This window comes from Vicia villosa, linkage group LG4 (assembly GCF_029867415.1).
Source record: "Vicia villosa cultivar HV-30 ecotype Madison, WI linkage group LG4, Vvil1.0, whole genome shotgun sequence".
Lineage (NCBI taxonomy): Eukaryota > Viridiplantae > Streptophyta > Magnoliopsida > Fabales > Fabaceae > Vicia > Vicia villosa.
The window spans coordinates 133,704,783-133,776,688 of NC_081183.1; the positions used below are offsets into that span (position 1 = coordinate 133,704,783).

At 33.7% G+C, this 71,906-nt stretch overlaps 8 protein-coding genes, 1 long non-coding RNA gene and 1 other non-coding gene across 10 annotated transcripts in view; 5 read left to right on the top strand and 5 right to left on the bottom strand.

Moving 5' to 3' along the window:
• Window positions 1-1,541: 1,541 nt before the first annotated feature.
• LOC131597905 (F-box protein GID2-like) lies at window positions 1,542-2,061 on the top strand (the record flags this gene model as incomplete). Its single annotated transcript, XM_058870565.1, is given in 2 exon segments — window positions 1,542-1,876; window positions 1,878-2,061. Coding segments are annotated over 2 exon segments (519 nt in total), but the record flags the coding sequence as incomplete, so codon positions are not given.
• A 5,481-nt stretch (window positions 2,062-7,542) lies between these two features.
• Window positions 7,543-8,424, bottom strand: LOC131599712 (disease resistance response protein Pi49-like). The gene is made up of 2 exons (XM_058871982.1): window positions 8,144-8,424; window positions 7,543-8,018 (listed from the first exon to the last, which is right to left on the bottom strand). Exons 1-2 carry the CDS (start codon window positions 8,322-8,324, stop codon window positions 7,723-7,725), a joined length of 477 nt encoding a protein of 158 aa, XP_058727965.1. The 5' UTR covers window positions 8,325-8,424; the 3' UTR covers window positions 7,543-7,722.
• A 4,078-nt stretch (window positions 8,425-12,502) lies between these two features.
• Window positions 12,503-13,348, top strand: LOC131599713 (disease resistance response protein Pi49). The gene is made up of 2 exons (XM_058871983.1): window positions 12,503-12,756; window positions 12,877-13,348. The coding sequence occupies exons 1-2, from the start codon at window positions 12,576-12,578 to the stop codon at window positions 13,170-13,172; spliced, it is 477 nt and encodes a 158-aa protein (XP_058727966.1). The 5' UTR covers window positions 12,503-12,575; the 3' UTR covers window positions 13,173-13,348.
• Window positions 13,349-26,808: 13,460 nt separating this feature from the next.
• On the top strand, window positions 26,809-30,853 carry LOC131595246 (uncharacterized). The gene is made up of 6 exons (XM_058867549.1): window positions 26,809-27,212; window positions 27,821-28,032; window positions 29,232-29,517; window positions 29,603-29,688; window positions 29,974-30,065; window positions 30,156-30,853. The coding sequence occupies exons 1-6, from the start codon at window positions 26,940-26,942 to the stop codon at window positions 30,383-30,385; spliced, it is 1,179 nt and encodes a 392-aa protein (XP_058723532.1). The 5' UTR covers window positions 26,809-26,939; the 3' UTR covers window positions 30,386-30,853.
• A 2,572-nt stretch (window positions 30,854-33,425) lies between these two features.
• LOC131595248 (protein DEHYDRATION-INDUCED 19 homolog 4-like) lies at window positions 33,426-36,010 on the bottom strand. Its single transcript, XM_058867550.1, has 5 exons — window positions 35,800-36,010; window positions 35,570-35,718; window positions 34,858-34,935; window positions 34,240-34,484; window positions 33,426-33,828 (listed from the first exon to the last, which is right to left on the bottom strand). Exons 1-5 carry the CDS (start codon window positions 35,864-35,866, stop codon window positions 33,720-33,722), a joined length of 648 nt encoding a protein of 215 aa, XP_058723533.1. The 5' UTR covers window positions 35,867-36,010; the 3' UTR covers window positions 33,426-33,719.
• A 147-nt stretch (window positions 36,011-36,157) lies between these two features.
• Window positions 36,158-36,231, top strand: TRNAT-AGU (transfer RNA threonine (anticodon AGU)). The gene has a single exon. It is a non-coding gene; the product is annotated as a tRNA-Thr (tRNA).
• Window positions 36,232-45,688: 9,457 nt separating this feature from the next.
• On the bottom strand, window positions 45,689-47,365 carry LOC131595249 (uncharacterized). The gene is made up of 6 exons (XR_009281794.1): window positions 47,224-47,365; window positions 46,987-47,080; window positions 46,790-46,893; window positions 46,256-46,299; window positions 46,048-46,161; window positions 45,689-45,916 (listed from the first exon to the last, which is right to left on the bottom strand). It is a non-coding gene; the product is annotated as an uncharacterized LOC131595249 (long non-coding RNA).
• Window positions 47,366-60,558: 13,193 nt separating this feature from the next.
• LOC131597906 (uncharacterized) lies at window positions 60,559-61,996 on the bottom strand. The gene is made up of 3 exons (XM_058870566.1): window positions 61,429-61,996; window positions 60,775-61,322; window positions 60,559-60,633 (listed from the first exon to the last, which is right to left on the bottom strand). Exons 1-3 carry the CDS (start codon window positions 61,994-61,996, stop codon window positions 60,559-60,561), a joined length of 1,191 nt encoding a protein of 396 aa, XP_058726549.1.
• A 2-nt stretch (window positions 61,997-61,998) lies between these two features.
• Window positions 61,999-65,374, bottom strand: LOC131597907 (uncharacterized). Its single transcript, XM_058870567.1, has 4 exons — window positions 64,550-65,374; window positions 63,244-64,363; window positions 62,376-62,594; window positions 61,999-62,165 (listed from the first exon to the last, which is right to left on the bottom strand). Exons 1-4 carry the CDS (start codon window positions 65,372-65,374, stop codon window positions 61,999-62,001), a joined length of 2,331 nt encoding a protein of 776 aa, XP_058726550.1.
• Window positions 65,375-71,415: 6,041 nt separating this feature from the next.
• LOC131595250 (two-component response regulator ARR2-like) overlaps window positions 71,416-71,906 on the top strand; it is a 2,777-nt gene continuing 2,286 nt past the window's right edge. The window contains exon 1 of the mRNA XM_058867551.1: window positions 71,416-71,780. Coding sequence (XP_058723534.1) covers window positions 71,606-71,780 — 175 coding nt within the window. The 5' untranslated portion in view covers window positions 71,416-71,605. The remainder of the gene's footprint in view (window positions 71,781-71,906) is intronic.

The window sequence follows — 71,906 nt, forward strand, 5'->3', positions numbered from 1 at the left end:
TTTTATTCTAAATTGTACTTTTGCAACTAAATTGTATCATATTGGGTGCATTTTGTGTCCATAATTTACGTTTTACATGTGTAAAATAAGATGATTTCTCACTACACGCCATAGACCTCTCACGCACCGCTAAATTGGCAAAAATGCCCTGCAGCTTTCGTAGATGCACTTCCGAAAGCACTCACTCTTTTAAAAATTTAGTTTTTTTGTTTCTGTAGATGCATCTACGGAAGCGTTAAAACATAGTGAAATTTGGAATTTTACCAATTAATGGGAAAAATCATAATGTTTTGTAGATACTTCTACGGAATACTCTCTTTTCAAACCAGTTACAGAAGATTTCATGAACTTAATTAATTTGGGATTTTCCCAATTAATTGAGAAATTAATTTGAAATTTTCTCAATTAATTTGTTACTTAATTTGGGATTTTCTCAATTAATTGAGAAAATCCCAAATTAAGTTACAAATTAATTGAGAAATTTTCAAATTAATTTTTCAATTAATTGGGAAAATTTCAAATTAATTAAGTTCATGAAATCTTCCGTAGCTACATCTACGGAAGAGTTTGAAAAAAGAGTGTTTCATAAATGTATCTAAGGAACATTCTGATTTTCTCAATTAATTGAAAAAATCCCAAATTTCACTATGTTTTAATGCTTCCGTAGATGCATCTACGAAAAAAAAAAAACTAAATTTTTTTAAAAAGTGGGTGCTTCCGAAAGTGCATCTACGGAAGCAGAGGGCATAATTAGAATTTCGTGCAGTGTGTGAGAGATCTATGAGGTGCATTGAGAAATCATCTAAAATAATTATACACTTCAGGTGTATGAGTATTATTCTATTTTTTTAATTCACAAATTAGTTTCTAAAATACATGTTATTAGTCTAATTTTGTGTCAAATGTTTGTTATAGGTCAAAATCAAATTTTATTATTAATCTAAATATAATTATAAATGATGCCTACAAAAAATAATATTTGTGTACGTGATAATATATATTTGATCCATATATTTTTAAAAAACGGTGTTATTTTTATATACGGGAAAAAAATCTATTATTGATCTAAATATTTTTATATACGAAAATTTACTGTTGATCCAGATATTGTTGAAAAGGGTTAATAGCTATTTACCCCCTGTCATATAGGGCCTTTACGAAAAATCCCCCTGTAAAATAAAAAGTCACATGGATTACCCCAACATTTGCAAACTCTTAAAACCTTTGACAGACCAAGTCACCAAAAATGCTGATGTGTCAATGTTTTACAGATTTTTCCATTATTTTTAAATTCCACATGTGTTTAGTCAGTTTTAGTTGGACAATTTTACCCTTAAACAAAACCTATTCATAAAGGTCACCACTATTGGGTGGAATCCCTAAATCAATTTCACCCACATGTGTCAACCCCCTCTTTGTTCTATTCACGCCCCTTTTTATCCTCTTCTTCTCCATTCACCTATCTTCCATCTTTCTCGTTGCAGGTAAAACAAAATTCAAAAGGGTATCCAATTCTAGTTTCAATTTCAATTCATCCCTAAAATGAAACTTCGATTTCATCAGCAACAAGCGAGGGTAGAAAGATGAAAATGGTGAAGAAGACGGAAATTGAGGAAGTTTCCGACAAGAATCGCGGGTTAGCAAGTTTCGATGAGAAAATGTTGTTTGAGGTTTTGAAACACGTGGACGCAAAAATGTTAGCGTTGCCTGACTGTGGGAACAAAGAGTGGCACAAAACAGTGCAAGATGAGAGACTTTGGGAGCTGATCTGTACGAAACAATGGGCGAACACTGGTTGCGGTGAACAACAGTTGCGATATGTGGTTCTTGCTCTTAGTGGGTTTTGTCGTCTTTATTCTCTATAATTTTACCTCTTTAAAACCTCAAACATCATCGTCATCTTCTTCAACATCAACGTGTTCTTCGTCTTGGGGTCCAATACCAAAGGTGATTCGGTCGAAACCTTTACCACGTTTAGGGAAAGATGAGAATCATCTGTCTCTTTCTCTTTGCTCTATTCGTTATTATGAGAAGATGAATTTCAATAACAGAAACCTATGAAATTTAAGAATTCAATACAACAACGGAAGAAGAAATGTGATGGGCGCCCAACAGTAGATTTAGCGAAACGGTGGAGTACGTGAGAAAGATAAATTGATTTAGGGATTCCATCCAACAGTGGTGACCTTTATGAAAAGGTTTTATTTAAGGGAAAAATTGTCCAAGTAAAACTGACAAAACACATGTGGAATTTAAAAATAGTGGAAAAATCTGAAAAATATTGACACATCATCATTTTTGGTGACTTGGCCTGTCAAAGGTTTTAAGAGTGACTTTTTGCAAATGTTGGGGTAATATCCATGTGACTTTTATTTACAGGGGTTTTTTTTTCGTAAAGGCCCTATATGGCAGAGGGTAAATAGCTATTAACCCTTTTGTAAATGATAGCTAAACATAAATAATATTTGTATACAGAAAAAAATCAATTGTTGATCTAAATATTTTTATATACGAAATATGGTATTTATGATCCGAAAATGTTATACGAGAAAACATTCATTATTGATGTAAATATTTTTATATACGAAAATTTACTGTTGATCCAGTTATTTTTGCTAATGATACATAAACATAAATAATATTTGTATACGGGAAAATATCTATTATTGATCTAAATATTTTTATATACGAAAAATGGTATTTATGATCCACAAAATTTTAATTCAAAAATGGTATACGGGAAAAAAATCTATTATTGATCTAAATATTTTTATATACAAAAATTTACTATTGATCCAGATATTTTTGTAAATGACACCTAAACATAAATAATATTTGTATATAGAAAAAATTTATTATTGATCTAAATATTTTTATATACGAAAGATGGTATTTATGATCCCAATATTTATGATCCAAAAATGGTATACGAGAAAAATCTATTATTGATTTAAATATTTTTGTATACAAAAAAATTTATTATTGATTTAAATATTTTTATATACAAAAAAAATCTATTATTGATTTAAATATTTTTTTCTTTTTTAACCTTCTATTTAAAATAAATATATTATGTAAACAAATGTGCATACCAGACCATAACATGTGCGTATGCACGGGTTCTTTACTAGTTCTGATTAAAAATGAAGTCAATATACGATGGATTAGATTTTGGTGTGGTGGATCGATTTTCCGGTGCGGTGGAGAAAGGTAGGCCTGCAATGTTAGCATTTCAACACCCAAGTTAGTAAATGAGCGAAAGATAGTTTTAGAGTGAGAGTAAATTGATTACATGAATGGTGTGATATGTTCTTTATATAATATGGTCAATTTGTCCGCTTGTGGTTCGACGCCTTGTTCAAATTACCATTTGATTATATCCAACATTGAGAGATGTGATATAGGTTGTGATCGTGTGTCTCTGGCAGGGATGAAAGTCTACTTATTTTACGTGCTTTCTTCTTATTGGGCCTTCTTCGTGGACCTTGCGGGCAGTCCAAAATAGTTTCCCCTAAGCTTTTAATCATACGTCATAAAACGAGGGCTTTGTCAAATTCGTCTTCAGTCCGACCATTTAGAAGAAAATAGAAGAGCCTTTAAGAGACGTTTATGTCTTGGAAAAGAGGTGTCTTAAATATCTCATATGTGATTAGCCTTGCTTCGCATGCACATGTTAACATGTGTCTCTATGTCTAACGGTAATTATTCCTTCTAGTACTGTGACTTTCATAATAAGCTTCCTTCAAAATCGTGAGTTTGAAATCAACGAAGATGAACCTAAGAGAAATTCTAAGTCTATTGCTCTAAAGTTAAAAGGCAAAAATATCAAGATCAAAACTTTATAACTTGAATAATCAAAGGATGAAAGATTACAATAAGCTAAATAAAGCATTAAATAATGATGAGCTTTTCTCAACATCTAGGGAATAATAGAAAGAAGAAAATTCCCACAAAAATTCATACACTTAAAATATTCTAGAGACAAGAGAGAAATTATCAAGAAGGTGGTCGACTATGAATGCAAACAGAGGCGGATATACTCTGTATGGATGAGGGCTACACCCCCGCAAAAACTATTATTAATACTAATATATTAAAATTTTTAGGCCCCATAAAAATAATTATTCATCACAATTCTAACATTTTTTTTTAAATCACTATTTCAAAATCTTTATTCTCTCTCTTAGCTTTGCTTTTATTTTCTCTTAATTTTTTTAGAATATTTTGTTGGAACAAAATTAATTTGTACCATATTCCTATGATTTTGATGATAACAAAGTATTTAAAGAATAATTGGGTATACTAACGTATAAAGTGTTTAAATGTGCAAAACAATAGACTAAAAATTTGTGTTACAAGTTAAGTTCTGACATCAAGATTGAACATTAAAGAGAAGATGAGAAAACAATAATATGAAGGATCAGAACCTGAAGATCAGTCTCTGAAGAGGTCAACTTCTGAAGACCAGAATTTGAAGAAGGTCAACCTCTGAAGATCTGAACTCTAAAGGCTCAGACTCTAAAGAGGTCAACTTGTAAAGATCATACTTTGAAGAAACTTAACATTTGAAGATCCATACTCTAAACTCCGAGACTCAAAAGTAAGCCAAAGCGCTAGGATCAAGACACTCTGATAGGTCATTATCATACTCTGATAACAATTTGCCTTCTTCTGATAATGTGAAGATTCAAGATCAAAGGCAGAAGGGATGGAACAAATAATTCCTTTTAAAGCTAAGGATTTTCAAAAGTGTTTTTTCCAAATATTAACCATTTGAAGAAACATTCCAACGTTTCTGATGAAAGCTTGGGGATTTGAGCATTAAAAATCTTTTGCTTGTGTGCTTAAGCATTGGAAGTCTCTTGCTTGTATGCTTGAGTATTTGTTACAGATTTGGTTATAGTGAAAATCCCTTGGTAGTACAAGGGGACTGGTCTACTCTTAATTTGTGGGAAGAACACACACACACACACACACATACATATATAGATATATATAATTTGTGTCTCTCTTTCTCTTACTCTCTAACTCTGATTATAACTTATCTGTTGCAAAGTATCACTTATGTATCATATTCTAAACCTTTGGATCAGAATTTGATAAGAGAGTTTAATAAAAGAAAGAAATCACAACAACAAATAACTCTTTTTATGACGAAGTTTTCACCATGTACAATAAAAAATTACGGGTACATGTAACCGGAGCGCCTTGTTTTATTTAAATAATAATAAATCAGTAACCTCGGATTTAAATAAAACTGACATAAATATATGCTCAGGATTTGAGGTTCGATTCTCAACTCCTTTTATTTGATGTTTTATATGGAACCAAAAAGGTGCCTTTATTTTTTTTTAGATTTTACGACGGATATGTTACCTCCATTTTCTATAAAACCGAGATAAAAACTCCCTAATTTTTTATTCTTTTTGCAACCAAAAAGACGCCTTTATTTTTTGTAGATTTTACGTCGGCTATGTTACCTCCGTTTTTAGATTAATCGAGATAAATACTCTTTATCTTTTTAATTTCCTAAGTGTCTACCTAAATCAATTTTCTAGCCCTAACGAAAGAACACTAATTCTCCAGCCAAGAAAAGAACACTTCTTCCCCAAGAAGTCATAGTGAATGAAAAAATTATCTCACCGTTATGTTATTGTTTTTCTTTTTGTTGTTGTTATTCTTTGTTACTGTTGTTCTTGTTGTTGTTGTTGTTGAGAAGCATTGCTTTTGGTTGTTTTAGGTTTTGATTTTGGTGTTTTGGATGGTTAACGTATAAACTACCTCAATAATCAATGAATATGGAAAAGACAGCAAGATAATATGTTGTAAGGTAGAATTTTTATGTATGATGCATTTCCTTTATTTTTGTTTTGGTTTTATTCAGATTTAGTAGCATATAATCATAGGATGAAAACTGATAGATTAGTGTGTATGAAACCATAGAATGAAACTCATATATTAGTTGTAACCTTAAGCTTACAGATAAGAAACCATAGAATAAAACCTTCATTAAATAAAATTACAAAATGTAATTTTTTAAATTATATTTAAATCCTCTGGCTGAGAGAAAGTTTGACCAAGTATAATCTGCTTCATCATCATCAGAATTGATGATGACTGGCCTTTTCACCATTCTTCTTCTTGATCTCCTCTTTCTTATAGCTCTCTTGGGTCTCAAAGGTTCGGTAGCAGAGTCTCTTTCAACCACTTGGACATGTACATCCACAACAAATTTTTTTCTCTCAGCATTGGATGAAGTACTCAGTTTTTGTTTTGCTTCTTCCTCTTCTTTTATTTCTTTGGATAAAGTTTCAGCAGAAGTACTCATTTGGATTCTTCCTCTTCTCTGATTTATTTAGATGAGGTTCTTTCGCTTTTATATTGATTCTTCCACTTCTCTGATCTTTGAAAGTCTAAAAGCCAAAAGATTTCACGAATATCAAGTTTCCTTCTAATTATTCCTTCTTTAATTATCCATGTTTTCTTATCTTTGAAGTTGGAAAGATCTTTTGGTAGACTAGCTACCTTGAGCTGTTGAATGATTACATCTCTTTGTCTTTTCAAATTTCTTTTTCCCTTCTTTGATATTCCTTCCACTCCTTCTTACGTATAATTTGATGTAATGATGTGTACATTGTAGGTTGTTTGATTCCTAATGAATTATGACATTTATGTTATTCTTGTTCTTGTTAATTTTTGTTCTTCTTGTTGTTCTCCATTATTGTTGTTCGTGTTGTTGTTCTCTATCCAGTTCTAAAAATAATAAAAATGCTGATGTTGGGAATTGAACTCATGTGTAGTTAACTTTACCCTTAGGCGTTTTAATAACCGAGATGATAATGGATAGTTTTTCAAGACGCTCTTCGTTACCTCGCTTCCGTAGCCGAAGTCAAAGGTATTTCGTGTCCGACGTTAGATGTATTTTTTATAATAGCGAATAGATAATACAATTCAACCCCTTCTTATGTTTCTCTGACTTTCATATTTTTCATCTCTTTTAAATATAAATGATTTTTTTTTTATTTCTCTAGTCATTACTTCCCATCAAGCTCAACATCAATTATTTTTTTATCTATTAGCACATTCACTCGACATTTATAAAATAAATATTCAAAGTTAAGAAAGAAAGAAAAAAAGAATTAAAAGGAAATACTAAAGGTCTCATAGTTACATGGAATGATTTTTTAACCAATTTCCAAGTGATAAAAATGAAAAAGATGTAAATGTTGCTCTAATGACCACAACATCTTTTTAAATGATACAACAAATGACCACGATGAAGAGATATTTTCTAAACTATTTCCTCTAATCTCATATAAATAAAAGAAAAGATTCTCTTTTTAGGTACATTGAATAAATAATGTATTAGAACAACATATTATCCATATACATTATTTATTCAATGTATCTAAAAAAAGAATTTTTTTTATAATGAAATCGGAGGTAGTACTTATAATGAGTTTTGGGTTACTTTAAGTGAATCCCTTAGTAAAATAAAATTCAGACATATGTATTTATTATAATAATTTAAAAACAAACAAGTAAATAGAAATATATATAAATCATTATTAGAATTTATTGAAGGAGAGATACACATGACTCGCAACAAAAGGGAAATGACAAAATAAAACAGAGAATTACATTGGTAGCCAAATTAAGCACACCTGAAATATTGTATAACAACACACCATAAATATAGCAAGCATTTGAGAAGTATATATTTTAGTTGTAATCAGGATTAGCCAAAACGTAACCCTCAAGGGCCTTGAAAAGACCATCACCCTTAGCTTTGTCCTTCTTGAGTTGCTCTTCACTTGGAGCATCATCACCTTTTGTGAAGTATTTCACACTCAACTTTCCAACAGATCCTCCATTAGGTCCTTCAGATAATTTAGCCTCAAAAGTGATCTTTTCAACTGTGTCTGGAAGCCCAACACCCCCAACTATGCTGTAGTTGTAAGCCCAGTTAGCAACATCTACCAACTCTATTTTGTGCAACACATGCTTGGTTTCACCATCTGTACATAATAATTATAGAATTTCTTTTAAATTAAATGAAAAAAAGAAAGAATGAAAATTGCAATTAAAACTTTATATATTGAGAGTATATTCAAGTAACACGTATATATAAATTTTTACTGACCTTCAACGAAAGTGACTTTTTTTATGGTTCCAGCACCACCGTTTCCTTCAACAACTTCAATACTTTTGATGGCATCAATAACCTTTGGAGTAAGAGTGTCAGCATCTATAACAAGAGCTTTGTAAAGTATAGCAGGTGCTACAACAGAAGTGGTTTCATCATCAAAATTGAAAACACCCATGATAATATTGATGAATATAATGCTAGCTAGTATGAGAGATAACAAATTAATAACTAAGAAATTGGTTGCTTAGTTTGGTGATTTATGAGTGAAGTTGAGTCAGTATTTATAGGAGCTGAAGATGTATTATTTAGAATTTAGATAGCCAATAGTTGAAGATGATGGATGACTCATATCAGGTCGTTGGAAGTTATTTTATTCACATTGAGACATAAATTTGGATAATACTATTCAATCTTATTTTTTTAGTTTTTATAGAAAAATTTATTTGGAGTCACAAAATTCTTGAATTTAGTATTCATTTTCTCTCATCCAAGGCCGGTCAAATTTCAATGTAAGACGACGTGCAGAATAATTTAGTTTATTGTTTCAAAATAGCTAATTCGGTGTGGTAGTTGGAAGATTTAATTTTAGATGATTACAGATTTAATTTTAGATGATTACAGATTTAATTTTAGCCAGATGTATTTAATACAGCATCTCTTAGAATATATCAATCTGCTTAAAAACCCTTGAGGATCATGAGAAATATATTTTAAGCTTTTCATTTATTGATTTTAAAATATAATATATATTCTTAACCCCATGGATTAGTGGTTGACCCATCGAGGCTTGTGTTTCTCTCAAGGTCTCATGTTTAAATTTGGTTGGTTGTAAACAATTCATGTGTTGAATCCTGCGGTTTGGATATTAAAATTTCAATATATATATTGGGCATATCATATGAGAATGTCATATTTATATGAGAATGTAAGAATGAATCTGAATCATTGGATTTTAAAATAAATTGTGGAGATTATGTGTGAATCTTTTTTTCTCTCTCCTACATCATTTATTTTAATAATGGAGGAGCATGAGAGAAAAAATTCACACATAATCTCCACCGTTTATTTTAAAATCCAATGGTTCAGATTCATTCTCACATTCTCATATAAAAAATATATTCTCATATGATATGCCATGTATATTATATATATATATATATATATATATATATATATATATATATATATATATATATATATATATATATATATATATATATATATATATATATATATTAAGACTCTGTTTGGTAAAACTAGCTGACAGTTGGTAGCTTATAGCTGATAGCTGATAAGTTAACATGAGTGTTTGGTAAATCAGTTGTTTCATTAGCTGAAAGATACAAAATGACATAAAAAATTATTTTAATTAATAAGGCTAATAATATTTTGTTAAAATATTATGGGTATAAATGACAAAAAAAGTTTCAAACTAAAAGCTAAAAGCTCAAAAACTACGTTACCCAACCGAGCTTTTTCATTAATGAAAGCTGAAAAACTAAAAACTAAAAATTAAAAGCTTTTTTTTGGATCTTACCAAACAGACCCTTAAGAGAAAAAAAATTAAGAAGATATTCAAGTCCTTTTAAATCTAAGCATAATAATAAGGAACATGGTAACTCCAAATTCAAGATTTGCAATGAACAATAAATAAATATCATCTCGGTCAAAAAAATAAATAAATATCATCAATTTGAAAAATCATATGAATATGAATTATATGCATAAATCAAAATTGAAATTATAGTGGAGTTCTTATTTTTAATTTCACCTTTCATCAAAACTAGAACCAAATTATATAACATTGTTGAACTAAATCATATGAATATGAATTATATATTCATGAATCAAACAATATCACAATCAAGCAATACCATAATGCACTATCACAAATCATATCTACAAATTAAATATTTGATTCAAAAATCCTAATAATTGATTTTCTTTAAAATCATTCATTATTTATTTTTTCTATTTTTTAAATGACAAACATTAAATCATGTATTTTACAAGAGTCATGTATGACAAATATCAATTATAAGAGCAGGAAATCTAAAATGTGTCTTTTATTTATTTATTTATTTATTTATTTATTGCTGAATTTTAACATTCAAATAAATTAATATTAAAATTAACCTAAAATAGGTCTTCTAAAACTTTAAATATTAAATTTTCAAACTATAAAACTTAAAATCTAATTAAATAAAATTTACATCAGTAAAGAAATTATTTATGATTAAAAAATCTAATATATATTTGTTTTTAAAAAGCTTCTTTTATATGATAAAATTTTATTTGTGCACATCATTTACCATAGTAAATTACTCTATTTTAATAAGCGTAGCCAAGAACTAATATTCCTTCAGGAACATGAGTACTATTTCTAACTAACTAATAGTATAATTAATTAGTATAATTAATAGTATACTAATTAATAGTATAATTAAATTCAGCCTTCTAGAATGGCGTCTTGAGAGTGCAATATTTCGTCCAAGTTGAATATTATTAAAGCAAGACTTCCAAATTTAGTCTTATTTTGTGGATTTGCATTTGAAAATGTGAATCAGAAAGAGTACACATATGTTGAATATATTGCCTTATCCCGTGACTCTTCGAATACTTCCAACTTAGTTTTTGACCTATTCACAAAATTCTTCAGATTCAACTTAAAATAACTCAGTTTGATAGTTTGTTGCTTTCTAAAGAGCAAAACGTCATGGAATTTAAGATTAGAATTAATTATCCAAGTAGTAAACGGACGGATCAACACGGGACATGCACAAAACAAAGTATGTCAATGTCACACTATTTTGTTAATATTGTATTAAACAATTTCAACTTTTAAACTAATAATCTAATATCTAACAAGAATTTGTACTAAATAAACTAAAAAAGAACAATAATATAATCAAATGATTCACCAAAGATTAAAGACTTTTGTTTTATGGTTGAATCAGAATTGTTCGGTGGATGTTGAAGTAGTCATGTTGCAATAGATTTGAGCTTCTGATGCAATGGAGAGGAGACTGTCTTACAAGGTTAATACTTCAGCGCTTAAGTCAATAAGAGAATAAAAAGTGACCTGAGTGAGAATGAATATGAATACTTGAGAAAAGATGTGTCTTCCTTTTAAATAGTGGGAACAGTCTTAACAAAAAACATGAAGTGATGCAAGGCTATAATCAATTTTGCATAGGCAATTTAGGAAAGTTTTGTTCAAATTGATCTATAATCGATTAGGCTCAATCCATGATCGATTATACCATAATTATAATCGATTAGAGAATAAATAATGCTTCATAATCAATCACCATAATCGATTATGCTTCAGTCAAAAATATTTTTGACTTATAATTTTTCAGAAGAGTTTGAAGAAGATGAAGTTTTGAAAATAGTTTTTAGACTCTGCTTTGGTCTCAGTCAACCTAAACCTACTCCGTCACGGATCATGGCAGGTGGCCTGTTTTTTATGATCTCGAATGGTGTGTCAATTTCGTCCATGTGTTGATCTCGTGATCAACTCGTTGTATCCCATTTAAGATCTCTTATATGTCTCACGTGATTACAACACATTGGGTCGATGTTGTTTGTGATATATAGGCCTTTGGCTAATATATTTATGACCATCTAGAAAGTTAGAGAATGGTCTTAATACCATATTTAAGGACAAATTTTTAAAAGGAATCCTAAAATTGTATGTTGATAGTTTGTTTGTATAATTTTAAATAGTGCCACAAAACATATTAAAGAAAGCGGACTAGTCTCAATAATTTTTTTAAGGACTTATACAATTTTAAACTTGAGTTACAAGATATTGTGCAACCCATAATATATTTCACCACTAAAATTTGTAAGTTGAGTCTAATATAACAATAACATTTGTAAGTTGAGCTAAGTCTTAATAATAATGAAAATTATTTTTTAAAATTTACAAATAAAAAACTTAAAATATATTTCTCATAATCCACAAGTGCTTTTAAGCAAATTGATATGTAAGAGATGCTGTTCCAGATACATCTGCCTAACTACCGCACCATATTAACTAGTTTGGAACTAGAAACTAAAACATTTTGCACGCCTATATTTTATTTAATGAAGGTTTATATAGCATGTACGACTTTTATTTTATACACTTTTATCAGAGAGAAAGAGAAAATAAAAACTAAATTCAAGAACTTTGTGAGTCCAAATAAAATTTTTATTGAAAATTATAAAAAAAAATAAATAAATTATTGAATAGTGTTATCCAAATTCATTTCAGTGTGAATAAAGAAATTTCCCAACAACCTGGTATTAGTCATTATCTTAAGGTCTAAAAAATACAACTTCAGTTCCTATAAATAATAGACTCAACTTCATTCATAAATCACACAGCTACTCAAGCATCTTCTAAACACACTTCATTGCATTATAAATCATCATTATCATGGGTGTTTTCAATTTTGATGATGAAACCACTTCTGTTGTAGCACCTGCTATTCTTTACAAAGCTCTTGTTATTGATGCCGACACTCTTACTCCAAAGGTTATTGATGCCATCAAAAGTATTGAAATTGTTGAAGGAAACGGCGGTGCTGGAACCATTAAAAAAGTCACTTTCGTTGAAGGTCAGTATAAATGTATATATATGTGTTACTTGAATATATACTCTCAATATATAAAGTTTTAGTTGCAATTTTCATTTTTTTTATTTTATTTAAAAGAAATTCCATAATTATTATGTGCAGATGGTGAAACCAAGCATGTGCTGCACAAAATAGAGTTAGTAGATGTTGCTAACTGGGCTTACAACTACAGCATAGTTGGGGGTGTTGGGCTTCCAGACACAGTTGAAAAGATCACTTTTGAGGCTAAATTATCTGAAGGCCCAAATGGAGGATCCGTTGGAAAGCTGAGTGTGAAATACTTCACAAAAGGTGATGCTGCTCCAAGTGAAGAGCAACTCAAGAAGGACAAAGCTAAGGGTGATGGTCTTTTCAAGGCCCTTGAGGGTTATGCTTTGGCTCATCCTGACTACAACTAAAACATATAATCATTAAGTTCTTGCTTTATACATTGTGTTGTTATACTATACATCACGTGTGCTTAAATTGGCTACCAATTTAATTCTCTGTTTTATTTTGTCTCCTCCCTTTTGTTGTAAGTCATGTGTGCCTCTCTTTCAATAAATTGTAATGATAATTTCTATATTTCTTTTTACTTGCTTGTTTTTAAAACTATTCTAATATTTTCTGAATTTTATTTTACTAAGGAACTTGAAGTAATTTAAAACTCATTACAAGCTAGATTAGAAAATATCTTATCATCAAGAGTTTTTTTTTAATCAAGGATTATATTAAGGGAGTACTAAGGTACTCAATCCCATATACAAAAGACGGGAGCAACCCGAAATCGAAACCAGAAAAATTACATACCAATTGGGATTTGACGTAAGAAATGCAAAGGATCCTTGCAGAACTCATAAAAATTGCAATTGGCATACCTAATTTCTCCGAAAGACGACCACTTCCAAACGAGAACTTTAATGCTCCATATAATATCAGAGATATTCCAATTCTCCGACCTAAAAATCACCTTATTCCTCCTACTCCATATACACCAACAGACCCCAATCCAAACCAAACTTTCAACTCCCTTCCTAACTCTGTTAGATCTAAAAGCATTAAACAGAATTAGAAAATTTTCCCAAATGCTATAAACTATATCAACATCTAAACCAAACCACCCAAGAATAGATCTCCAAACTTCCTTGGCTATCCCACAAGAAAACAAAATATGATACAAAGTTTCCTCTTCATCCTTACAAAACACGCACGCGAGATCGGAAATGTCAAAAAACATACCTCTAACCAATAGCAAATCTTTGGTAGGGAGCCTATTAATTAAAACTCTCCAAGAAAATGCTTTGAATTTGTAAGGGATTGCAGCTTTCCAAACCAAACCCAAAGCCTTCTCTCTATCCGGATCGAAAATAGATCTCAGACGATGTTCCGAAATTGAGTCGTAACAAGAGCTAACAGAATATATGCCTTCCGCCTATGCCTGCCACGAAACCACGTCCTCCTTTCCTCTAACAGGACTGACCAAACTCAGCAGAGCAATAATCTCCAATAACCGAACCTGTATCGCTGCGTTTTCCGAAGCCTCGATCCCCAAATTCCCCCACCTCCATATATCCCTATCCCACTCCCCCATATCACTGACAGTGTCGTTCTTCTTATCCGACAAGACGTATAAATCCGGAAAAATTATTCTCAAAGTGGTCTCTCATTTCCAAATCACTTGCCAAAACAGAATGCGATTGTCGTTACCAATCTCAAATCTGCAGTTGTCGACGAAAGTCCCTTCTACATGTCTGAACTCCGAACGAGCGATATCTTTCCACCATATGGAAGCCAACCTGCTAGGAATTCCAGAATAGCCAAGCAAAGTGTTGTTATATCCATATCTAGCTTTTAGAATTTTCACCCACATCGAATCCACCTCCCGGCACAGCCTCCATCTCCACTTTAGAAGAAGAGAAATATTAAATTCCTCTGTTAACTTCATCCCTAAACCGCCCTTATTCAACGGAAGGCACGGAGAATCCCATCTGATCCAATAAATCTTCTTTTTCTCTTCCGACCCACTCCACAAAAATTTATTTTGTATTCTGGTGATCTCTTTACAAACTTGCACGGGTGCCCGATAAAAAGACATGAAAAAGATGTGTAAACTACCTAAAACAGACTTCAGCATCGTTATCCCGCCTCCCAAGCTCAAAAATCTCCCTTTCCAATTGCGTAACCTATTCTTCAACTTATTGACAAGCGGTGCCCAAACAGAAATTCTCCTTGGGTTGCAGCCGTTTGGAATCCCAAGGAATGTAAAACAATCTTCTTCAATAGTGCAAGCAAGAAAATTGGCCGCCGCCCTCATAATATTCAGATTAACGTTTATCCCGATCAGTTTACTCTTGTGATAATTAACCCCGAGACCGAATATTAATTCGAACCCTCTAAGCACTGATTTCATAGCCCAAATATGCTGCCAACTGCCATCGCCCACTAGAATCATATCGTCTGCATATTGAAGGATATTCACCTTACACACTCCTTTAATATTAATACCTCTGAAGTTCTCCACTTCCGAAGCTCTCCTAACCAGACCCGACAACCCCTCCGCCACTAGAACAAACAAGAAAGGGGATAAGGGATCTCCTTGCCTTAAACCCCTCGAAACTTTGAACTCCTTAGTAGGGCTACCGTTGACTAAGACCGACATATGACTGTTGAAAACTAAGGACTCCATCCACTTCCTCCAGACCAAGCCAAAACCCATTTTGTCCAGCATGTATCTCAAGAATCCCCAACTCACCTTATCGTAAGCTTTTTTGAAATCAACTTTGAAAAGTAAACAGTCCTTCTCTTCCTTTTTAGCAAAATCAACAATTTCATTTGCAACTATCACTCCATCCAAGAGTTGTCTGCCCGGGACAAAAGTTGTCTGACAATCTGACACTAAATCATTCAACACCCTTTTCAACCTGGACGCAAGCAGCTTGGAAAGGCATTTATACAAGCACCCCACAAGGCATATGGGATGATAATCATCTAAGCTTAAGGGACTCTCAGACTTGGGAATTAAGGTAAGAAAAGATGAGGTAACAAATTTCGACAGTAAACCAAATCTATGAAAATCATCAAAGAGCCGGAAGAAATCTGATTTCAAGAAGGGCCAGCACTTACGGATAAAAGCGAAGGTATAACCATCGGGCCCAGGGCTTTTGGAACCATCGTAACTCCATACAGCTTCTCTAATTTCTTCCTCCAAAAAAGGAGCCTCCAATCCCTCCGCTTGAGACCGAGATAAATGCTTGAAAACCACTCCCTCAGGAACCGGCCTTACCATTTCCTCTTCTTCAAAATTTTTAGAAAAATGCCTCCATACCTCATGTTTTATCTCCCATATCTCCTTGATCAATCCCGCCTCCGAGTTTAACCATCCAATATTGTTTCTTCTCCTCCTTTCCTTTGTTATAGCTTTCCAGGTTTTAATACCAACATTAGAGTCAATGTTATCCCAAAACCTAGCATTATAATTCACCATATCAACATCTGAAATCTGGTCGCTGCATAACACTGCTCCTGCTGAGAATTCTTCTTCTTCCTCATTACCTCCTTTCTTCGTCTCTACTCCTCCTCACTCCCTCCGTCCACCTGAATCAAACCGTCTTGAACCTTACTACAAAGTTGTCTCTTCTTGACTCACTTTTTCTTGGTATTGTGTGGACCAACCAATTCCACCAATATTTTATCCTTCCTACCACTTTTAGATTCAACCAAGTTCCTGACAGTTACCTTCTTCTCCAGCACCATCTCCCTCCCATTAAAGCCAGCTGAATTACCTTCTGTCGAATCTCTCCTGAATAAGGTATCTAAAGAACAGCTGACTTTGGATCCCTCCGAACTAACGTTGTCCACAAATAAATCCACACTCCTGTCTGTATCTTTTGTTTTCAAAATTTCCCCTAAAGCTTTGTCAAAAGCTCCTGGGACTCCCTCTAATCTTTCTGAGACTCCCTCCATCTCTTTACCTCCTTCACTTATAATCAACTGTTTTCCTTCCTCCTCCATGAGTTGAGCTTCCAATGGTACACTCTTTTCAAACTCCAATCCCACTAACTTTTTATTTCCCACCGTCAACGCCTCTGAAAAACCGTCGTTCTCCTCCCTTTCTTCGAATGCTTCTTCTTCACAGTTCCAAGACTTCTCTGAATCTGAAGTGTCTTCTACCCTTTGTTCAGGATTCAATCCCACGCTGTTAACATTAATCCTAATCGGCCCGTGCAAATCTTCAACTATCTTGATTTTGAAGAGAACACCGTCGATATGCACCTTCACTACTTCATTCAGGACTCTTGAACACTGAGTACCAACCATGAACCTTCCCACATCCATATTAATCCCCTTCAGAGTTTGTTCATCTGCACAAATATAAGTACCAACTTTATTCGCCAACAGCTCAAAAAATTCAAAACACCAGGCTTAACAGGGTACACCAAAAACCCTCAACCAAGTCACCCTTTCTTCATCAACATCCTCTGCTTTCCATTTTCTAATCTCAGAACACCACTGTTTCCACCATACCTCCCCCTCCCTTATCAGAGCCTCAATGTCACCTTCTTCAACTTCTTCTAGCAAGCATAAGTTAGCTCCTAATGGAGTTACCTTAATCGAAAAATATCCCTCCAACTCGAAGCAGGTTTGAATGTTATAAGTCATTCCAGGATTAACAACCTTACCAATGTATGCCTTGGATAGCCTAGCAGAAACCTCCGGATCTGAAACAAAATCCAAGTCCCCTTTCGCTACCTCCGTCTCGCAATCCTTCTTCTGATTTGCAACCACATCTACAAACGTCCTTGCGTTCACAAAAGATTTATCCCCTCTGATGTTTCTCCGCTGAAAATGTGCTTGAACATTGACTTTACCTATCTCCCTTCCTAATTCAACTTCTCCCTTGTTGTTCCTCTCAAATCTTGGGGGATTCGCATGAATCTTCGTCCCATCAATGAGCACATTGTCTAGCTTGACGGCCAACCTTCTGACATCTTCCACATCCTTGAATCTGGCAAAACCAAACCTTTTACGAAATTTGTTTCTCTTCAGTGGAATCACCACTTCGACTATCTCCCCGATACAACCAAACAGCCCGAATATCTCTCTCGCCTTCACCCTATCTGGAATCTCCGAGAAATAAATGGAAGCACTCTTAATAGCTCCATCCCTTGACATCCCTCTCCCTTCAAAAGGGAAAACGTCCCACCGTTGAGAAAGATTCCTAAAAACCCTTCTCCCGTTACTCCTTTGCCACTCCATCGTCGAGCTCCAGAACCTCCACAAAGCCACCAGAGAAAGATGAAAACGAGACCTTTTAGAAAACTAGAGAGAAGGTAGATAGCCTCTCTCTAGACATTTTGCATTTTTTATTCAAGAGTCATTTGTTGTTTCATTCATATGTACACGAAAGGATGTTGTGGTCATTAGAACAATATTTGCATTTTCATCACTATGGAATTGGTCAAACTCATCTCATTTAGCCATGAATTCTTTAGTATTTGTTAAAACATAAAATTTGAATCGGTAAATTAATGGAGATTTTGGTGTTTGTGGAGAAGATGAAGTGAGAGAATAAGAGAATATTAGATTGAGAGAATTATCGAAAGTGAGAAATCAAATTTTCATTATTAATCACATTATACCACAAAGGGTATATATACAAATAAGTTACAATGACTAGGAATCAAAAGCAACAAAATAAAGTACTTAAAACTGAAAAACTCGGGCTGGTAACCGGTTACCACATTCCAGCTAACCGGGTACCACTATAACAAACAAAACAAATTATTTAAATTTGTCTGTTTAATCAGTTACCATTGTTTGTATAATCGATTACCAACTTGATAAAGTGTTTTTTTGCTTTTCAGAAGTGCTTATTTCATAAGTTATAACATATTATCAACCTCCAGAAGCCTACTGCATGTATTTGAATTATTATTTTCAACTAACAGTATTTCCATTTAATCTCCTTTTCTTTGGTCTTTCTTTCTCAACTTTGAATGTTTATTTTTTAAATGTTGAGTGAATGTGCTAGTAGATAAAAGATATTTGGTGTTGAGCTTGATGGGAAGTAATGACTAGAGAAATAAAAAATAAAATAAAAAAGTAATCATTTATATTTAAAAAAGATCAAAAATATTCCAAAAGAATTAAAAGAAAATAAAAACAAAGTTAAGAGAGTGAATAAAGATTTTGAAATAGTGATTGAAAAATGAAAATGTTAAATTTGTGATGAATAATTATTTTTATAGGAGATAAAAATTTAAATATAATAGTAATAATAATATTTTTTTTGCAGGGATTAAATATAGAGTAGATTTGCCTCTATTTGCATTCATAGTTGATCACTTTCTTGACGGCTTCTCTCTTGTCCTAGAATCATTTAAGTATTTGAATTTTTGTAGGAAATTTCTTCTTTCTATTATTCCATAAATGTTGAGAGAGAACTCCTCGTGTTGTGATAATGACGAGGTTCAATTTTCATCAACACTTTAATACGTGAGGCAAAGAACAGTAGCAACAAAAATAAATGACATTCAACAATAATAATCAAAAAGTAGAAAACATAACAGAATAAGGCGAGAAAAAGATAAAAAGTTTGTTTATCCAGTTCGATTAAAAGATCTACTCTAAGGGAGAGAGCAACTCTCCAATTCCCTATAGTCAAAAAAGTTGTTACAAGATATTACAGATGAGTTACAAGAAAATAGCATTTGCCTTCAGAGTTCCCAAGAACAACCCTAAAGGCACCAAAAACAAAATTTTATTAGGGAACAACCCTAAAGACGCCCAAGAACAAAACTCTATTTTCTACCCCAAGTGTTTCCCAACCTCTCTAACTCTCAATAATGTAAGCACACAAACCCAATGCGTAAACAAGTGTTTGTCAATCCCCTTAGATAACTCCAAATATTTTCCCAAACTCTTTCCTTTCTAAGTTTTCCCTTGAAAATATCCTAAACTCTTTACTCTACCTTTTTCCTATAAATTCTAAGATTGTAATACGGAAGAGATACATATTTATAATTCTAAAATCCAACATACAAAGTCCAAAACACAACTCATTAATTAATAAAATAAAATATTATAAATATATTATAATATATTTTATATTAATTTAGACTATATCTAAATTAATATGTATCCAATTTTCTAACATTAAATAACGGATTCGCAAACCGAACTGGTCAAACCCAAAATCTGCGAACTGTTCAAATCGGATATTCTTGCTACTTTTCAGCTTCCTGATTGTTGGCAATTTTAAAATAAATTTTCTTTCTCTTCATCAACAAAGGTTTTAAGGTATACTTCAACAATCTTCACCTTGACTTTTTACTGTGGTGATGCCAATTAAACCATCAACTACCTTGATTCTCTCTACCTTATTGAAACTCTAATCAATAATCTTGATCAAATTCAAGGCACCCTTGAATCTTGATCTCGCCACTTGCATCCACTTGTTTCTAATTATCCTTTTTTGTATAGGTAATCTAACACGCACACAAGTATGATTCTTCCACCATCGTCGACTCCACATGCCTTAGAATGCATCCTTGAAGGTCCTTGTTTCTATATTTTGCAACCCTTTAGCCACATTCAAAGCATAACACCCAAGGCTAGAATAATTGTTCCTTTGAGATGCTACAATCCCTCTTCTTACTTTATCATTAGTCAAATGATAATCATAGATCCCTGTAGCCGTTCCCTCACTACTACTACTATCCATAGTAGGAAACTTCACCTCAAACTAAGTTTTCTTTGTTATAGTTTCTAACAGGTTTATCCCTTGGTTTTTACTATTCTTCTTCTGAAGAAATTTTCTACCAACCAAGTAAGCTGCTTTGACATGAACCTTTCATCAAAAACTCAATAACAGCTCGGCAATCACATGCATGTTATGCCTAATTCTCTGCAAAATTCATTATACACTTCTAAATCAGCCTCAAGGTATTCATAACGTCTTGACATCAAATCCCATAGCTCTTTCTTGTCATGAAAGCCTCCATTAGTTAATGATGATTGAATAATAAAATTTGACATTTTAAATATATAGACCACATATTTTAGACCATTTAGCAATAATCACTTTATTATGCAAAATATTCAACACTCCACGTTCAACTCTAGTGCAATAACCTAGATCATCAAGCATGCTAATAGATAACAAATTTCGCTTGCGTTTTAGAACATACCTCACGCCGTGAAGAAGAAATTCACGATCATCAAACATTTTAAGTCTGATCCTACCAATACCATGAACCTTGCAAGCCTTATTATCACCAAGGCGAACTACTCCACCTTGCACCAACTTCAAAGTCTCAAAAGTTATATTCTTAGACACATATAATAAGAGCAACATGAGTATATGAATCAACTATCTTCAGTCTCCAAACTTGGTACCACTAGTGCATCAGCATCCTCATAACCATCCTCATCTAAGGCAACCGCAACTTGAACAGAATCATCATTGACCTTTCTCTCAGGACAATCCTTTTTTAAGTGATCAGTTTTGTGACAATTAAAACATTTCACCTTTGACTTGTTCAACTTCTTCTATTTGGACACCCCTCTATGCTTAGTTTCTCCTCTTGAGACACATTTAAGCCTTCACCATTATCATTAATCTTCACCACTATCTTATATTTAATGTATTCATTTAAATATATTATTAATTACAAACACATACTTATTTATTTTATTTTATTTATTTATAAATAAAATATTATTATTTAAAATGCTCCCACTAAAAAATCATCATTTAAAAAAAATAATTAAATTAGTAAAATAAATAAGTATAATATAAATATTACCATAATTTTTAAATAATATAAAGATGAATATTATTATTATTCCGTCCTTAAGTATATGTATATTGAATATTAGTTATTGTTCGTATAGACTCAGAACAGATGGCCTGCAAGGACGGCGTAATCTTCGGTGATGGTTGAGAAAAAGGGGTTGTACCTGCAAGATACTTCGATGTCAAAGTAAGAACGAGGGCAAAGATACAATAGAAAATATGAAGTTTTGGGTAAAGTTTGGACACCTTGCCCTCTAGGCAGAGAGGGCTATTTATAATGCTCTACTCAGGGTGTGAATAGGTCACGTTATATTTTTAGGCTGGGCACGTTTCCAGGGCCCAAAATATAGGAGATGGTTGAACAAGTCTTAGTGTATTCGGGTTGCCTTAACTAGCCATTGGCGGGGACAGAAGAGTTATTGTGCTTGGATGATCCCTGATTATGAGGGGGTCGTTGTAACGCCCCAGACTGCTTTCGGGATGATCGACTGACCCCACAAACCAACGCGGGTCTTTTCAGCATGCTTTGACCTCACTCGCACGCTTTCTGGGAAACTTCCCAGAAGGTCACCCATCCAAGAATTTCTCCAAGTCAAGCACGCTTAACTATGAAGTTCTTATGGAACGGGCTACCGAAAAGAAGATGCATCTTGTTGGTATAGGTAGTACCTATCAATCCTTATAAGCAATCCTTCAACCATGCAGTCCCATACCTGCACGGCCTCAGGATCCCTCTCATTCCGATGTGGCGACCACAATTGCCCTGTTCGACCTTAGGTGTTTCATGCGGTGCAACCACCCCTAGCCTTCTTCGGCCTCGGGTGTTACAACCGTCCTCCAGACGTGCTCGGTAGGTGGGCAAAAGAGAAAATGTGGTCTTTGTTTGCTCGAATTAATGGGCCAATGCTTATTGGATTGTTTTTATGCTTATGAATGGATTGGGTCAATTCTGATAATTGGACTGGTCCAGAGCAACTATATTATATGAATACACCTATTATCAATCAAATCTAAAAAAAATGTCACAAAAAATAATGACGCATCTATTCACATAAAATCATCTAAAAGTAATATATGAATATACATATAGATATAATAAAATTACAATATGTAAAAATTGGGGTGTTATAATGTACCTAAAAAAAGAAAAATTCTAGATCTTATTTTTATTTTTTTTCTTCAAGTTCGATGTATAGTTTTGAAATTCATTCAAAATAATCAATTATTAGCCTCATACCTTTACGATATTAAATACTCCCTTTATCATAAATCATAAGAGAAATCCATTTTTTTAATTCATTGAATAATTAATGTATCTGGTCTATATATAAACTAGATACATTAATTATTCAATGAATCTAAAAAGTGAATTTCTCTTATAATTTGGGACGGGGGAGTAGTTTAAAAAAATCCTGAAAGCTTTGACATTAAAGAATCAATATCACTTCAGTGAACTAGTTTAATTGAAGTGTAGTCGTGATCTGGTGATTATAAATTTTTAGTGGTATTAATGTATTATTAGTCGTGTCAAATTTGTTATTGAACTATGAAATTTTAGCTGAGATTTGGTAGAGAGCTTTCAAAAGTGATTCCTTTTTTCTTCAAACAATTCAAAAATGGGAGAAACTTTGTCCTTCAGTTGTGGATTCTTTAACTACTCTAAATAGTGTTAAGTACGAACATATGAAGTTAAACTAATAGCATAAGAAATTCCTTAAAAAAAAGTAAAATTAAGAAGAAGAAAAATGCTAAATTATCTTGATTGATAGATTATAGTACAAAAATTACAAAATGTAGTATTTTTAGAGGAAAATATTAGACGGTCATAGCATCCCAACCTACACTAAATATTGTCTTATTCAGCTATTTAAACACCTAGTGTGTGATTATCCCCTCCATTTTTGTGATATATGTTAACGATTGAGTTTTACTTCTCGACTTGTTTTGTTGACTCCATTCAAGGGTGCAATGTGCACAATTTTCCAATCTCATAGTTTCACAATATTCAATCCTTTAGGGTTTTTTTTTTGAAGAAGCAAAGAAAATTGTATTAAAAAGAAAAAAAAGGGATCTAGCATCAGAGATGCTAACTATATAAATTATACGCTATAGGAAAACATGTTACAAACCCACCCAGACTAAAAACACTTACTACAGAAAAACAACCTAAACATATCGGGTAAGGATTGGCTGCCTTTACGGCGCCAACTGCAGCATAACTTTCTCTCTTTCTCTCACCTATAACTCTCTCTCTCTCTCTCTCTCATCTTTTTTTCTACTTCATTTTTTATTTAATTTTTTACAAAAATTGAAAAAAAAACTGTCTAAAGTCACAGAAAGGCAGGGAAGCCAAAGTCACCGAATCCTCTTCCAAACATATCATGCATAAAAGCGTCCTGTTACAAACAACCCCAAAACTAAATACAAAACAAACCCCACATTAATTAACAAAATCAAACTGCCTGACAACTTAAACTACCAAGGCTGGGAAGCACCCAATAAAACATGATAATTAAAAGCAGACTTCTATATCTACCACTTGTAATCAGCTTGCCTCACTATCATTAGCAAGCAAAATTTGTAAAGTCGGATAGAGTAGCAACAACTTGACTTTAAAAAGTCACACCCTTCTAATTTTGCAATAGTAACTCCAAAGAGTAGCAGGGCCTGACAAAATGTCGCACAAAACCAAACCAAACACAAATAGAAGACAACATAGAACAACGGTTTTTTAAGCAAATAAACATATTTGGATTCATAAACTATTGGTAAATATTGAACCTTAGATTGCTTGACTTTATACATAACCAGTTCCAAGGGGTTTGTTTCACATCCTCAACCAACTTTCCTATATTGATGACTTTTTTGTTGTAAATCTTATCGTTCCTTGCATGCCATGTAATCCAAATGGAAGTAGTCTAAATAATCCTCATTTTTACATCATTATCTTTGCATCTTCCAAAGCCCACCAGGGTCACATTTTAGTCTCCAAATCCATTTACCTAAGAGAGAAATTAAAAGTCCTCGAGTTTTTAATACCTAATCCTCCCTCTTCAATTAGACTCAACACCTTATTCCAATTAACCCAATTAATTTTCCTTTCCTCCCAATTTCTTCCCTAAAAGAATTATTTGAACATAGACTCTAAAACTAATATTATACCTTACGGTGCCTTGAAAAAGAAAGGAAGTATACTAGTAATGAAGTAAGGACTGATTTAGTAAGCACAACTCGACTTTCAATTGAAAGTTGTGAATTACTCCAACCCGACAATCTAGACTTAACATAATCAAGCATTGGCTTCCACGTCTCCTTTCTTCTCGGATTTGCGTCGATAGGGAACCCGAGATACTTGAACATGGCATCACCAACCTTGTATTTCAGAATGTTTGATGCCTTAGTCATAGTTGATAGATGTTTATACATATCATCCTGTTATTATGGTAGTTGACTTTCAAACCCGACATAACTTTGAACAATGTCAAATTTGCCTTCATATTTTGAATATTTTCCCAACTCTGACCCTTAATGATTATTGTGTCGTCAGCATACTGTAGGTGTTGGTTATATGATCCCCGCCCTTGTAAAACTTATAACCAATGAACTTCCCTACTTAATAAATTTTCCCATCAACGCCTTCAACTACTATAAGGAATAAGAATGGAGACAATGGATTGCCCTGTCTCAAACCACGACATATTAATAACTTTCTTTCTTAAACTCGTGATGACTAACATAGAGACAAATGTTGATTTTAAGCATGTCGCTATCCAAAAAAATTATTTTTCAAAAAACTCCATATTCCACGTACGCATTCCTCTTCGATTCTCTAATTAGTGGTGCAATAAAAATGGATCACTGTTTTAATCGAGAAACTATTATCTAATCTTAAAATTATTTGTTTGTCAATTTCGATTGACATTTTAATTATTTTTAAGAGTAATCAAACTTTAAAATAGAAAAATGGTAAATTTAATACAAGTAATATAATACTTTTTACATTGAAAACATATAACTAAATTTGTTTAGTGAAGAATTAATTGTTAATAATTTAAGAGAAAATGAGTGATGCACTGATAATGTAAAATAATTTTATACTGTCAATCAATCACGACCATATATCCCGTTAAGTTGGACAGTAATTTTTAAATTACTAATATGACGTGGCTGAATGATATATTTCTATTGAATAACAGTGTAAAATTATTTTACTTTTAACTCATAATTTAATGAGATTAATTACTATGCACTGTCAGTGTAAAATTTTTTACACAGAATCATAACCACCCACTAATACGAATTAATAAATAATTAAATTAAAATAAAATATAATTTACAATCCAACGTTCATTATTCATTGACGGTGTAAAACTTCTTTACACTGTCACTGCATTCTAATTAAATTCTAATTTAATTATTTTTTAATATCTTTCTCTCCTTGTTTCAATTTACATTATATATATATATATATATATATATATATATATATATATATATATATATATATATATATATATATATATATATATATATATATATATATATATATATATAAAAATTATTATAACATTTTCTTATAATATTTTTTTTTTCCAAAAATCATTTGATACTCTTCATATTTTAATCCCTCGTGTAAAATAAGCTACTCCCTCCGAAAGTATCTCCGCAACTATAGGGATACAGAAGTAATCTCCCTTAACCAATTTGAAAACTTCATTCAGTTTCACAAAACCTTCTAGATACATCCCTCGTGTGGCCGCGTAAGTCTTCAACTCAACTTGGTGAGTTTTAAATTCTCTTCCTCTATTCTTTTTATTACCACCTCAACAAATTACACAATAAATAATAAATCATTAATTAAATTAAAAAATCAATTTATATATATATATATATATATATATATATATATATATATATATATATATATATATATTCTTAAATATTTACTATGTAAAAAAATTAAAATTAAAAATATATATATATATATATATATTTTATACTGTCAACCAATGACCATCATAAATTAGAACAAGTCATATTGAAAATTTAAAAATACTTGTATTACATGACAAAACATTATATTTTAATTGAATGATACACTGTCAATGTATAATCATTAAAAAATAAAACAATTAAAAATAAATAAAAGAATGTCGCGGGTTTTATTTCATAAACCCGCGTCATAATATAACAACGAACTCGCGTCTCTGCGTCTGAAATCTCTTTGTATATGATGTATATAAGGTGAAAAGTTAAAACTTAAAATCCTTTGTTTGACACTATCACTTCACATAGTGACAAAACTTTGTTTATTGGTGGACTCACAAGTCGTGACCTACATCTTAACGACGTCGTTTCTTCAACCCGCCATCGCCGGAAGCAATCAACAATGTCGGTTTCTGGTGGCGCTGTCATCGTCGGCCGTCGTAACACCCGCCATCACGTCGAGAATCGTTTTTACTGCCCGCCCGCCCTGCGAAAACAGAGACAACAGCAGGAGGAGCAGGAAGAGCAGGAATTAGCGTTGATTGAGAATAACAGACCTTGTTCCTCTTCTGATAACTCCGTTTCTTCTTCACTTGAGACAATATGTGAAGCCTCCAATTTGTGTAAATTCATGGAACATACCACTCCTTTTGTTCCCGCTCAATACAGGCCCATGGTAAAGTTAAACTTCGATTTTCAATTTTCATGCTTTGATGATCAATTTTCTGTGAAATGTTTGGAATTTCAATCAAATTGATGTTTTGTTTATAATTTTTATAGAAAAATGTTATTTTTTTAAGGATTCAAACTCTGAATTTGGTTTATGAATTGATTTCATAGACTAATGTTAGTTAGTTATTTGTTATGTTAGTTTTTAGGGTTTGAACTTTGTGTTAGGTTTATGTAAGTAATGTGTATAGACAAATGTTAGTAAGATGGTAGTTATGTCAATTTTCATGATTCAATCATGTTTAAACCGACTTCAATGTCTCTTTGCCCATCAATGGAGTTACTTGTTTAGACTATTTTGGTTGATGACTTAATGTGATCATGAATTCAATTGATTATTAGAATGTGGCTTACTTTGAAACTATCCACTTAATTGAGTTAATAGTGCAAAGAAATTGTATACTATGGTTATTTGCACTATAGCACTCTGAGAAACACAAAGTGTCAATGTGGGTGTCGCGTTTTTGGTGTTCGTGCTTCATAGGTTATTTGAAACTATTTCTAAGGCGGTGTTAGTTTTTTCTTTGTTGGGCTAATTTCTGTATAAACAAACAGAGAAGTAAGAGGAGGTTGAAGACAATGGAGACAGAATTGCAACCATACTTTGTGCTTGGGGACTTGTGGGAATCTTTTAAGGAGTGGAGTGCATATGGAGCTGGTGTTCCATTGGTGCTGTCTGGTAACGAATCTGTTACACAGTATTACAATGTCTCCTTGTCTGCTATTCAGCTTTATATTGATCCATCTAAATCTTCTGTGCGGTTAAGGTTAGTGCTTTCTTCACTGAGAAATGCTTTTTCTGCTTTTGCCTTTTCGATGATTGACTCAGTTCCTTTGATGCAACGTTCTGATGTATTGTTATCATTGCTACATTTGGGTTAACATTTGAAATTTTAAAATATACACATAGATGATTTGGAACCAAATGAATATATGTGAATTTTCAAGAGTAAACCAAACACATTCTATGTTGATGGCTTGTTATTGATTCAGAATGAGATTGTTCTCTATAATATTTTATGAAGCTTTTCTGTTTTAGCCTTCGATAAGTTGCTGGAAAGTCAGATGTTCTTCTGCTTGTGTGCTGTGTAAATGTGGTTCAAATTAAACAATTCAAAACTTGAGGTTTATACTTTATACTTGCTAGTCTTTTGCTGCCAGTATAAACTATAGCATTTAGAAGAAGGATCTTAGAAGCTATGAAGCACTAACACATACACAAACACGGGACATGACATAGACACTGTTAATAACTTGAGAAAATGAAAATAAATGAATATTACCACATTTTTCGATATCATATTGGTGTTGGACACCGGCGCACTATGGACACGTGTTCAGTATGAAGTGTGAGTACTACGTAGCTCAGAAGTGAGATCTTAAAGGACATTACTTTTATATTTACCAGAGCCTCCACTGATTTGAACTTACTAGACTATCCATAGACTAAATATTGTCGGCCACTCATGTCATGTTGATTAGAGCATACTATTGCATTATGTGATGCTTTTGTTAGCGAGTTCTCCTCAGTTGTACACATACATAGAGAATTGGTCCTCTTATCTAACCTGCAAGGTTGTATTGTATGGCTTATATACTACTAAACATGTTTTGGTTAAAGTGTGAAACTTTTTTAAACTAGCAACACTAAATTCAACAATTATATCTAATGTGTACAGATTGCTGATATAATTCGTAGGTCACATCAACTGTTAATAAATTTTTCACCAGCTTTAACCTATATCTTTGTAATGAAAACTAAATCATATAGACGCTGGTAGCTTTTAATATGTAGTAATTTATCATTTTTTGTTTTCTGTTTTTATCCTTTTCTTAAACTGATAGGGCCATATCCTAGCCTTTTCTGTGCACTAGTTCTCCGATTTGACTAAGTTACAAGACTTAGCGAACCATGTTTTTAGTGCATCTATACAATAGATTCATTCCCTTTTCCATCATGTTACAGGAAACCTGGTAAGGAGAGTGATTCCGAATCTGCTAGAGATACAAGCAGTGATGGAAGCAGTGGCTATCGCCATGAAATAGGAGCCAGGAGTGTAGTTAATGGCATTTCGAACCTGCCTAACTTTTCCGATGCAAACAATCATGGTTTGGAAAGAGTTTCACTAGGAAGTAAACCTGACGCATGTCCATCAAGTGATGAGAACGGAAGCTGCGGTGCTCTTGGTCAGCTTGCATTCGAATACTTTGAGCGTGATATACCTTATAATCGTGAACCATTATCAGATAAGGCAAGACCATTATCCTTTGGTTCAATCCCATTTTGAGATTATGCTGCTTTCTGATCTTGACAAACATTCATAATTTTTGCCTCAGATTCACGATCTCGCTGAACGATTTCCTCAGTTGAAGACATACCGGAGCTGTGATCTTTCACCTTCAAGCTGGGTTTCATTTGCTTGGTATGTTTGTCATATACTTTTAATTAGGATGTTGTTATAATGAACACAGCAGTGTTGTTAATTTCAGATTGCAGAACATAGTGATTTTTTCCAATTTCGCTATGATTCAATGCTATACCACTATTTTACCACAGTTTGGTAAAACTTTGTACTAAATCACATAATGCGGAACAATAGTGATTTGCTAAAATGCCGCGGCGCTATAACGCTAATTTTCTATTTGACAACAGACACGTGATAATAATAACTAATCTAACATGATTTGGTCCTTCTTATGTTATGAAGGTATCCAATATATAGAATACCTGTCGGCCCCACGCTACAGGACCTGAGCGCTTGCTTCATCACCTTCCATTCCCTGTCTACAGCTTCACAGAGTATGTCTTACTGTCCTTTTTTTTTTTGTCTATAATATTATCCGGGAGTATATGTAAGGATGTCACTTATAACAGTGTTATTTGAATCAGGTCTAACTACCATAAATTGTTCGAAAGATAGGGACATAACACCCAAGCTATCACTACCAATATTTGGCCTTGCCTTTCAAAAGTTCGATGTTTCTGTCTGGGATCCGGAAGGGGATTTTGAAGGTCAGAAAGCCAATTCTCTGCTGCGAGCTGCTCACAACTGGATTAGGCAGTTGCAAGTTTGCCACCCTGATTTCAAATACTTTACTACCCATTATGCATATTTGTAGATGAGCAGAGTTTTATTTAATAAACTGAAGCAAGCAAGTCCCAGGTTTTGAAGTCTCACCCGGTAAACCGCTATTTTCTTTGCAAGGACCACTTTAAAGTGTTCTCATAAAACCAAATTAAAAGAGTCTACTCTTCGGTTTTCAGAAAATGCAAGGTTATTTAACAAACAGTTTCTGCTTTTCTTTAGAAAAAGTGAAATTGTCTCTGGAAAATGTATATTTCACATGTCACTTTGTGCCTAGTTTTGTACAGACAATGAGCAACATTCTAATTTTCAGTTTGCTCATCCTTATTGTGAGAAGTATTTATCCTACAGATTGAATTCCAGTACTACTGGTTTATTCCTGATAGGCTAAATCAATGGATATTGAATTATTAGAATATTCTGATTGTTTCTATTTTACAATCAGCAGTAATTAATACTGTTATTCGTTTGGTTAGAATAGAAAGTGATAGTTAAGGTAAAATCTTCTTTGAAAATATTTGCTAGTGAATGCTCTTATATTATGATGCATAGTTATGATAATCAATTTGGTTTTATGTCTGAAAGGTGGAAAATGAAAATGATTTATCTAATGCGACATGTAGTGGAGAGGTATCACTTTAGAGAGATTTTGTTGAAAATCTTGGAGAAGAAAGCAGTTAGAACTGTCTATATTTGAGATATCCAAAATATTTATGTGGGGTCTCTACTAGTGTGAGGACACATAGTGGAGAGAATCAACCATAAGTCCTTAGTTTGTTACTTTAGTTTTGGATGCATTTAACAAACACATCTTAGAGCTAGCATTGAGATGTATATTTTTTATAGATAATATAATTTTACTAGAAGAGTCGATGGAGGAATTAAATGAGAAGTTTGAAACTTGGAGATTAGCCTTAGAAGTGTATGACTTTCATATAAGCATAACTAGGACGAACTACACGTATCGTAAGTTTATTAAAAAGAGAAATATTTCTGGTCTAGAGTTGAAAGTTGGAAATGATATCATATCAATGGTCTGGTTATGTGGTTTAAATATTTTGGATATATAGTACAAAACGACGGAGTAATAGAATGAGATGTAAAGCATCAAATTCAAATTGCATTGTTAGAATGGAGGATAATTTCATGGATTTTATGTGACACGAAAGTACTATTCAAATTGAAGAGAAAATTTTATTTGACTATCGTTAGACAAGCGATGATGTATGAGAAGAAATGTTGGGCGATAAAGAACTAATATAAACATAAAATAAATGTATTAGATCTTAGGATATTGTGTTGCATGTGGTAAACTATATGAGGTAAAAAGAGGATTTTAGGATAAGACCTATGGTAAAAAAAAGACATGTAATTCGGTTGTAAGGAAAATATATCTGATGTAAGGTAGTCAAATAACTGGTAGACGAAGACGTAGAAAAATTATAAGGAAAATTATTAGAAAAAATCTTGAGATTATCAAGTTGGATAAAAATATATTGTTATATATAATATTATGGTATAGTTTGATCTATATAGCCAAGTGCACTTAGTTGGATAAGACTATTCAATTTTCGATATTGTATAGTATAAGATTATACATTAAAAACTTAAATAATATACATCAAAAATATAAAATTATATGTTGAATCAATTTTTTTTTTTGAATCATAATCAATTTGTTTATTTAATGTGGTTTATATAGTGGTGTTATTAATTTTACATGTAGGTGAATTGATTAAACATAGGTAAGCGGGATTATATTCATGAATAAAATGATTGTATTTTTTGTAACAATGTTCTCTTAATATGTTTTATGTGTTTTTTATTTGTGAAACTTTATTTTCACACTATAAGGGTGTGAGAATTGTCTTTATTTATTTTTTTGGTCATTTTGAGTTGGAGAATTATCACATTGACTTTTTTTTTTTTTTGGCTTTATACCACCGGTTTAGTCTGGTTCCGGGGCGAGTTCTGGCATCAAGTGGTTTCATCCCCCTCCCGATCGCAGTTGCGGGGGATTGAACCGTGGTTCTCCCTACCAAGTCCAGCGCCAATGATATAAAATGAATTAGGACATCCAATTTATGAATCATTTTATTTAAAAAATGTTCAACATTCAATTTTTTTTATGTGAGATTCACCCTCACACTGGACATAGTACTCCACTACTTTAAAAGTACATAATGTAGAGGTCATATTTAAAATGTGAGATTCACCCTCAGACTTGATATAGTACTCCACTATTTTAAAGTACATAATGTAGAGATCATATATTTAGGGATAGTTTGAAGATGAAGTCATGTATTGGCTTGTAGTCTTAAAGATTCTTGTAACTTGTAAGAATTTCTGTCATGCATACTTAGAATTGCTCAAGCATACTACTGAGTAGATTCACAAGAAAACTTTACCATACAATGAAAATCAAACTAAACCATTCTATCCACTAAAGATTCTAATGTCTCTATTTTTTTCTCTCAACCCACAATAACTTTACTTTAGTGATCAATAGAGATAGATGGAATCATACCTCTCTAATAATTTTTATTTACTATGTACCTTCTAAATTCTAAAATTGCTCTCAATTTGTAATCTCACTCTTTAGTATTTTCTCACTCTGTTTTAAGCAAACCAGAGATAACATCATGATTCAAATCATGTCTAAAAGATTGATTTGAATCAACCTATGCGAAAAATTAGAAACAAACTTTTACCACATTCTTTGAATTATCCATACTCAGATTTTGAAACATATTCACCACACAACAGAAGACTTTTTTTGATGCATGCTTCATCAGGGTTCAGTTTAATCTTGGCCAGGAAAATATAACAGAGAAGGTGGGGTTTCAGAGTAAGGGTGAGAATGTAACAAAATGAGAGAACATTAGCAAAATTAAACAAGTTAACAGGATATACTACTGTGTACAACCATTAGTAGATAAAAGCATATGAAAGGACTAACAAAAGATACATTCATTACATATTTACTCAAAAAAAGGTATCTTCATCTTTGCATCATATTAACATAACTACAGATATTTGACTACAAACATTGTTTTTAGGGACTAGAATAAGTCTTAAGAAATTTCTTATTTCGTTAACTTCTTTATGTTATCAATTATGTAAGTCTAGTGAAGCAACTCGAATAAAGGGTCCATGTTATTTGATGGACCTATCAAAAGATACATTCATTACATATTTACTCGAAAAAGGTATCTTCATATTTGCATTATATTAACATAACTACAGATACATTCGTTACATATTTATCCGATCTAGCATCTAGCTACTGCCACTCTGTAACACTCGAGCAAACTCCTCCTTCGCGATCAGCGCCTGCTCATATTATAATATACCAGCTACAATAGAAGTCATAAATCATCATCAAGAATGGTGGACATCAGAAGCCCTTGCACAAAATTTAACCTTCGGGTTTTCTCTAATCGGTCCTCATCTGACATCTGTACTTGTTCAGGTTTTCTGTAACCATACGCCATTGTCAGTTCAAGTCATATGAAAACAAGACATTACTCTAAATGTCAGTGTTTCATCATTTACTTATTTGATACCAAAAATTGAAACACATATACATACGCTATTGTCCGTTCAAGTCGTATGAAAACAAGGCATTACTGTAAATGTCAGTGTTTCATCATTCACTTATTTGATACAAAAATTTGAACCACATAAGAGTTTAGTATCTATATACTGATGATGTAAATACGTTCTATCATGTAATATATCATGTAATCGGTAAGATTTAAAACATAACATTATGATATAACAAGATAGTATGAAGTTATGACTTATTATATCCTATAAAAATTACAACTTAGCATTCATTTCTAAAACAGAGGAAATCTTAATCCAACAATATATCCACATTCTTACCTTTCCACAAGAGTATCTTTTGAGCTATCTTTTACTGGGGAAGCTTCAATGGAAGAACTATATTGCTCACTCACAGCTTCATTGCCTAAAACTGGGTTAAAAATAAATGATGACAACAGAGTATCGGATTCGGAATTGGATGAAGAACCTCCAAGAAGAGAATGCAATGCTCCTTCCCTCAACTCTTTTCTAAATAATGCTGAGTTGGAAACTCCTTTCCTCACTATCCTCCTTTTTCGCGGCACGTAAACTTTAGGTTATGGAAAACTTTTAAGTCTCAAAGCAATTCAATTAAAGATTTACACTCACCAAACACAGTGACTTGTTAAAAAAAATTAATATTTAAACTCAATTGATAGAACAGAAGACAGCACAAGAAAATACCATCTAACAATGCTGAAATAACAACATTTCTAAGCAGCTAAACATTCATTTACGGCTTGAAACTTCAACACTTAAAATTAAATTTCTTTTTTGGGAATACAATAACATATGGACATTGAAAATTCAAATTTCCTCCAAAACATATATCAATGGCACATCAATCAAATCGATAAAGAATCAAAACAAAAGAAAAACAAGAACAAGAACAAAGAAACAAACTTTCAAAAAGGATATTTTGAAAAACTTCGAATGCTGCGTCGTAATATGTCCAACAAGATCCATTCCCACCTTTTCCCCACAAGCAGGACAAACCTGAAAAGTACAACCAACGCTATCAATAACCGCCATCATCATCAGCATACAAAACCAAAAACAAAGAAACACCTATCACAATCAAGACTAACAAAAACATGCCTCAAGAAATCTACAAGGTATCCACTGCAAAATTGTCATTCTGAGCACCAAACAACAAGTCATTTTGAGCACCAAACAAGAATCGGCAGAACACAAAAGAAAAATAGTGTTATCTCTTCAGCACAAAACTAGAACTCGGAGAAGAAGAACTACACAAACATTGCAGAATGTTATTTAACATAAAAAATCAGAAATGATACTAGCAGAAATGAAACCCAACTAACTAACTAACTAACTTAACTGTCATGTAACTAACTAACTAACTAACTAACTAACTAACCAAGCAACTTATCAACTCCAATAACAAAACAAAAAAACATTCAACACTCAACACTCGACACAAACTCAAAACAACGTTGTAACAAAATCTATATACGATTCTTCAAATTACTAGATACACATTTATTATAATTCTTCCACCAAAATTAAACACATCTAAATAAAAAAGAGTACTTTATGAACATTCATAGACTCATTAAATGCACTAAATGTAAAAAGTTAAAAATTCAATTTTTTTTGTAGATACACATACCCCAGTGTTGGCTTGGAGAGGATGTTCCTCGTCAATGTGGCAACAGAGAGAAACGACGTCGTAATCTTCAGCGCAGAAAGGGCAAAGATACTCCGCTCGTAAATCATCGCCGCCAGGTTCAGCGTCGTCGTTTCCGCCGAGAAACAGATCTGAAAACACCAAACCGGAACATCAAGAAGAAAATCTCAATAATAATGAAAATGAAAATTGGAAAAAAGTGATGTACTAACCGGATCGAGAATAGTAGCGGCGTGAGGAGTTGGAGAGACGGGATGAGATCCATGAATCGGAGTCCATTTTGGGGGAAATTGAAATTGAAATTAGAATCGAAGATGAACCCTAAATTGAAAAAGGGGATAGAGAGTGTTGTAGATAGATAACAGTGTTTGTGTCTGTGAATGTGTTGTTTTGTTGTGTTTTGTTCTGTGAAGTGTTGTGAATTTCACGGAGAAAGAAATGGCCATGTGGAAGGTATTTTGATAATACCCGAAATACCCTTCGCTGTTAACTAACTTTTCCGGCTGTTCATTTTTGCACGCGGCTATTATTAAAATATTTCTCCCTTTCATGTGGTGAGGTAGGCAAAGAGCTCTTATAGCTCAGTTGGTTAGAGCATCCGTTTAGTAAGCGGGAGGTCTTGAGTTCAACTCTCAATGAGAGCATTTTGTCATTTTTCTTAGTATTTTCAATGAGTTATTTTGGTATGGGTTTAAGGTATGGATGGCCCAAGGTTTAGTTAGAAGATAGAACGGGCCTCAAGTTCAGCCCAACATAAAAGTATCAAAATATATATATTTTTGAATTAAGTACATTCTTTTATAACAATAATTGTAAAAACAAATGATTTGAATAATATTTTCAAAATGTTAGTCACGTGTAAACTGTAAACTATGTTTGATTTAAGATTACAGTGTCATTTTCTTAAGTCTGCTCTTAAAATATTTCTATGGTTATTTTCATGGCAAGACTTCATTGATGAATATGTCAATAAATTATATTAAATTTATACTAAATAAAATTGAAAAATAATGTCATAACGATGACTTTTGTGGGCAAAATTTAATAAAGCAACCTATAAAGTAAAGATAAAGAAAATATGAAATTTGGATAATCTTATTTTAAATTTTTAAATATAAATGTATTTTTGGTTCACCATTTTCACACATTATTTTAAATTTTGTCCAAATTGAAAAGTGATTTTTGCACTGATTTTGTTATCTGTTTTCAATTTGTTTTTATCCATTTAATTCTTTATTTTTATCTCTTTTTTATGTGGGGTTGTTTGTTTTCTCTATCTTTATACACAAAAAAGTGTCTCGGACGAAAGAGAATTTGAGAGGAGCAAAATGCATTAAAATTCGAAAAAAATAAATCTTCTCCATACAAAATTCAGGGGCCTGCTACGAATGGTCGTAGCACAGTTTACGGGTCGTAGTAACCCATGAGGCACCTCCATACAAAAGACTAGAGGCTTGCTACGGGTGGTCGTAGTGCATGCTACAGCCCGTAATAGGTTGGCGGTTACAATTTCTTTGATTCTCTTGGTTCATCTTCCTTACCTCTTTGGATTTCAGCTGTTTTGATTGTAATGAGGGATTTATATATATATATATATATATATATATATATATATATATATATATATATATATATATATATATATATATATATATATATATATATATACTTGGAAATAGGGTGAACAAAAATATCTTTATACCCTAGCTTTAGCTTTATCAAGTTTATTTTCATTGTGCAACTTTGTTTATGTCGAATGTTGTACTCAAGGCTAAATTAGAGCTAATTTATTCAAGTCTTTCTTATTTTCAATTCTAATATTTAGTTACTTAGACTTATTATTATTTTGTATCATCATGTAAGCAAATGCCTTATTTATTTTACCTTAAACTTGTGTGAGTAGTTCCCTAGGGACTAAAGGTCGTGAGGATTGTCTGATGACAAACCTCAAGTAAATCTTCTACTCTTTTTTAGGAGAAACAAAGTTACAAGTTATGTTAGAATTCTGAGTTTTTAACAAAATGTCGTTTACAAAAGTAAAGATGATTTAGGTACCGATCTTACGCTGAAACGGTGTGTTTCTGTACCCCAAATACATAATTCTAGACAACTGAATACGAGAAGGACTCACTTTTATAGTTGCACAAAATTAATCTCAACAAGTAATTTGGACTGACAAAAATGGACATATTATTTGTTTGAGACAAGAGAACACACTGAGAAAAGTAGGTGTTGTTCAATTTAGGCTCCCCCAAATTTTTTGTAAGTGCTAAGCATGCTTCCAATACGTGTCACTAATGTTTAGCGTCTAAAAAATAAGCCTTCATTGCCTACAATAAATAGACTCAAGCGTGTCTATTTGAGTGATTGATGTTTGATGTTCCCATATGACACTCTGACTACTCATCAGATATTTGGCAAGTTGGTGATGACTCACCCTTAACTGAGTGACGTGTCTCCCGTCAAAGAAGTCGCCTTCAGCTAAGGGAGTCACCAATACCTGAGGGACTCGCCTTCCATCAAAGGATTCGCCTTCAGCTGAAGGCCTCACTCCTAGCCGAGGGACTTGCCTCCCATTAAAGGAGCCCCCTTTAGTCTAGGGACTCGCCCCAAGATGAGGGACGTGCCTCCCATTAAAAGAGTTACCTTCAATTGAATGACTCGTCCCTTGTTTAGGGACTCACCCCCGACAGAGGGACTCACCCCTGACCACAAAGCTCAACCTAATGAAAGCCTCAAAACTCTCCGCCCTTTACAAGTCCTCATGCTTAAGAGAATGTGTAGTGATATATTTGTGAGAGTATCAAATAAGAGCTACATACGGGTCTTCGAACCATGAAGCGTCACCTGGAGCTTAATTTTTACGAGGCATGGGGGCTCTCCCTCAGGGAAATGTGTACAATATCGTTATCCAGCCACTAACCATTCGAACAGAGTCATAACATGACTTCTTAAAAAATAGGCAGTCAACAGTCTCCCCTAATCAAGAAGGAGTGATTACTATCTCATATGGTTTCCTAAAATTTAGGCCTAAGAGCCTCTATGAATACCTCAACTCTAGGGGTTAGGGAGACTGATCATTATACCTTCATTCAAGGGCGGAGCTACAGCCCAGCGAGCCCGGGCACGCGTCCGGGCTCAACCCCTCCTTTCGTTGTATACTCCCCACCTAGTAGTTGATTTTTAGACAACACCAGGGGCAAAATTAAGAATTTTTAGACAAAATTAAGGGCAAAATTAGTAAAAATAGGGTGTAAAATTTTTGGACAAAATTAAAGGTTTGATCTCCAATATACTAGACAACTTGTATATTATATTTTCTCTCTGCCTGAAGATGCTTAATGCATGAGAAGTCTAGGCTGAGGAAGAACTACAAGACAACAGGTGTTTGTCCATCTCTCTTTCTTTGCATGTGTTTCAGGATTATCTTTATAACTGCTTAAGATCTTTTGCTATGGATCCATCTAGGTATTCTAATAACTTTTTATAATTTAACATGTCGTAGACCCTAAGACTTTTTTCTATGAATACTCATTTATCGATTTAATTTCCACATTAAAGTATTATAATTTTAATATGTGTATTAAGCATGTATTGTATATATTAATTATTAAATTAACTTCAACAATTCTAAAAGGAAGTTCAATATAAAAGGAAGTTCCTATCTAGTCTCGTCCTCATAACTCAACCCAAATTAAAAGGAAGTTCAATATAAACACAAAGCCTGATATAGACACGAAGTATAATAATGTGAAGATATTTATGACATGTGGCATTAGGTCATTGACATAAGAAAATAAAATACCAATCTTAATATCGATTTGTTAGAATAGTATTCTAAGACTTAGGGAGAAGGCATGTACCTACCATAGAAAATCATGTGATCTGAATAGGAAACTGAAGTGAAGAAGGACGGTTAGATAACATTATGAATTATACTCTCACATTTGTCTACTTGGACGATGTTGATTAAAGTCAAGGTTATGGGTTTCATAATTTCTAATAAAACTCATATATATATTATTGTTAATGTCGAATCAAAATACACAAAATTCCCTAAATTTTATACATCTGATATTTGACAATCTTTGATTAGTGTTTGCAAATATCATCTTTCTTTCATCTAAACAAGTGAACAAAGACAAGAGTTATGAACTCGAGATTGGAAGTACTTGATATTTCCATCATCAAAGAAAACTTCTTACCGAAAATGAACAATATTCATCTTTTAAGTTTGTCCCAAACATTAGTTAAATTTGTTAATACATGGATGAGTTTCTTAATTACTTGACATTTTAATGAAAAGAGATATGCTATTTAAACAAAACAAAAAAATAAAGACATTTATCCCACCGATATCATATATTTGAAGTAAACTATGCTATCATATACTACCTTTAGTATCTGTCTTGTACGCAAAATGAGGTAAATGAATTATTTAAAAACCATATTTTACACTGTATTATTGTTGAATTATGTGTTTATTTATTTAGCAGTTCTATAAAGCAAAATTGCAAGTGAACGTGCATTCATTTAAATAGATTTTTGAGTAAATAATTAAAAAAATTAAATTATTCTTGAAAAATAACTTTGTCGATTCAAAGTTTTTTCTGAATTGCATCCATCTTTTAAATCATAATTTCCTCTTTAGCCTATATAATTTGATTCGATGCCACCAATTCTTCAAAAACAATGATGATAAATGGATGCCAGTATGAGCCTTTTACATAAATCTTGGTGGTTGAAAAATAAACTAGAGACGAAATTTAATTTTGTGTGAAAGACTCAAAAGACATTCATTCATTAACATTACTTTGAAAATTTTGGAATTGAATCAAATTCTATGGGTTAATAAGGAAATCATGAATTACAATATGCATGCAATTCGAAAAACATTAGATCGTTTAACTTGTTTTTCAAGAATAATTTAATTTTTCGGATTATTATTTTAAAAATCTATTTGAATTTTTGTATATGATTAATGAGGGGCGAGGAAAAATAAGCAATCTCATATTTTATAATAAACTCTTATATATACTACAACGGTTCTGATATATACCCGTAGTGAAATATAATTTTTTTGAAGCATTTAGATTTTGGTTTCATCCGGGTATCAAACCCATGACCTTAAATTTATGACAACATTTGTTTAAGCTAACTGTTGTGATAGGTAGCGCACTACATAGTTTATCACAACGGTCGTGCGCAACCAAAATGGAAATCATCATACATATAATCACACATTACCTCACAGCGGTTGGTCAGTCATTATGGTAAGACTACTCCAACCATTGTGGTATCACTTTTTTGTAGTAATGAACAGGTTTATCCCACCAGACAACACCAATACTCTTCAGTCTGATCGCAACCATCTTAACTTGCTTGTTCTCAAGGACATCCATAATGTTGAAGAATTTGTCGACATCGATATGCCAATCTAAAAACTCCTCCACTTCCATCGTTCCATAGAATAATGGAATATCAACCTTCTCTCGATAATCATGGTTATGTCGATTCTCATGATCAACTACCTCTTCCTCGTAGTGTTCTTCTTATTCATAACTCAAATTTTCAGCAATAACAAAACGATGATTGTTTCGACCCCACGAAACCCCAACCTATTCTCCTCCCTTGTCTCTTTGATGATTCATGTTGTTATTGTTGTTGTTGGAGTTGTTCACCTTATATGCTAAATTCACAATCTGTTTAGTCAAAGCAGTTAGAACACAATAATTCCCTCAAGATCTACTCTAGCCACCGATTGATCTCCCATGGCTGATCAAGTTACTAAAAGAAATAGGAAAAGTCTACTCTGATGCCACCTGACGCACTCAGAAACACTACGGATTAGCAAACACTAAATCTAAAATGAGAACACAGGATTGCAAGCGCAAAATCTATATATTAAATAAACTTTGAAATTCACCTGATAAAGAAAGTACTGAGTTTCATTATATCAAAAAGATGATCTTCACGCCAAAAGTGTTCAAATACATAAGCAAAGAAACCCTAATAGATTTTTAATCCAAAACAAATAGAAAATAGAAAAAAGAAACACTAATGAACTTCTAATCAAAAACAAAAATAAAATAAAAAATTACGGAAAACACTAAAATATTATTTTTGAGCCTAAAACAAACTCTGATAAATTTAAAAACCTTCCAAATCAATTATGAACTCGAGCATGTAAGTACTTAATATTTCCATCATCAAGGAAAACTTCTTACCCGAAATGAATTTCCATCATCAAGGAGAACTTCTTAGCCGGAATGAATAATATTCATCTTTAAAGTTTGTCCCAAACATTAGTTGAATTTATTAATACACGGATGAATTTCTTAATTACTTCACATCCGTAAACAAATCTATTTAACAGGTTTGTCTACTTCTACGACTTCCTTTTCTTCTATGGACGATTTGCGTATCCTTCAAGTGTTTAACATCAAAGTTCGTCCTCCGGATGTTCCTCGTATTATTGAATTTTTTTGACGTCCTCCCCCCTTCATTGGGTGAAATGTAATACTGATGGAGCATTCCTTCCTAATTTCACGTTTGCGGGTTGTGGTAATCTTTTTCAGGATCATTCAGAATTTTTTTATTAGCGTTCGCTAATTTTGTCCCTTGGTCGTCGTCTACTATAGCTGAATTCCAGGTTGCTTTGTGTGCTATGGAGATAGTTATGGGTAAAGGTTGGAATAACCTTTGGATTGAGTTGGACTCCAAGCTTTTGGTGCAATCTTTTTCTAATCCCTCTTTAGTTCCCTGGCAGATCAGAAGGAGGTGGAGTGTTTGTATTTCTTTTTATTTCAACAGGCGACTATTTTTCGCCCACATCTACCGGGAAGGCAACACTTATGCAGATTCCTTAGCTAGTGTAAGCTTAATCTTAACATCTCTAACCATTTTTGAGTCCATTCCTTTAGGTTTAAGGAAGGATTTTGTAAATAATAGATTAGGTTTGTCTTGTTTTAGGTTCTCATTCTATTGATGGAGTTGGTTTTGTCTCTCCTTCTTTTTTGAAGATGGTGTCCTATTATCCTTTGTATCTTTATTCTTTTTTCTTTCTAATATACGAGACTTTATTAAAAAAAAAACGATCTGCTATTTAAACAAAACAAAAAAAACAAACATTTATCCCTACCGATATCATATATTTGAAGTAAGAGTGGTGCTATGTTTACACCATATTATGTTACATTGTATTTACACCGTAAACTTTTCAAATCATTTTAAGTTTGACACAAAAATCAAAGCATGTAAAAAAATTATTAAAAAAATGAAAGTATACTTAACCGTATTTATATACGGTGTTGTTGTAAGTAGGGTTGGACAACGGGCCGGGTTGGGCGGGTTCGGGCCCAAAAGCAACACGCAGCCCAACCCGCGGATGCATTAATATGGCCCATTTCCGCCCAATTTTAACTTCGGTTTAGACGGGTTGGGTCCAAACGGGTTGCGGGTTAAAACGGACGGGTTAAATCGGTTTATTGGATTGATAATATTTAAAGGCCCAATAAAAATTTCCAACTTTTTCATAAAACTTGGTAAAGTTATTACATCATAAAATTTTCAAATTCAATAATGAACCAAACATTAAACTTGGATCAACAAAATCTACATTTTCCAGCTAACATTCCCTTTGCTAAGACTGCTATTCCCATAACATTGCCAGGACTTGCAATTGTATCCCCACTAGCTCCACATTGCCCCATATACTTGAACCATTTTCCTGTCATGTTAATGTAAGAATGAAGTAAATACTTAAGCTATTGATCAATTCATTCATAATAAACTCAAAATCACAATTCCCATCAACCCAACATATGATACAAACATTAGATTACTTAGAAAATTTCTTTACCCACCTCCCTATGGGTGGTCACCTCCTGCGAAAAACCAAAACTACCCCTGCTTCGGAAGTTCATTTCCGAAAGCGTGTTTTTTAAAAAAAATTGACTTACTTCGGAAGTTCATTTCCGAAACAATTATTTCGGAAGTTCACTTCCGAAATACTGCGATTTCTGCAGATTTATCAAAACACTCCCCCCTCCCCCAATCATTTACCCTAAATCAAAACAAAAAGTGGCAGAGGCGAAAATTTGTGCAAACGGAATTCCAAAGCTGCATCAAGGCTCCAATCACACTGCTAAACAACATTCAAAAGCCCTCAATCCTAACACTTTGTAAGTTTTGAAATTTTTAGATCTATTATTCAAATGCATGTTATTTAGGGTTTTAATTACAATAATGATATATGGCTAGGTTGTTAGTAGTATTTAGGTTGTTTAGAAGCATTTTGATTTGGTTTGAAGGTTGATTTAGGGGTCTGGCATGGAAGTTGCAAAAAATTGCATCGCAGGGGTGTTTCGGAAGTTCATTTCCGAAAACACCTCCCTCCCAGTTTTCGGAAATGAACTTCCGAATTGTATCAGAAGTTCAAATTTTTTTGTTTTTTATTTTGTCTCGCATATTAATCGATTTCAACTGTTTACAGGAACATGTCAGACAACCAACAAGCACGCAGGACTGCGTCTTCTAAAGAGGGCGCTAAGGGAAGAAAGAGTTCTTCAAAGAAGGAGGTGAAAGAGGTGAAGGAGGTGAAGGAGGTGAAGGAGAAGAAGAAGCTTTTGTCTGGTTCTGCTTCTCGTCCCCTGGGAGTCCATGGCTCGGACGCGCAGGCTCAGCCTTCAGGCGTGATCAACGCTGATGGTTCTGATAATGAGTGGGATGAAGATTGGTATAATTATCTTCATTCGGAGGAGTTCGCTCGTCGGGAAGAATAACGTGTTTTTTTTTGTTTGATGTGTATTTTGTAACGCTCGTCGGGCAGAATAACATGTTTTTGTTTTGTTTTGTTCTGATTTCGGATTGTATCGCACAGTGTATTTGTATTGGATTTATCATGTTAGTTTTTGGAAGTGGTAACCGGGATCGGAACATATGACGGATGGGGTGGATTTCTGGAGGAAGTAGAACTGGAGACACGTCCACCACGAGACAAAGTAGCCAATCAATGTAAGCTATAGTTTATGATTATCATCTGGGGAGTTCATTTCTAAAAAATCAAGATTAAAAATAATAAGATTTTTTTTCCAATTTTTTGTAATGACGTCCCCTGATGATAATGATAAATTATAGCTTACATTGATTGGCTCCTTTGTCTCGCGGTGGACGTACCTCCGGGTCTTCTTCCTCCGGACATCCACCTACTCCGTCATATGTTTCGGCTCCGGTTACACCTCCTCCGTCATTTGTTACTTTCAGTTGTACGTATTTTTATTAAAATAATAAATAAACCTTTTGAAATTTGGAAGCCTTTTTTTCTCCCCACCACTCTCTCATCCCCACCTACCCGTGTTTAGCAATATGTAACTTTAATTTTATATAATATTATCGTTGTAATTTTCACCCGATTAAATAAAGCGAATTGTTCATTTTCTTCTGTCCAGACCTATTTTCGGAAGTGCATTTCCGAATTCCTCCAAGGGGGGTGCGCTCGGAGATGAACTTCCGAAACACCACATTTTCTGAAAAGTGACTTTATTTCGGAGATGCATCTCCGAAATCAATATTTTATATTAAAAAAAACACGTTTTCGGAAGTTCATTTCCGAAAACACCTTTTTTCCAAAAAAAAGTACCGTTTCGGAAATGAACTTCCGAAACAAGGGGTATTGTGGTAAATTCACCGGAGGTGGCCAAGAAGGAAGGGGAAACAAAAAAAACAAACATTTATCCCTACCGATATCATATATTTGAAGTAAGAGTGGTGCTATGTTTACACCATATTATGTTACATTGTATTTACACCGTAAACTTTTCAAATCATTTTAAGTTTGACACAAAAATCAAAGCATGTAAAAAAATTATTAAAAAAATGAAAGTATACTTAACCGTATTTATATACGGTGTTGTTGTAAGTAGGGTTGGACAACGGGCCGGGTTGGGCGGGTTCGGGCCCAAAAGCAACACGCAGCCCAACCCGCGGATGCATTAATATGGCCCATTTCCGCCCAATTTTAACTTCGGTTTAGACGGGTTGGGTCCAAACGGGTTGCGGGTTAAAACGGACGGGTTAAATCGGTTTATTGGATTGATAATATTTAAAGGCCCAATAAAAATTTCCAACTTTTTCATAAAACTTGGTAAAGTTATTACATCATAAAATTTTCAAATTCAATAATGAACCAAACATTAAACTTGGACCAACAAAATCTACATTTTCCAGCTAACATTCCCTTTGCTAAGACTGCTATTCCCATAACATTGCCAGGACTTGCAATTGTATCCCCACTAGCTCCACATTGCCCCATATACTTGAACCATTTTCCTGTCATGTTAATGTAACAATGAAGTAAATACTTAAGCTATTGATCAATTCATTCATAATAAACTCAAAATCACAATTCCCATCAACCCAACATATGATACAAACATTAGATTACTTATTATAGATATTACCTGAAATTATTAAGAATTAACATCTGGGTGATTTCTTTGTATAGCTCCTCATTGAAGGTGGGGCACACTTTTAAATCACTCACTAATATCTCTAAAGCCTTTGTCTTGTCTTGCCTAAAATTTGGAATAACACCAGAGACAAAACAAATGTGAAGTTTCATAACAAGCACAAATTCATTTAGAAAAAGAATAAGAACTTAAAACTCACTTCAAAACATGAAAAGCCATTAAAAGCTCAGGCTCCACTCCCCACTGCAGTGATAGAAATTAACAAATGAATCCACACAATCTCTAACTGATTTTGTAATTACAAACACTCATAAATAAGATAATAATAGAACAAAACAAATAAAAAGTTAACAAAACTAAGAGCAGTTAACTATGTGGAATTGTAGTTACTGTCAAATATTCAAATTATTGAGTGTGTATATATTTCTATGGATTTGTAAGATGTTGGCCTAATCTGTCTGAGCCAACTTCCACCCAATGTCAATTTAGTTTTCGTGTCCGTGTCCACAAAGCACATACAAACAGTCCCATAAAACAACAGTATCACACATTACCAAATCAATGAATACAAAAAGTTTAAACAGAGTTGTTCAAAATAGTGTTGTTCAAAACAGTGTTGCTCAAAAACAAAGCTTGATTTCTAACACTGTCACAACACTATGAATGAAGCAAACAACTAATATACAAAAGAAGCAAGCAACTAATATACAGTGAATTTACTTCAAGAACTTACTCTTTCCCTTGTCAATAGCAGAACCGTAATTCTAACAAATACATCTTGTATTCACAATCCTTCTTTGGGCACACCATCTACAAACACATTTCAACAAACACCATCTAGAGACCCATTTCAACAAAGAGGGAAAAAAGTTAACACAAAATATAGGAGAGATGATACTTGAGAGAAATATCACAGGAATAAGGGATCACCTGAAAATGTAGGGGAGTCAACTCTTCAGCAATATTCACTTTAACTCTCACTTCACTCTGCTTTTCATTTGGTCCAAAAACTTAAACACCAATCCTAGCGCAGTAAAAGAAAAAAGGAAAAGGAAACAAACAGAGCCCCGTTAGAGTATGAGGCTACTTATGATTTGATTTTGATGTCTATCTTTGTGTGTTGGGTGTTGGTTGAAAGTTGAAACCTAAAATAGAAAAATCACTTACCTTGAAAACGAAAGTAGAACAATGGAGGCGGACTCGTGGTGGAGTATCGGTGGCGGTGAGAAACTGTAGTGAGTGATGGGAGAAGAGAAATGTGGAGGTGCTAGGGTTTCTCTAAGAGAAGGTTTCTAAGAGAAAAAGGATATGAGAGAACATGAGAGGTGTATGTGGAGTATGCTATAAAATGAAACTACACGTTTTGCACTAGTGGAGGAACCGGGCGGGTCAGGGTACCCGCGGTTCAGACTTTCTCACGCCCATTTAAACCGAGGATAACCCGCCATCCGCACCCGTTTGACCCGTTGAACCATTTGAACCCGCCCAATTCTCTTTTTTTTTTTCGGTTTTTGTCGGGTTGGGTCGGACTTTCCGTTTTTGTCCAGCCCTAGTTGTAAGTTTAGGTGTAAACTTAGCATTTCTCTTGAAGTAAACTATGTTATCATATACTACCTTTAGTATCTGTCTTATACGCAAAATGAGGTAAATGAATTATTTAAAAAACCATATTTTATACTGTATTATTGTTGAATTGTGTGTTTATTTAGCAGTTCTATAAAGCAAAATTGCAAGTGAAATTTAATTCTTAAATAAGATAAAGTAGAATTGCTTGTGCCTTGTAACATAAAGTTTATTAGCCCTTGATGGGTCGCTATTAAACTCCTTTATTCATAGAATCTGTCAGATGAAGTTGTGTATATGTGTATGTGATGTACTTGTTTTATTCAAGCTTAAAAAAACGGAGTAGAAGAGCTTATAGTTCAGAGTACGTACTACGTGCCATTTATTTACAGCTTCTCCTCTGCGGTATATTACGACTTTTACACTATTTTGTAACACTGCAATAAGGCCAGGTTTTTAACTTTTAGCAATCATAATTTTAAGATTCTACTAATTGAGTAAAGTGATGCAAAGAGAAAATAAATTATTGTTGTAACTAGAAGGACAGTGAATATGATAGATTGACGATTTCCATGTTCTTGTAATATAATATGTCTGGTGTTGGCTATATCTTTACCATGTGCACATGTTAGTTTGTTGTACTAACTAATTAATTTAAGTACTATGCAAGTTGTTACCAGAAAAATAAAGATAGTTAGCAATTTGACTGTTCTAAAGCTTGACATTAAATTGGGAAATCACATGGTTTCCCAACTTGCTGAGGACTAGGTTTGTGCATGGGACCAATGGATTTGTTATTTAAAATTTATCATAAATTTTTTTGTTAAATTTAAATACTCTCTCATTCTATTTATATTAAAAAAAATTATTTTTGTGAATATATTAAATAATTATTCACATAGATTAGATATATTATCGGTTCAATACACAAATAAAAAAGCTTTCTAGAGAGAATATAAGTGAGCGCGGCGCCTTCTTATATTACATAACTTTTTTTCATGAAAAAATTTAAAATATTAAATTTTAAACAATATCAGAACCTAACTACTCTTTTTTTAATGACAAATTGTTAATAATTAATTATTATTATATTTTTATATATTCGTCAACACTTAAATTTTGAATAGTTAAATCTTTTAACCCTTTAACTTAATATTTCAAGTCAGTTGAGTTATTCATTCAAAATAAATGTGTTATTTCTTAGCCGTTGATTTTTGTCAGAACTATAAAAGTGGATATAAATATAAATATAAAAAATAATAATTTTGAAAAGAAAAAAAAAAGCTTCCTCTCGTAATTTGGTTTACAATGTTTATTTTATGAGAGATTAGGACAAGAGAGATATAGACAGACAAAAAATAACTATTTTTGTTTAGGACAACGAAGAAACATAAAAGATAGGTTAATATTTGGTGGGTCTTACCACTTTTTTTGTTTCTTTGCAGACCAGCAAATAAAGTGACATTTAAGTAAGGGTGACAAACGGAGATTGGGATGGTTACAAATAAACTTTGAGCTATTATCCTCTGTTTCTTAAACCGTGAACCAAGCCATGTTACAACCCTTAAAAGTCTTAACTGAAGCATGGTTAGTTCGAAAGCATACTGTCACCAAAAAAAAAGTATCATAACTCCTTAAGGTTTACCATAAATGCTGAGTTGATATCACGTTTTTACAAATATCACCCTTTTACATCTTCTGTTTTAATGTTTTTCAAAAACTCAAGACAGACATATGCATTGCATCTCATGAATTCATTATTAAACATCTTCTGCTACATAATTTCAAATGTTAGCATCAAAAAGAATCTGCACAGGATACGGCTAATGACTAAAAGTTATCCCGACAGACAAAAATTACTTCAGAAGCAGTATCTCCTACGCATGACTCAGTTGGTTAAAGAACCAATGTATACAAGGGGCGTGGCATGTTTTGTCCAATCAATTTGGGGCAATCAGGCCAAGATTCCAAGAATCTCTCAAGAATGCCAAACAATCAGGGGCATGCACTCAAGTGGGTCTAAAGCTACATCCCGGTCAGTCAGGAGCATCATACTAAGTTTATGGCTACTAGGGGCATGTCACCCATAGTACACATCTCATAAGATCCCCACGATGCGAATCTCTTCAAATTTCCAACTAGCTGGGGCAAAGCTATGCAAGGCATGTTTGACGCTTCGATTAATTCTCATCGGTGTCCCAATCAATACAAGTCCTGGGGGCAACGTTCAAAGCATCCATGCCTTCCCACAGTGCCAGTTTCACTGGATCATATCCCCACAGAGTAATCCTCGAAAAGATATCTTCAAATGTTCTCGCCCCAACAGAGACTTAGTTCCTCAACGAAGTTTACATCTTCGACACTGCCGGTTCCCCGACACTTTTCTCTTCTCAAAACAGGGTTATTCACCTCTCTTATCCCCAATCAAGATACATTAGGATCAATCATTCAAATTGCTTTCATCCCCAGGCATAAATCAGAAATCCCTAGCTGTATATCTTCAAGACAATATCAGGCATCAGAATCACAACGATATGGAGATTTATTTTCTCAATCAAGAAGAAATTATTAATACACTCCAAACGACATAAGTCGTATTCATGCACCATATATCATATACATATCCATACATTACATGTAGCGTCTCATAATAAATTCATACATAACATGTAAGTTTCTCATTTATCACATAATACATGCATCATGACATTGCATAAAGACTAACTTTACCTTTTTCAGGATACAGGTACAAGCAGATGAATAATATCTCCAATTTTCAAAGATCTAATCCTATCATCACGGATAGTGTAGACACGATCAACATTCAAAGATCTAATTCAGTCACCACGAACGGTACTGACACGATCAACATTCAAAGATCTAATTCGGTCACCACGAACGATGCTGACACGATCAAAGAAAGAGACAAACTTAATGACGACACTCAATTAAGAAAAGTCCATGACGACGAAGTCACGACAATGGAGTCACGACAATGAAGTCACGACAATTGAGTCATGACAATGGGGTCACGATAATGGAGTCACGATAATGGAGTCACGATAATGGAGTCACGACAATGAAGTCACGACAATGGCGTCATGACAATGGAGTCACGATAATGGAGTTACGACAATCGAGTCACGACAATGGAATCACGACAATGAAGTCACGACAATGGAGTCACGACAATTGAGTCACGACAATGTAGTCACGACAATGAAGTCACGACAATGGAGTCACGATAATTGAGTCACCACAATGGAGTCACATATCTAATCCTGGTATTCAGTTCAGAAATGATTATGACAATGGAGTCACGACGATGGAGTCACGACAATTGAGTCACGACAATAGAGTCACGTCAATGGAGTCACGACAATTGAGTCACGACAATGGATTTGCGACAACGGAGTCATGACAATAGAGTCACGACAATCAATTCACTTATATGATCCAGACGCTTAGGGTAATCGAGCCAACAACTTAATTCTGACACCACAGATACGGTCTAATGTACGACTCAGTCTGACACACGACAATACTTTTCCTGGATGGCATCTTTAAGCCCATCTCTAACAATAACTTTCCTAGATGGCATCTTTAAGCCCACCTCCGGAAAAATTCCCTGCATCAGCAATGGCAAATTTCTTGGTATTCTAGTGTTCAATCCTCTTCCACCTTCAGATTCCGACTGACATACAAGCCAACCTACATCCTCAGGTTTAAGAAGATTGAACAGGGGGAGATTTCATACCCCAAAATTTTCCCATCATATTTTGGCTCACATGAATTTCAACTACTCAAGACTATACAAGATTTGGGGCACACTTACCTGTCTCCTAAGCAACAAGCCACAACTAGGGTTTTGCTTCTCTCCAAGTAAAATCAACTTTTGATACTTCAAGTGGACTTCACGGCCTCTCATATGCCTCATAGTATCCTCACATCAAATTTCAAGCTCTGGTTCACAAGATTGCCCAGACAAAAGCTCAAATAGTCAACAATCGACTAGTTTGACCTAAAAGTCAACCATGGTCAAATCACAGTCAAAACTCCTGATTTTTTGTCAGCATCAACATTTTGAAGTAAAATTCATCATTTGATCAAGGGTTGATCATGATTCATCAAGGAAAGTATAGAAATCAACAAAACTCAAAGTTTCTAAATTAGGGTTTTGGACCTAAAAGTCAACTGAACTTTGACCAGCCATAACTTTCACATGGAACATCATAAATTTCCCAACCAAAGTCTATTTTGAATGAAATTTAATCCTCTATAACTTTGTATCTCTAAAGCCAAGGCCAAAAATGCATAATTTGAGAGATATGAGCCAAAACATTACAGGTCCTTTTGGAAGCTTGCAAAAAGCTGTTTTTTGTTAGGAGCCATATCTCCAAGATAAAATCCTCAAATGCAAAAAGTGTTCCAAAGTGGCTTGTAGAGGACATATTGGGCTTTCCAAAAAGTCCTAGATCATATTCATATGATAAAAATTGAATGAGTTACGACTTGCACAAGTTGGAAGATTTTGAGAAAATGCATTCAAGTCAAAGTGATGGATTTTAAGTTTTTTGCTTAATGGGCCAAAATCCTTGATTCTTAACCTATTCCTAGCATGGTCCACGACCCATATACCTTTCCACTCATTTTTATTATTATTATTATTTATTTTATTTTTGAATTTAATCACTTAAATTCAATTTAAATTAAATAAAATAGTAAAGACATAAAAGATTTGATTTTGGTTTATTTTGGTGAATTCAATATTCAATTCAAATCATGGCCAAGGTGATTGGAGAAGATTGACCAACAATAGCAATATTAAGATTTGATTTTCATTCAAAAATTTTGTATATTTCCATGTCATCAAAAGATTTGATTTCTCTCCAAACATTTAACCTAATTCTTATCCATTATATATACCTAGCATATGCAAAACATTAGGGGACGAAAAACAGGGACGTGGAGACTGCAAGAGGATAGGGTTCAAAAATCTCAAAAAATTCTCAAGGAAGTTGCACTATCGGGTTTCGATTTCTAGGCCTTGTCCAAGTAAACTAAGATCACCAATCACCTCTTGAGGTTCCCAGGAGTTGATCCATAGCATCGATTATCCTCAAACCACTCTATAAAGCCTTTCCTCGATTGTATTGGTTTGGTAACATTCTTGAATTTCAAACTATCAATTCATGGCATATAAATAATTTGATGCACATATTCCTGTTCATATTTATGTTTGAGATTGTTTAGAATCATCTTTGGCAAGGTTTGACGCTAGAACCAAGATCTACCATTGTTAGGGCTTCGACCTTGAATAGCTTCGGAACCAATGTTACATGCAGTTTCAGGTTACGAAACCACGTCCATTGGATTCAGAAGGGCATAATTAGGTGATCTATGGCATTAGTTTGTGTTGTTCTGACATTTTTTGCAGGTTTGAAGATTGCAGCCATTAGTTAGGAAATTATCGAAGCAAAATCCGCAGCAAAACCATAGGAGAATCGTAGCTAAAATCAGGTACTGAAGGGGAAGAAGAAGATGAACAGTATTCTGATTCATGGACCACGCGCGTATGGCTCTCATTGGCCAGTCAGCAATCCAATTTTCTCTCAGCCCTTCTCATTGGTTTACGTGTGAAAGCGTGGGCCCCAGTTCAGATATCTTTGACTTTTTCAATTAATGAGTCTGTTTTTATATTTATTATATCCTGGCCATTCCACTAACGACTAAAGCAACTGGTTCAGATGGCAAGTGCGAGCTTCATGTGACTTTAAGGACTTGGGCTCGATCCCAGCGTCCAACACAGTTATTTTTTTCTTTTTTCTGTGTATTTTTTTCCACAGATCTCATGCGTGTGGCCCTCATGCCTTCCATGATACAGCTCCCTACATCAGCCATTGGATCGTCCTTAACCCAGATCTAAGGACCCAGGAGGCAAGGTCTATCATGCTCCCTCAAGACATGGCCGCACAGGATCGCGTGGCAGGTTTTGTAAATTTTTTTTGTTTGTTTTTATTTATATAATCTTTTCTTTTTTCCTTTTTAAAACCAATTTAGTTTTTTTTTTAATAATTTTTTAGGGCTTTTATTTATAAGACTTTTATAACTCCTTTTTTTATCATAAAATCAACAAAGTTTTTATTTTAAAAATTAATTAAATTAATTTTAAGGTAAATAATTTATGTTTAGTTTTAATTTAACTTTAATTAATTATTTAATTTGGTAATTAGGATTAGGTTATAACTTGTGTGTAACGTTAATCAATTTAATAATTAGGTTTAGATAATTAGTAAATCGTCAACTTTTATTTCTTTTAAGTCATAATTAATTTAATTAGGTTTTGACTTAGAATTAGGATAAAATTAAATCAAGTTTAATAATTATTTTTAGATCTAGGTTTTCTTGCCTATTTTTCAAGATTAATTTTCTATCGCGATTCTCTCCTCATCTCAAACTCCAATGAATGTCGCATGATTATTTTTGCTATTATTTAATTATTTATTTAATCGTTCATTTAAATTCTAGAAAATGTGTATAGACTTGCAAGAGTTTTTGTAATAGTTTTGGTTTATTTTCTGCCTTTATTTTCCGCCTTTTATTTTTCTGTCCACGGGTTTTTGGCTATGTAATCCCCCACCCAAAGCCTTGTAATAGCGTAGGACTTTACTTTCCGCACTTATATTTCTTCCTTTATTATACCGCGTGGTTAGTAACTTAGGGAGTGATAAGCCTGCTAATTGGACCTAGATTACTAATTATAAGATAAATATAACTGAATTGAATCACATGATTGTTGCACCCACACACCTTTAATGGTAACCTCTTTTATGCTGCCTTCGATTAAAAATAGTCAAGTCCCTCGAATACGAGGATACCTTAGCAATGTTGCCCTCAGTTCCTTATCATCATCAAAGATCATAAGTCCCTTCGATGTTGCCTACAAATGTATATGATCTTGTCCCTCAAGGTTGCCTACGATAAGATGATGATCGTCCCTTTCGAATGTTAAGGTATCCTCATTGGTTGCCTAAAATGACTATTATATCCTTCCCTGAGACTTCCTACCCTCTTTATGGTATGGATAGCCTTATGGCAAACGATGACCCTCGATGACCCGATTACATCCAATGAAAAGACTACCTACCTTCTTTATGGTATGGATAGCCCTTTCAAACGAAAGACTTAAAGAACAAGAAATATTGTAATCATAGGGTAGGTACTCTTAACTGCTTGCTCACATTCAAATTAAACTTTCAAATGATTTTCACACCTCCTTTCAAAACAATTTCCAAAAGGCTACACTTATTTACAAGTTAAAGTCCTTATTCAAATTTTTTTTCTAATCACACACTACACCTTTTTCAAACAATTCAAACAAAGTGAGCTAAGCAATTAAGAGCCCATGGATAACCATGGATACAAAGGGTGCTTACACCTTCCCTTTGTATAACCTACCCCCCGAACTCAAAATATTTCAAAGGTCTTTCCTGTTCTTTTTGCCTTTCCAATTGGATAAAATAAAAGTCGGCAACGACTCTTGCTATTCGCAACATTTTTAAAAAGTCAGTTCTACCACCGTGTTACAACCACATTGATAAAAAACTTGAAGGTTCAATTTTTTGCAAGTACTTATTTCAAAACTAGTCCCCTCTTTGCATCATATAGTTTAAGTGAATAATCCTCCATGATTACTAAGTATCCATTCTCTACTAGCTGACAAACACTTAAACAATTATACTTCATATTTAGGACATATAAAGCCTTATCTATAACTACCTTATTGTCATCTTGGATATGCATAAGAACATTCACCATGCCTCTTACTTCCATTGAATCATTGTCAGCCAAATTCACTTTGGTTATTTTGCTTGGATCAAACTTAATGAGTATCTTATTGGTACTTGTCATATGATTTGAGCACCATGTGTCAATGTACCAAGTCATAGAAGCCATTGCATCTCCGGTTGTTGTCACCATCAACATCAATGGTTGAAAGTTTTAACTGGAGCCTTCTTGTGCCACATTTGCTCATTCTTCATTGTTTTTAGGCTTTTTTTCTTTTCCTGATCAACATTCATCAATATAATGTTTAAAATTTTTTACAATTGTAAAATTGAACATTATTCTTGCTTTTATTCTTCTCATTCCATCCTTATTTTTTATGAGAGGATTTAGGTTTATCTTCATGCCCGACCTTGCATTTCCACTTTTTATGCTCATTCTTCTTTTTACTCTTCTTCTTATCAACTCCACTCTTTTTGAATCTAGCAAGAATAAATTGTTCTCCTTATTTTCCATTGTTTCTTTTAATCACCTTGATTCATAAGCCTCAAGAGTTATGTAAGTTTCCAATCTTGATATCTCTTTCTTCATTTGTTACTATAATACGATAAAAAATTATGGCTAGTGTTTTCGACACATTCTCTATCACCAACTCATATGTCATAGCATCACCATAATGTGGATCTATGTGCCTGCATGTCACAACCAAGTTTTGATGACAACAACACATCTACAAACATGAAGTACTTAAAGTTAACTGTCAACAAACATGAAGTACTCAAAGTCAGTTGTCAACAAACATGAAGAACTCAAAGTCACTAACAACACACCAGAAGTCCTAAAAGTCTCTTAAAAAAGGAAAGATATGGAAGCTCGCCAGGTCTTGTCAGTCTGTTTGAGTGAACCAAGTATTGTAAAAATAAAATAGTAGCTTAAACATACTAATGCAACCTACACACACACTAAATTTTTTTCCAAAAAGAAAAACAATTAAAAATAACCTTAAAGCAGTGCCAAATAACTTAGGAACTCTAGAAATGATGAGAGGGAAAGTTTTGTCTAATTCAATCGATTAAAACCTTGGTCTAATCGATTTGAAAAGATCAAACTTACACCCTAAGACATTTCTACAACTCCTAAACGACTGACAACAGATCTATATCACAACCTTCCATTTGGAGAATCATAACGAGCATATTTGTTTAAACTAATCGATTAGATCAATTGTTTAAATAGTTAATGAGGCCCATGAATTATATCCTTATTGAGTGATTTTAACTACTATATAAAGGGGTGACTTCCTCCCTTGAAATCATGTCACCCCTTAGTGCTTTGGAGTGAAATTTTATTTTTGAGGAGAATATTATTTTGCAAGTGGTTGTGCGGGTCGTTTATAAACTTAAGGGTACGATACCTTTAAGAGATTTAGTTTTTGGTTCTTAAGATCAACCATAAACCTCTGTTATTGGTTTATTATGCTTAGGCGACAAAAAGCTTTGGTTTTGGTTAAGGAGATTTTCTATAAATCTAAATATTTTCATTAGAACAAGTTGGGATAAAGGTCGTCCATAGGTTGAGGATAAGCTTGTTCAAATTCAAAAGGTTAAATTGTATTAAGGTTCATGGGCATAACAAATAAAATCTCACAAGTTAATAGTGAAAAATATTAAGAAGAACTGTTGGGGACAGGACTAGGCCAACATTTGGCCAAACCTGGATAACTCTCTGGTGCAATATTTCCATCCTTATTCTCTTTAATTTTCTGCAATATATTTTATTTACTTTACTTCTACTACGTTTTAGTACTCAAAATATTACTAACACGATCTTAATTGAGAAAAGGAGAAATGACCTCACTATTAAAAAACCATAATACACCTCTCTCTTGTGCTTGAAGTCACTTGTTTAACACATAACCCTTAATTTTATGGGTGAGAGTCACCAACCTTATGAGGTAATCATCTACCTTCTCATTTTATTTACTTTACTCCCGCTACACTTTACTGCTAAAAAACATTACTAATACGATATTAATCGAGAAAGGGAAAAATATCCTCACTTTTCAAAAACCATAATCCACCACTCTCTTGTGCTTGAGGTCACTTGTTTAACACCTAACTCTTCATTTGGTGAGTGAGAGTCACCAACCTTATGATGTAATCATCTACCTTCTCATTATTCTCCATTTCCATCACTTCATATTGTTTCCCATAGGCTTAAAGTTTCATTCTCTTGACCTTTTCATATCATTCATAGCTCTTCACACGAATATCTGAATAATTATTATAATTTCAAATTCAACAATCTTCTCAAACACCTTGGATTAAGGGAAATCGTGATATAAAAACACAACAGAAAATAATTATTTTTCTTAATTCGTTTCTCGAGAATGAAAATGATTAATTCTAAAAAACAATTATCTCTTGTGGTGATTAACACCTTTGATTCAACATCGAATGGAGGATTACAAGTACTAAATGAAGAGCAACACATCTACTCATTCTACACGAACAAAGTCCCTTCAATCTTAGAGAGAGAGAGAGAGATCATGGCTAGGGTTCAAAATCAAATTTCATCGTGTAAACATTTCTGCACTTTATTTATAGAACCACTTGTGTGGCATGCAAGTTGAAAAAACCCACTTAAGCGCGATATACCTTACAATGTACTGTATTTCCCTTAAGTGCATGGTACCTTACAATATTCTGTATTCCACTTAACTTAAGTGGACTGTACCTTGCAGTGTTCTACGATTAACTGAACCTTGCTTACAGCGTTATGTCATTATTTTAAGTAAATTATACCTTATGATGTTTCGTATTTCATTCACTCACCAATATGTCCTTATGTGTGTGACCTTTTAGGTTCTCGTGATATTGGCAATTATACTAAATATAATAAACAATGAGCGATATCTAGCAACACATCACATTTATCCAAGTCATGAAAATGTCATTTGATTTGACAATTTTTTTTGGTGATAATGCTTGTGTGTATAATTATCCTTTTGCCATTATGTCTATATTGAACACAAGGCATAAATTATGTCACCCTTGTCCAGTTCAATATTAGCCCTTTAGACATATATCTTTCTATGCAAGATGGGCAAATTCCATCCATGCCACTCATGTCCTTCAACATGACATGTGGAGTACCCATCAACCATATCATGGGCATCCTGTTACGGACAATGTTTGATTACCGATAAAGTACTTGACTACACATCTAGGGTTCATAGTGGTTTCATGTCAAAGGGAGGTATACACCACAATTACATTGAGAATAACTTATGAGACTTGCATATCATTCTATGTAGTATTTTTACGGTGGGTCATTCCAGTATAAATATTACTCCTAATATTTATAACTTAGTGAAGGCTTCATAACCCTTTATCCATGATTCATGAGATGTGATCATCAATGTATCCACATAATAATCTTAGGGCTTTAATTTTATTCCACTTCACAATAAAACTTGACTATGAATACTTTAAGAATAATGTTCTTATATTTAATGGAATCCTATGATTAAGTTACACTTTATGTTTCATCAAACGAACTAGCTATCCTAGGGACGTTATTGTTTTTGTGAAAATAAACATAACAAAGAAATTCCTTTTAATATTAATAAATAATTCGATACAAGTGTAAAATTCTAATAAAACTATTTGCCTATAGGGCTTACATAAACATTGACATCAACATATTGGTGAATGAGGAACAAAGCCTTCCCATATTTTGTCTTTGTATCCTTATGTGTTGTCTTTTCTGTTTCAAATGGATTTGTAGGCAATAGTTCCACACCATTGATCATTTGTTCATATACTTTATGAGTCGAAATTATTACCTTTATTTTCCTAAACCATCCATCTCAATTATTTCCATTAAGAATGGAAACGTTAGCAAGAAATGTCATATATTCCCTAGCCATTGTTCTTCACGAGTTTTTTCCCACTTCTTAAAAGATCAAAACTCTCATTAAAGTGTGTACATCTCTTAGATACCAATTGAAAGTAGTTGCCTTGTAGCTCAAGCAACTAATGTAAGAGAGATTTTGGGTGTGTGCCTGTGTGTGAGAGAGAGGTTATGATGACTGAGAATGAATTAATGAGTAGTAAAATACACGAAGGAGAGTAATTATATTACAATAACTATATTTAAATTGGTTTACATGTTGAACATGTAAGCAAACAACTACTTCTAAATTAGTTAAACATAATTAACTCTTGACTACCAAAGCAACTAACTAACAAACTAACAATATACAGGCAAAGCTTGTTCATAAAGCTACTAAGAAATACATTGATCAATCATATGATTACACCATTCAACACTATATCAAGCAAATTCCCAAAAAAAAGGTTAATTATTCTAAACGACAATAAGTATTTGATATAACATGGTAAAAAAGTGTACACATTTATAGTGAATTTTTTTTAATCTATTTTTTTTGGCTTTATACCACCAGTTTAGTGCAGTTCGGGGGCGAGTTCTGGCATCAAGTGGTTTCATCTCCCTCCCGATCGCAGTTGCGGGGGGATCGAACCGTGGTTCTCCCTACCAAGTCCAGCGCCAATCACCACTGGACCAACTAACGAATAATCTAACGATTATACTTTCACAATTATACACCATTTAACATTGTATCAAACAAATTCTTTGTTAAAGATTAATTACCGTTAAGTGACAAAAAAATACTTGATCTAACATGGTATTTTTAGTCTAATAACCTATGGATCATACTTTCATCTTTAAAGATGAATAAATTGAATGTTGCAGTCTTACAATTGAATGTCTTTGCACATTATTCATATTTTCCTGACAATCTCTTTAATAATGAAAGAGATTTCGAACCTCCTTCCTTCAAAATGAGAAAAACATCCTATTTTATATCTCCCTCCTAAATTGTCATTTTATCAATAACTAGTAAGACACTCGTGCTGCCGCACGGGTAATAATTTTACCTTTTGTCAAAATCAATAAAATGATCAAATGATCTAAGGCGTACATTAAAAGAAATAAGATTTATGAACTAAAGACATTGTTCCAATAAGAAGAGTTTTGATAAATTAATAACATATGGATAATTGTTAATGTGACAACATGTTTTTTGCATGTAATAGTCGAGAGACAGCTGCAAAAGGAATCTCCATCTCATGTAGCCACAGTTGCGCAAAAAGGAAAACAAAGCTGCAAGATGATTCGCCAAAATGAATAGGATGTTTGGACCTGAAACAGCAAGACCACAATAAAAATCATATATAGTGGTAGTAAAGAACATAAATTTATTGGAAATTTTTAAATGGCATGATAAGTTTTTTATTTTTAAAAGCACACCTTTCAAATGTTATGGAACACTTCTTTGAATACCACATTGGTGGTAGAGAGCATAAGTTCTTTATCTTTGTCATGAATAAGAATCCTTAAACCCTTTTTGGATTTTACTCTAGAGATTGCCACATATAATTGGCCATGACTAAAAACTTCTTTTGGCAAGTACAAACCAACATTATCAAGTGATTGGCCTTGAGACTTGTTAATAGTCATGGCGAAGGAAACAATAATTGGAAATTGGCGTCTCACCAGTTTAAATGGCCATGGTGATTGTGAAGGTGACAAAGACATTCTAGGAATATAAAATAAGTTACCAACATTTTTTCCAGAAATGATCTTAGCTTCAATGACATGAGCAGCAAGCCTAGTAACAGTTAGCCTTGTACCATTGCACAAACCTTCAGATTGGTCTAGGTTGCGCATTAACATAATAGTGGCCCCAACTTTTAACTTGATTGAATGGTTAGGCAATCCCGAAGTCTTAAGAGCATTTAGGAACTCGGGTGTCACGTGCTCATATGCATCAAAGCTACTTGCATCAGATTTATCAAAAGAATCACTACTAAAGTATTCTTTCTCTTCTCCTAGAACAATTGAAAAATACCTATATTTAGAAAATATGTATGGGCAACAATAGTTTATATATTGATATCATAAAGTTGTAAATATTAACGAAAATAAATTGAATACCTGGAAGAAGGTTTGTTATATATTGGTTAATATCATCGACTACTTCGATTGTCGAAGCTAAGATCGCACGACTTTGAAGATAATTGGAATCAAGATAGTTATGAATGAGATCAGGGTACGTATCTTCAACAATTCCCTTAATCGGATCTGAAAAGCTAGAAATTAAGAACTCATCTGGAATACAAATATCAGCATAGCCATCATTTGGCTCACACATTGTGCCATCTCCAATTTTTAAAATCCACTCGGAAAAACTCCTTATGTCATCAGCTGTAGAAGTGGGTTGACCAGTTTGCAAGTGCATGTTTTTTGTAAGCCTCAAGACTCTACAATGATCCCAAATATAAGAAGCATTGATTGTTGCATGGATAATATCAGATCTAGTACCTCTTGGTATAACAGGGAGAATTTGTCTGAAGTCACCTCCAAACACAACAACCTTACCTCCAAAAACTCTTTTAGAAGCATGTGTGGTTCCACTCATAATATCTCTCAATGATTTGTCGAGTGATTCAAAGCAAAACTTGTTAGCCATAGGAGCCTCATCCCATATGATTAGATCTGTCATCTTTAGAAGCTCGGCAAGATCATCTTGTTTTCAATGTTGCATATAGAAGTTTCTAATGTAGGGACAGGAATCTTAAATCTAGAATGAGCTGTTCTTCCACCTGGTAACAACAAACTTGCAATCCCACTTGAAGCAACCGGCAAAACAATTTTTTTCTTAGACCTAAGGGCTGCTGATAGAGTGTTCCACATGAAGGTCTTACCAGTGCCACCGTAGCCATATAAAAAAAACTCCGCCTTCTTGCTTTTCTACAGCATCCATGATCTCCTCAAAGATGCTTCTTTGTTCATCTATATCAGAAGATTATACCAATTGGAGTTGTTAATAAAAATAGAAAGTATGGCTATTTTAAATTGTTGTAACTGAGGGTTGTTATTACCTGTAAGAGAAGCATACAGACTTTCAAAAATTTGTTGCTGAGCAACAACATCATATTGACGTTCATCATAAAGGAGTCGATTTCCTGTAAAGGATTCAACATAATCTTTCGGATATGGCATTGTCTTGAAGTCCTTCAAACTTCGATTATTATTTTGTAATAGAGTTTCAATAGCCATGAGTGTCCGTTCTTTTAACTCGGCATCACTCATTGTCAAACCTATGAAAAAAAACAAACAAAAACAATTCTTAAATGAAGCACCTTTAACACACATTATCAAGTCCATTTAAATGTTCATGCTTTAATTGTTTAACATAAACAATAAAGAATTTGTCACATTTGGTTCAGCAACAGTGACTGTAATAATAAACAAATCTGCAGCAGCTTAAGTAAATCGTGTGCTATTAACCATTGAACATAAACAGTGTTCCAGCTGTTGACAATTTGTAACTTAACAGTGGCTGAATTATTAAAAAGACATGCCATAACTCAGTTTGAATGCACCTTAATTTTTTATGGGACGATAGCACAAACATAGCTTGGGCAACATCACTACATACTATTGCAAAAGTCTAATGGTTCAGCATTTTGCTTTGAGGATTGAGCCCTGATTGAACATAATTACCACACATATCCGTAAGGATACAACATTATATGACATGCAAAATATCTATAAAAGAGGTTTAGTATGTATAACCTATAAAAGAGGTTTAGTAAAGATATGCTTTGACAAATTAGTTAGGTAATTAGTATAAAACAGTATGGAATTATTAAAAAAGAGGAACCCAACAAATATGCAAACAGCCAAACATAATACTTACGATCAAAAATTGTCACAACGATTAAAAATATAGTAAAGATTAAATACCTGGATCTCTTGTGATGACTCGTTGATCATAAAGAATGCCATCCGATAAATACATCCAAGTCTTTCTCCAAACATGTTCGGGTCTATTCATCGACGAAGATAGTAACATGGTAACATACAACTTGCGTAAAAAATGACCTGAACCCCACTGATGCGCCTCTTTGATTGCCTCAACAAATTCACGATCATCTTGTAAAAATCCCATCGCAAAGCATGCATCTCTAAATGTTTTTAGCTTTTTACCGTCCACCGTCTTGATGTCCTGATAGCATAAAGGACCCTTTTTGACAGTGAGCATCATCCTTAAATAAAACAACTCACCGGTGCTCTGAGGAACCCAAATGAGTCGACCAATGGTATACCCTCGTTTCCTTGGTTTCCAACTCCGACTTCGTTTATGATAGACAAATTTAGAAACAAAGTCTCCATAAGTTAGTAATCTTGCTTCTTCATAAGTTTTGTTTGCTTCAAACCATGCTGTAAACATCGACTCTGTTACACTTGGTTTGAGTAACACATCACCAACCTGCTCGTAGTCTTTGTAGTACACAGAGTTTTCACCTTCCATGTGAAAATACAGTCTTTCTACGGCTGGCTTTCTGCCATGTATAGAATAGGAAAATATCCTCCAACATGCTTCACTTGGGGAGATGTATCGACAATCCAAATATTGCTTGATCTCGTCGACGTTGTTTCTATCTTGGCCTTGTATGATTGCAGAAATTCTATCGGAACCTTTGTTTATATATTTGAAAAGGTATTTGATAGAAGTACTTTGGTTGCACCATTCCATGTTAATGTGGGCTTCGTACTTCAACAACAAACTTGGATTGTGAGGAACAACATGACCACTTTGAAAGATTAATCCATTTTTTTCAATAGTGTGTTTGTTGTCTCTTCTCCTATAAACAGGATACCCTTCTTGGTCCACGATAGTCGTAGGTTGAAACTTCTTAGGGTAAAACTTGGTGCACCTCCCATCTTTCGTGCAAGGTGTCTTGGGATTTGCCAAACCACAAGGACCATGAACCATTTGAGCTTTGACCAAACTGTACAACCGAGGATGTGTTTCAGGATCGGGCACTTCAGCACTGATGATCTTGTCAATGTCTTTCTGGACCTGGATATTTGTTCGAAGGATGCAAGAAGATCAATATATGGGCATGAGGCAATCCTCTCTTTTGAAACTCAATGGTGTACATATCTACAATTGGAAAAGCATAAACAATTCAGATTTATTGTTATAAATTATAAACAATATAATGACATCAAAGTTAAGGGGGATAATGAACTCACAGGCAAGTACTTTTCCAAGAACACCTTTTTTGGTTAAATCTGTAAGCAATTGATCAAACTTGATTTTGAATACTCTCGAGATGATATCTGGTCGATCTTGAGGCTTCAAATGAAGAGGTCCAAGTACTCTCTGAATCTCAGGCCAATTTGGGTTACAAGTAAAGGTAATAAACAAATCTGGAAATCCAACTTTACTGCATATAGCCATTCCATCATAGTACAATTGATCCATAAACCTACGACCTCCGACAAATGAGGAAGGCAAAACGACTCGTTTACCTATGCTGTTCCCTTGCGTTTGATTCTGGTCTCCCTCTTCATTTAAAGCATTGTACTTGGAAACCCGAAGTTTTGGTTGATTTTTACGTAACCATTCAAGTTTCTCAGACTCCAACATTGTGTAACCATCGACCAGAAATTGCTGGAACAACCTTCTAGAAGATAATAGAGTCTTAGCTTCGTTGCACCTGGTTTGAATGCGGTATGCCAAAAATTCCCGAATTGTGAGCCTATTTCTTACGCTGTTACTGTTGGAAGGCAAGTCCCTATGAGCTACATCAGGTCTATAACCGTCCTCACCATAAGGAAAAATCAAAGGATATTGGTAAGCCATGTAAGCAGCATGCAGTTCGTTGATTCGCTGAAGTCCTCCTCCTCTTGTTTGCATAATGATATCACACATTTCTGCCGTGTCTATATCACCAACAACCAAGGCTGCAACTTCAGACACAGTAGGTTGGTTATACACCCTTCCATCGGTGGATCGGCTAGAAATGAGTCGTAGCTTGAGGTTTTGAGTTTCCCCATTGTTTCGCCATTTGAAAGCTCTTTGCATGAGGATTGAATTCGTATAGCATATTGGACAACTGGTTTACAACATTTTCATCAATGTTCTCCTTGTTCCTGACATTAGAAAAGAAGATCATAAACGTGTGGCAGTGAGAATTCATAGGCCTCATTATATAAGTCATGTAAAAGAAAGGACAGTGAGTATTCATAGTCATAATTATATAAGTTATGTAAAAGATGTGACAGTGAGAATTCATAGGAGATTACCTAAGTCCATGCATCCGGTTTTCGACTTCATTTTCCGTGTCATATATATATAATTGTGCAAATTTCGGTTTTTGCCCTTGAGGAGGCAGCAAACTTCCAATTCGATGACACGTTTGACCTTGTATTCTCATTGTTGGAGGGCCGCGACCATTGTTAAAACGATTGTCTATCTTTGCTCCCGGTGAAGTGAATGCAAACATCATATTGTATAGTCGAATTTGTTGTTGAAACTTCCGGCTAACTATACTTTCGTGATCAAACAAAAGTTTTGCAAGTTGCTCTGGAGGATGTCTTAGCATTGGTAGTTCGACTTTTCCGTTACCACAACACATCATGAACTTTGGGTTAGCGGCATGTGTACTTTTGTGCATCCGTTCTTGATACCACATCATTGCTTTGCAATAACAACATTCGATAAGAGGGGAACCAATGTCGTAATATTCTACATAATGCGAGAATGTAGTTAAATTAGAAAATTATATCATAATGGTTTAATAATGGTAGTAATTGTCCAAAGTCTGGAACAAAAAATTGTTACCTTCAGAAAGTCCGGTTGCATTGTCGTTGATTGTAAAAGGTGCTTCAAAACCTTCTGACTCTGAACAGTTGTCCTCGTCGGATAGGTAGGCTGTTATAAAAAATACACAGTAACAATCAGAATGAGAAAATGCCGTTTATATTGGCTGATACGTTCTATTCACACTTACACTAAAAACGGTTTATTGAATAAAATTCATAGTGATAGAACTCTTATTAAACATACTTGCAAATGGGTCGTAGTCGCTATCCTCATCGGAGTCACTATTAAAATCCAGATTGATCGTAGGTGTAAAAATAGGACACATTGGCTCCGTCCTACGATGGTGATTGGTCGTGGACCGTGACATTTGCGTTACGTCCTGAGAAACCTGATGGTTGGATATATCTCCTATTCGCCGATTAGGTGGCGGTGGGGTAATGACATTACTGTTGAAACAAATAAAGCATCAGTTATAAAATTACATTAGTCACTGTAAGAAATGGAAAGAAACCATCATGTTTGGTACCTTGGTCCGGGTGTATCAAGAGGAATGGGATGAGGCAGAATCCTCGTTTGGCTGGCGAACTCTTTATCCAAACTCAGCAGGGAAATTGGATGCTGCAATTGTTTTCTCGGCCTGCCTCTCAATCGTTTGGGCACATCAACACATCTGTGTTTCAAGTTTTGTTAATAAATTGGAAGTCAGTGAGTTTCACATATTGAAGATAACGTAAGTCATGTATGAAATCATATCAAACTGAAAAACGAATGCAGGGTTTCAGAAAAAAGGTCTACAATCACAATCAAGAATTTGCATGTCTCATGGACTATAGTTGGGCCATAATTAAGATCATATGATGCAATTATTAACCGCAATTAACATGCAATATTAAAGATTGCAACACGACCATGATTTAAAATGTTAGTAGTATATACCAGTCAATTATAAACACCATAAAATTCATAATCTCACAAACCTTTTTTTGGTGAAACATGTAAGTAAAACTAATGAAAAACTACATTCTCGTTTAAGGTTTATAATTAATACATTATTTGAGATTAACAATTTCTATATGGCCCTTTGAAAGCAAAAAGGCAGCATGTTTTCCAGATACGGTTAAATTGAGGCTACTAAAAGTTAATTTGTTTTCAGCAACCCAAAGTGAAATTATTCACCTCTGCAAACTAAGGATTAATTGGGGTACATTTAGGCCAATCCACATTGGTATATAAATGCAATAAAGCATGGCCTTAAACTACGAAACAATAGATATCCGCCAGCAGTGGGCAGCAAGTATCAAAAAACATTCAGATCAAATCAAGGTTCTAGCATACTATCCTTTTACAATTATTTCAAGTAAAGTGGGCAGCAATGTATACTTGGAACTTCGAGGCATTTCGTACCTTGTTGGTGTGGTGGAACCGAGGGTCAAATTGGCCGTGTCATTCCCTTCCACTCTTTCCAGTATAGGAAACTTTCTGGTCAAGTTCATAGCCATATTTGGAACTCCATACTGATTCTTAGGCCTACCCCGCACTGGTATGGGATTTAGTGGTAAGCTGTTAAGAATGAAACCATGGAAACCATTATAAACAGGCACGTAATCGAAATTTAAGCCCTAACTGGCGGTAAATGGTTATACACGTAAAGACATAGGGTAAACAATATTAGTTTACAGCCTAGATGAAACCTAAATAATTTAAATCAAGCTTAACTTGACACACAAGTTAATGGGACAGCCACACATAGCATAGTTAAATACCTGATGGAATGGCTATCTTGATTTCTAATACAGACATACATAGAAAAATATATAGAGGTGAGTAAAGAAGTTGGTGTGAAATAGTCTAGGGATTGCACTAACGTGTGTATATTAGAAGAACTCCCAGCTTCATCTCTTCTATTTTCATGCTGAGTCCGGTTTTGTTTTGCTTTCAATGAGGAAGGAGTAAATCCCTCATTTTCCTTCACAGTAGAATTGGATGCAAACTTTGAAAATAGATTTGTTCCCAAAACATCTACCGGTCGGGACCTCAAATTTGTTTTAAAGGCGTGTCTTGAAATGCTAGGTTCCGAACCTTCAAAACCTAAACTTATACCAACTGACTGACAAGAAGATGTCGGTAATGCTGCCATGTTTTGAAACGATGGTGTAAGTTCGGACAAAGGTTGCCTTGGAGTGGATGACATTGGAGTATTAATAACTGGAACTTCGAGCGGGAACTGTTGGTGAGAATTGTATTTTTGACGTTTGGAACGGTTTTCTTTCAAAAGCATTGACCTTCTTGATCTTGCCTTTTTCGCGTTGTGCATTCGGTCACACGGGTCCATATTATGCACCTTTAAAAGAGCTACAACAAACCACGAAATTTACATTTAATTGAGTTAGATGGTGTAATTAAAAGGCATAGAATATATAATCTATAAGTATGCAAATATTGTCCTAATGACATTGATACCAACTATGCATTTAATGTACCATGGCAGCATACACAGTGTGGTATGTTATATATTAAAGCTCATGACAGCAACATTAATATAAAATAGAAACACACATAATTTGGTGGTTGGTTTATCATAAATTCATTACACCAACTGAATTAATTGTAAGCTTGGTATCATATTCAGAATTATATAAATTGACCAACATAAGAGATTCTTCTACCATGTTTCTGCTATCAAGGTCTCATGACATATGATAAGCATCATTCAGCCCAATCCTTGCTATCATTTTCCCCTAAGGTGAGTAACTCAACCACTATCAATTGCTTAGAATGGGCAGTAAAATGCTAAATATACTATGGTTGGGCAGTAGAATGCTAAGATTCATTTCTTATCATTTCCCCCTTAGGTGAGTAACTCCCCCTAATGTAAAGCATAAAAAATTAATCTATGGTTGGGCAGTAGAATGCTAAGATTCATTTCTTTTATATGAAGGGATGCATAGACTCATTTCTTAAAAAGTCATCTTTATATGTGGTGTATCCTTTAAAGTGTTATAGACTAAGTAAACCAAGTAGTTTATTATGTTACATTTATGTGCTTAGAGTCATTTTTTTAAGAGCAATGAACTTTTTTACCTGGATATCTTCTTTGTTTAGGGACTAACAGTATGAGAGAACTGTCCTCATATGGAAGACAAGCATTCCATGAGCTTCATCAATTCAGCAACTTGTTCAAGGTGAAAAGGTGTTTTGTCTTATTATTTTTAAGTTTCACATTAGTATAAAATAATAAAGTTCGTTTTATGTATTTATTTTTAAGTCTTTATTGAAGTTCTCTAATAATAGTAAATGGCCTTCAAATAATAGTAATCAAACAGGTTGTTTTTTCGTAAATTCCAAACAATATGTGTAATAATCAAATAACTGATATTTTATTCAAGCACCATCCTGCAGAATAACTGATATTTAATTTTATATAAAAGGGTCTCTATGAGTATTAGACCTAAAGATATGTAAAATAAAACTGACAAGACATTAAATTGGAAATGGTAAAGCAAAAGTGAAAGTATAAACATTGACTTGCCTTGTAACGAAGCACAATGCATTTAAGGTTGAAGTGACAACAATCTCTAGGTTTTCTCAAAATGATGATACATGTACTTTGAAGCAGTTGATACCTAGCAGCATTATACCTATCAATGAAAAAAGATAAATGTATATGGACAAAAGTAAATAACACTGATTAATTGAGGTGAAGCTGATTCATACCATACAAATGGTCATGCTTGTAGTCAGCTTTGAGAAAGCTCTCAATAGGGTGAAAAGTGTAGCTGTGAGTTGGTATTTCCGGTATCGCCACTTTAGACATGGTAGTACCTCCATTGAATATGAGTTTCAGTGGGTTAGCACACACTTTGAAAGGGCCATCGTTGTCAACTGGCTCTCCATTATAAAGGAAATAGGTCTCATGCTCCTTGACTACTTCAATCCAATCTTGGAAGTCTCTCCCCAGAGTGGTGACATGAATCTTGTCTCCCTGTTAAATGAAGTTATCTTAGTAAGAAAGTAAGAAAATGATGAACATGTAAAAAGGCATAAAAGCTCAGGAAAATCATAAAAAGTTGTTAAAAATTCAACCTTTACATCCTGAATAACTGCTTCAAGGTGTTGGTTCCCATTTTTCTCAGTAACAACCCACACATCAACCACTCTAATGTGCATTTTCCAGACTTGATTTCCTCTGACCAAATCGTTAATCAAAATGGGAGGTCTTGACATCTTTTCTGCTATAAATGGGTAGTATAGCATAACAGAAAGAAAAGAAACATTTTCAGATCATAGAATGAGATAAATATTGTACATAAGAATGAAAATAAGAATCAACATAAGCCATTTACACCAACTGTAGAATGAGCATTAGTATGAGATAAACATTGTCTTCTCTAGAAAAAAAACTCATAACCTTCAACCATATCAGAAAAAAAACGAATCGAAAAAAAAAACAACACACAAACAACACGTTAAACAAAAAACAGCACTAATAAAACAAAAAACAAATATGGAGGAGGAAGAAATAATCAAACTCTGTGGGTTGCTACAGATCCAAACCTGAGGAAGGAGAGCAACAGATGTGTGGAAATGTTTGATGAAGGAGTTGTTCAAGTTTCTCCAGACGGTAAACAAAGAGGAGCAGAGTATGATATGATTTGGCTTTGTCCCTTTTGTGCAAATAGAAGTGACCTATGCCTGAGAAGTGGGGTCGGAAGACTCTGCGAGGGAAACGACATATTAACAAAAGTCCAAAATTTTGTACACAAATTTTTGAATTGACCAATGAGAAGTATACAATTGGCATAGGTGAACATTTCTTTTGTTAATTACATAGTTAGCCTTTTTGCAGTGTAACATTTTGAGGATGAAAGGGTAAAATAGGTAGTTTGGGCAACATCTTAGTAATAGGTAGATAGTTGATTTCTCTTGCATTAAAGTGACTATACCATTCCAATCCAAACTAGAGAGTAAGACAATTAACAATTTCCTGCCTCGGATATTTATGAGATTATTTTACTGTATATGTCTTAAATAAGGACCAATTTGATTTTTATGTTCCAGTGGTCCAACTTAAAACCCCTCCCCATCCTTGCACGTGGCTCATTCTGGCTCCACAGTTCGTACAATTCTGAACTCATTTGCCTATTACTGTATTTTTCACAGCAATAAAACACTTAATAATAATAAAATAATAATATCGCCCTTCCAAAAATAACAATTAATAATTATTATCAATACTAATAAAATAATAACGTTAGAATCAAAACCCAATTTATTTTTAAAATATAATATTAACAACGTTATTATCTGCTACTACTAAAGAAAAACTCGATTACCCCTTTCTCCATTTCTTCGACATAGCGCCATAAAATCATCTGTTTTCAACTATGTGATGTGAGAGACAACAAAAGTATTGTGTTTTGTTTTTATTTTTGTTTTGTTTCACGTTCTTTGTTTTTTGTTGTCAGTGTTTCGATCTCTCAACTCTGAGCCATGAAACTCATCAACGACAAACTTCCCATGCCAAGTTCTACTTCTACTTCATCATCAAGACTCGCCGACCTTGTCTCCGACCAGTTTCCGGCGGGTCTCCGGGTGCTTGTTGTGGATGATGACCCTACCTGTCTCATGATCCTTGAGAGGATGCTCCGGTTTTGCTTATACCAAGGTAATTAATTAGTACCAAAAAACTTAACTTTACCTCATTAACAATAACCCCTTTTCATATTGAGTGGTTTTTGGGTTTGGTTGAAAAATTGCTTTTTCGAACTGTTGGGATTTGTTTCAAAGTGAA

Excerpts from the sequence above, each read along its gene's own strand:
- LOC131599712 (XM_058871982.1), bottom strand. The coding sequence starts at position 8,324 with ATGGGTGTTTTCAATTTTGATGATGAAACCACTTCTGTTGTAGCACCT. Across the intron at positions 8,019-8,143 it reads AAAAGTCACTTTCGTTGAAG|ATGGTGAAACCAAGCATGTG; the intron begins GTCAGTAAAAAT and ends TATTATGTACAG.
- LOC131599713 (XM_058871983.1), top strand. The coding sequence starts at position 12,576 with ATGGGTGTTTTCAATTTTGATGATGAAACCACTTCTGTTGTAGCACCT. Across the intron at positions 12,757-12,876 it reads AAAAGTCACTTTCGTTGAAG|ATGGTGAAACCAAGCATGTG; the intron begins GTCAGTATAAAT and ends TATTATGTGCAG.
- LOC131595246 (XM_058867549.1), top strand. The coding sequence starts at position 26,940 with ATGTCGGTTTCTGGTGGCGCTGTCATCGTCGGCCGTCGTAACACCCGC. Across the intron at positions 27,213-27,820 it reads CCGCTCAATACAGGCCCATG|AGAAGTAAGAGGAGGTTGAA; the intron begins GTAAAGTTAAAC and ends ATAAACAAACAG. Across the intron at positions 29,518-29,602 it reads GTGAACCATTATCAGATAAG|ATTCACGATCTCGCTGAACG; the intron begins GCAAGACCATTA and ends TTTTTGCCTCAG.
- LOC131595248 (XM_058867550.1), bottom strand. The coding sequence starts at position 35,866 with ATGGACTCCGATTCATGGATCTCATCCCGTCTCTCCAACTCCTCACGC. Across the intron at positions 35,719-35,799 it reads CCGCTACTATTCTCGATCCG|ATCTGTTTCTCGGCGGAAAC; the intron begins GTTAGTACATCA and ends TGGTGTTTTCAG. Across the intron at positions 34,936-35,569 it reads CTCTCCAAGCCAACACTGGG|GTTTGTCCTGCTTGTGGGGA; the intron begins GTATGTGTATCT and ends TGTACTTTTCAG.
- LOC131597906 (XM_058870566.1), bottom strand. The coding sequence starts at position 61,996 with ATGACAGATCTAATCATATGGGATGAGGCTCCTATGGCTAACAAGTTT. Across the intron at positions 61,323-61,428 it reads TATAACAAACCTTCTTCCAG|GAGAAGAGAAAGAATACTTT; the intron begins GTATTCAATTTA and ends CAATTGTTCTAG. Across the intron at positions 60,634-60,774 it reads TGCTCTCTACCACCAATGTG|GTCCAAACATCCTATTCATT; the intron begins GTATTCAAAGAA and ends TTGCTGTTTCAG.
- LOC131597907 (XM_058870567.1), bottom strand. The coding sequence starts at position 65,374 with ATGCAAAGAGCTTTCAAATGGCGAAACAATGGGGAAACTCAAAACCTC. Across the intron at positions 64,364-64,549 it reads AAAAAGGTGTTCTTGGAAAA|GTCCAGAAAGACATTGACAA; the intron begins GTACTTGCCTGT and ends ACAAATATCCAG. Across the intron at positions 62,166-62,375 it reads TCTGTATGCTTCTCTTACAG|CCCTTAGGTCTAAGAAAAAA; the intron begins GTAATAACAACC and ends CTCTATCAGCAG.